This window comes from Cebidichthys violaceus, unplaced genomic scaffold, assembly GCF_023349555.1.
Source record: "Cebidichthys violaceus isolate CVI_PGR_0920_01 unplaced genomic scaffold, fCebVio1.0.p SCAF_12, whole genome shotgun sequence".
NCBI classification, from domain to species: domain Eukaryota; kingdom Metazoa; phylum Chordata; class Actinopteri; order Perciformes; family Stichaeidae; genus Cebidichthys; species Cebidichthys violaceus.
The window spans coordinates 7510219-7571562 of record NW_027176285.1 but is presented as its reverse complement, the minus strand read 5'-3'; the positions used below and the strand labels follow the sequence as shown (position 1 = coordinate 7571562).

Sequence of the window (61344 nt, the reverse complement as noted above, 5' to 3'; positions counted from 1 at the left end):
CAGTGAATGGAAGTTACTATATTTGGAATATGAAGGAGTGTTGTATAGACGTCGTACACGTCTCCGGTAGCGGCAGCGACCTGTCAATCACAGAAGAGAGAATGCAAGTTTTAAGACTCTTGCGCATTGGCTTCACTCGGCAGATCCGGAGGTTGCCGCCTGGTATCAGTACATCACAGTCACTCATTTTCCACATTAGACTAAATTATAAATTCTGTTGCACAAAAGTATAGTCTTTAGATGTTTACTTCTCACTTTAATATAGATTTGTAATTGGTAAGGTACAGAATGTGCATTTGTGACAAGTTGCCCCATCACCACACTATGCGGGGTAAATTGTCACATCAACAAATGAGAACATGCATACAAATAGAGGCTTTCCAAACTTATTCAATAAGTCATTGAAAGTATAATTTATGAAGCCCTGGTATGTTCAAATGCTTCATCAGTGACAGTGCATGAAAAAACAGGAACAACCCATGTAAGTAAATAAACTAACAAATAAAAAATAGCCGACTTTGGGCAAGAAGGATTGATATGCAGACCAACACACATGCACTCTTAGTGGAAAAAAAGTGTAAATGAATAACGCATTATAAAAAAAACAAATAATTCATCCTGAGCTATGACGTTTTCAAATCTAATTCAAAACCAAATGCAACAAGAGTTGCAAACTGACTAGCTCAACATAGTTTAAATGCTGTCGCTGAATAGGCTACATACAGTAGCTTAATCTGAGTTTTCAGCAGAGTCACAGTGCTGACACAATTAAACTGTGAACCCTGCAGTACAAGACTCATTTGCCTGATGTGCTGCATCGGATACACTTCACCCATTTCACCCATATTGTCATGTGACGACATGCCCCGAAAAGCACTGAGACAACTTTCCCCGGACCCCACTTTGAACAACAAAGGAATCTCCTATGCATGTACAGTACCAGTAACTATAATATCTGCTTTTTTGCATCCATGCATATTATCTGGAACATTTACAGAAATATAAAATATTACACATTGGGTAGCATTAGCCCATTTCTTAGTCATTATTCTAAACAAATCAGACAACAACAAAAAACACTTTCTTTACATAAAAGTCACATCCAGGACCTCCATGTTCAGACTCTATATTCTATACTAGAATATACAGTTTAATTATTGATATGCCTGCAATAATTGTAATTCATCAATATTCATCCCAATGTATAATTTTTTTAACCCTATCAATAAAATTGTGTTATTAATCAGCTTTTTTTAAAAGAAAGAATGCTGCATACATCCTTTATATTGTGCCAACTATTGTAGGCTTCAAGTCAAGTATATAAGGCAACTATAACTATATACTATATATAATTATTTACAAAATCAGCCGATATATCTTATCACACGATACAACCGTCGTCTACGCGTATAGTGGAAGCTGCTGCTTCTAGCACTAGATTGCTCCGCACGACAGACTTGCAGATCTTCTACAAAACAACTACAAGCCCCATAGTTCAGCGCGAGTCAGAGCGTGATCTACGCGTGTGTCGTAGACAGACCATGGCGTTGTACAGCTCTGTGTGACAGGTTAGCTTCTGAAAAACACCTCCGGGACCAGACGCGTCTGTGCACCGGGGAGCCGCTGCCGACAACAACGGCGGTGCGAGAAACGAGGATGGGGTCCCGAATCAAGTAAGCGTGTTTATCCGCCGGGTCTAACGGAGAGTGTTAGCGCTCCGCTGCTGTGTTAGCTTTGTTACAGCGAGTCATTGGGGTAAGATACAGTACAGTACGAGGCCCTGACTTGTTGCGACACGGGCTAAAAACACTGGCGCTCCTCCACTTAACGGAGCAGACAAACAAAGCATGCTAAGTGTCTCTGAAGGATTTCAAGGCTGCTAGTCACTCACAAGACGTTAGCTAAATGCTAATACGAAGCTTTCTGGTCAAAGTTGTAGCAGCGAGAGAGAGGAACGTGTTTCTGTGTGACGGCTACAATGTTCACAGTGTAAACATGGTGCCTGTGTCAGATTGTCCCTTAAACTGGATGCTAGGTGTCAGGACTAAAGTGAGGAACAGAAATGCTGTCCTCTATCTTAATGTCACTTCTCCTACATCACGTAAATACCGTAGGGCTACGACCGTTAGCTTTTGGACGTTTTAGTCCGTCTTTTGTGAGGGTGTGTTCATCAGGGTGACCAGGATTCTGAAGTGACAACTCGGAGACGATTCCAGTTATAACCAGTGTTATTATCTATGTACATGGTACATAGACACGGTAACTGTTTGTACTGTAATACACTAATGTTCAGTTTACAGTACCATGACCATCAAACTACTATTGTTCAATACAGTACATTTATACATACATTTATATAGGTACAAGGAAGACAGACAGACACGCAACCCTACCAGACCGACACACTAACAGAGAGACACCACTGTCAGACATCTGCTGCCTGGTCTTTCTTGCTATTTAAAAAATATAGTTTAATTTTTTTTAACAAGCCACCAAAATGTGGGACTGTCCCCCGGAACACGGGGACGTCTGGTCACCTTAGTATTTCATGGGAAATGAGCTTATGAGTTATTACTGTGGGTAAATGAGTGTCACGTCTTTACCGTCGCAATATCCCAGAATACAATCCAGTAAAGGCCTTTCGATTTTTATGAGGCCGTCGACACGGCTTCCTCATTCAGCAACAAAAGAGGACGGTTCAAGCAATCTGACACAATACAGACAATGACCCGTTCTCAGAATGGGCTTGTCAGCAGGCTGATCAGGAACAGCTGATGTCCCGACCCCGTGTGGGAACAGATGTGTCTTCATCACAGCTGTTCTATTGGTGGTCAAGCAACAAGCCAACATCAGCATATAGATTATTGGATTCATCTGAGACGTCCTCAGACCGAGCGCCACCTCGTATGCAGCCGGCTATTGTTGAGTAAGCGCTGAGGACCCAGAGGTCATGTCGTCTGTTTGATAATGACACATAGTGGGGGGTGAAGGCTAATTGTTTAGGCAAAAGATATTAAATTATTTATTTCATTAAATATTTTCTGGAGTGTGTTAGTGTGAAATTATGTTATTCTTACAGTATTGTTATTATAAAATATATATTTCTAAAATCCTGGCTACAGCAACTTGTGTTACTAAATCTAGTGGGACGTGTTTCCTAAATTCAACCGCTGTCCCTTACCGATGGTCACTGTTGGATGAAGTCACTAGTGTCTGATTAAAAGACAGCGTGGCCCTGTAGCGGTGTTCCTCTGAAAGCCTCGTCTGTTTCACTTCAGTCAGTCTGGTGTAGACGGCTGAGCAGAGCAGTGGTGCTGAAAGGACAGCGGCAGGCCAGTCCCATACAGTACTGGAACTAAGTGTTTATAAAAAATAAATTCAAAATTAATGCGGCTTGCTGACTTTAGAAAAAAAAAAAAAGCGTTGACATCTCATCTCATCTCAAACCGCTTATCCGGGATCAGGTCGCGGGGGCAACAGCTCCAGCAGGGGACCCCAAACTTCCTGAGGCCTCCCTCGGGGTCTCCTCCCAGCTGGTTGTGCCTGGAACACCTCCCTAGCGAGGCACCCAGGTGGCATCCTTACCAGATGCCCGAACCACCTCAACTGGCTCCTTTCCACGCAAAGGAGCAGCGGCTCTACTCCGAGTCCCTCACGAATGACCAAACTTCTCACCCTATCTCTGTAATTCCAAGACACGTTCAAACAGCGTTGACACTTTATGGAAAAGATGACTAATACACTTGAACTGCAAAAAGACAAGGGTGACAACATCTGGATGAAATTAAATTGTTTCCAACTCCCAGCACCTTTTGTGTCTATGGCTGAAAAAGGCCTGGCGTCAGTGAATGTGTAGCTGATGTTTGAGACGGTGCAGATTGGATGGTCGCTGGCACGGAGATCAATCCTGTCCATCTTGGTTATGAATTTGATTTATCGACTCTGTAAAGTAACATAACTGATATTGATTGACTGAAATGCCTTTATTTCACTTACTGTAATACACCTCTCCAAGTTACCATTAGGAATTAGGACATATTGGTCTTCTTACTTCTGGTCCTTTCAGCAGCAGTATGCTGCCATCAGACCGGCAATGCGTCTCACGTGGTAGACTCATCACTAGTCCCACGTCTCTCGTAGACAGCAACAGCGTAGACACAGGAAGTTGAAAACATTGTCTCTAAACTTCTACTTTAAACAAAACGCTCAATTAAATACTCTTTTCCGACGAGTCGCTGTGTAGTTGGCTGCATCAACAAATGTGTTCCCCTGCTTTGTCCTAAGAAAAGTAATAACAGAGGTGCTCTAGACCAGACCGGCATCGCATCCTCGCCAAGGCTGCTCTCCCTTTTGGGGGACAGAAACTCGCTGTGTGCAGGATAATGCGTTGGTTCTTTACAGATTGACTAACTTTAGACTGAGTGCAATCAAAGCAAGTATAGACGTCTGGAAAATTCAATGTTTTGGCCACTGTGTTGGATGGAGGTAGACTAAAGGGGCGTGACTTCGATCAACCTTCAGGTTCATGCATGGATAGAAAATAATTATTAGACAACAAACGGTTGTTTAACAAGAGATAAATGCATACAAACTTGTCAGTTACAATCCAAACACACGTCAAATTGAATCGACATCTATTGGATCTTTCCATCCCCATTAAAAGGGGCGCGGCCCTGATGTTTTGCATCATACAGTTGTGGTCAAAAGTTTACATACACTTGTAAAGAACATAATGTCATGGCTCTCTTGAGTTTCCAGTTATTTCTACAACTCTGATTTTTCTCTGATAGAGTGATTGGAACAGATACTTCTTTGTCACAAAAAACATTCATGAAGTTTGGTTCTTTCATGACTTTATTATGGGTTAACAGAAAAAGTGATCAAATCTGCTGGGTCAAAAAATATACATACAGCAGTGCTAATATTTGGTTACATGTCCCTTGGCCATTTTCACTTCAATTAGGCGCTTTTGGTAGCCATCCACAAGCTTCTGGCAAGCTTCTCGTTGAATCTTTGACCACTCCTCTTGACAGAATTGGTGCAGTTCAGTTAAATTTGATGGCTTTCTGACATGGACTTGTTTCTTCAGCATTGTCCACATGTTCTCAATGGGATTTAAGTCAGGACTTTGGGAAGGCCATTCTAAAACCCTAATTCTAGCCTGATTTAGCCATTCCATTACCACTTTTGATGCGTGTTTGGGGTCATTGTCCTGTTGGAACACCCAACTGCGCCCAAGACCCAACCTTCGGGCTGATGATTTTAGGTTATCTTGAAGAATTTGAAGGTAATCCTCCTTCTTCATTATCCCATTTACTCTCTGTAAAGCACCAGTTCCATTGGCAGCAAAACAGCCCCACAGCATAATACTACCACCAATACTGTTCTTGGGGTTAAAGGCCTCACCTTTTCTCCTCCAAACATATTGCTGGGCATTGTGGCCAAACAGCTCGATTTTTGTTTCGGCTGACCACAGAACTTTCCTCCAGAAGGTCTTATCTTTGTCCATGTGATCAGCAGCAAACTTCAGTCGAGCCTTAAGGTGCCGCTTTTGGAGCGAGGGCTTCCTTCTTGCACGGCAGCCTCTCAGTCCATGGAGATGCAAAACACGCTTGACTGTGGACACTGACACCTGTGTTCCAGCAGCTTCTAATTCTTAGCAGATCTGCTTTTTGGTGGTTCTCGGTTGACTCTTCACCCTCATGACCAATTTTCTCTCAGCAGCAGGTGATAGCTTGCGTTTTCTTCCTGATCGTGGCAGTGACAAAACAGTGCCATGCACTTTACACTTACAAACAATAGTTTGCACTGTTGCTCTTGGGACCTGCAGCTGCTTTGAAATGGCTCCAAGTGACTTTCCTGACTTGTTCAAGTCAATGATTCGCTTTTTCAGATCCATGCTGAGCTCCTTTGACTTTCCCATTGTAGCGTTTGTGGGCGTTTGTATCCAATGAGCCCTATTTAAATGGCCTCAGAGAAGTCACCAGCTGTAGTCACTCATAATCACTCACAAGAAGTTAAGAGGCCATGCTATGAAGCTCATTTCATTGACACAACTTTCTAAGTCACCAAAATTGCTAATTCATGTTGCTGTATGTATATTTTTGACCCAGCAATTTTGTCACTTTTTCTGTTAACCCATAATAAAGTCATGAAAGAACCAAACTTCATGAATGTTTTTTGTGACAAAGAAGTATCTGTTCCAATCACTCTATCGGAGAAAAATCAGAGTTGTAGAAATAACTGGAAACTCAAGAGAGCCATGACATTATGTTCTTTACAAGTGTATGTAAACTTGTGACCACAACTGTGTGTGTATATATATATATATATATATATATATATATATATATATATATATATATATATATATATATATATATATATATATATATATATATATATATATGCACACACACACACACACACACACACACACAAAAACACAAGTAACGGTTCAAATATCTTCTTATACTTTAAAATATTCTACGAGGTAGTAAATAGTACGACTGGTATCATTAACTCCTCTTACTTTCTGTTGTTGGAGTGGATGTTCTCTCATGAGGGATGAGGCCAGTTAAGCACATTCATTTGGATTTTGTTTACCACCGTTATGATATCATTAACGTCCATACAATAGCTCTATATGTATATATAGATATTTATAGAGAGATTTAGTATCGGAACTTCATTCAAAACCGAGACGTAGGGGTCTAGAAACTTGAAACGTGGACAAACGGGGCGCCACAATATAGCTTTAGTTAACTGGTCACTGATTGGTCCAAAGGGAGCTCCATCATAAGGATTTTGGCTGGCATGTATTAGGACACCTGCAACACAAGCAGTCATCAGTTAACTACCGTTCTCAACAAACACAACGTAACGTCAAACTTAAAACAAATTTCATCAAATGAATGACAAATTAAACACGTTTCTGTCAAAGTAAATATCTCAAGGTATTAGCATTGTTTGTTTTGAGTACGGCTTATTTTATTCCTATTTGTGAACGCTAAACTTTTTAATGCTTACTTTGTCCATAGCATGCAAAGAGCACAATGTTAAGTGTTCCTTCTCTGTTGCAGGGAGAGCCCCGAGTCCACTTTTGAGGTGTATCTGGAGGTAGCCCACCCAGGCTCACACGGCTCTGGTAAGTACCTGAAGGCTGGAGGTACAGCTGACACTGGACCACACATCTTTTCTTTGCCACTGACATTAAGTAACGAGGAGAGACGTCGAGGCTCCGCACGTGTGGTGTTGGGCCGCGTTGGGCAGCGAGCCAAAAGCGGTCGCAAGTGTGGTTCCACTTTTCAAAACCTTGCGCGCTTAAAGAAATGCTCGCTGCGGTATTTGTAATGCAAAGCTGGCCTGGCCCAACACGTATCACATGTGTTTCCTCCGAGACATTTTAGCCCAAAAATATTCCTGCATGAGGCCCATTGTCCTGCTACTCAAATTTGAATTGATTCAACTTTCATTTTTTTGCTTTTTTATGTGAGTATAAATTGACCTTTTAGGACCTCAGACAAGCATTCAATCAAAACAGTTAAAAGGGACAAAATTACATTACAGTCATTTAGCAGACGCTTTTATCCAAAGCGACTTACAATAAGTGCATTCAACATTGGTAATCAAAATCACTCTTTGCTTGTAATTCCAAGACACGTTCAAACTGTTCACTGATTGTTATGGGCTCATAAGTCAAAACAGGTTGGGAACAGCTGGTTTAGAGCTAAGTGATAAATGATGGCTTTTATAAAATGTTGATCTATCTCGTCTTTTTTTTTTTTTTTTTTTAATCTGCAATATGTGACCGATTTCCTGGATACTGAGGAGAGATGTCGGCCGTGTTTCTAAGAATCTCTTCCTGTTGGAGTCTCGTGCTTCTCATCATTTCCTGTTCAGTATTTAAGAAGCCATATCCTTCTCTGTGACAAACGAAGCTTCTGTCTGACTTCCTCTGCTGTTTTTAAACGCAGAACCTTTTCAGTCTCGATTGCAATTTGTTTTAGTTTGGACAGCTTCACACATTCACTCAGCTCTTTAAACAACCAGGTTACAGTTTTATATACTCTCTCCAAAACAAGGATTACAATCAAGCCTTGTCGCGCAGAGTCGTCCCTTGCATTTCTAAAAAACTTTCTGCAGCCCTTCTCATGTTTGAGTCCACCTGCTGGAGAGAACATGCAACAGCGTCTTCGTTTCATTTTTAGTAGATAAACTTAAAAGGAAAATAGACAATGATGTTTATCGGTATTGACTACAGAACATGATATTCTATGTGTATTCAGCCTTCTATAATTAGAAGCAGCACATACCCAGAATACATGCTGAGAAACTACAGGGTCCAAAATATGAGGACATTACACCAAGTATATGTGATAGTTGAACATGGGATCGCTAAACCACGGGCAGTCCGTGTTTTTCGTCCATAAAATAAGCACAACCTCGTGTTGTGTCGATTCACTTTTCTCCGTCTTTATTGTTTTCGACACAGGTTAAATTTTCTGCTTTTGTTTCTGCATCCGTCAGTCATTTGACCACTCAGAGCCACCGTAAACTCAAACGTCATCATCCAAAATGAGAGATTAGACAATAGTGATTGTGCTCTAGGCAGCTACTAGATACATTAGCTTCTTGCTGATGTCATTCATTAACATTAGCATTTCAAAAGAAATGTATTCCTCTGGGAGACCTTTTATCCAGATGTTGGAAACCGTTTGCTCCCGTTCAGCCACAAGGAGAATTGGTGAGGTCCAGCACTGATGTTTACGCGATGAGGTCTGGCTCAGAGTCGGCGTTCCACTTCTACCCTGAAGTTGTTGGGGTTGGGATCCGGGCTCTGTGAAGCCCAGTCAAGCTCTACAGCAGACGGGGAATCCTCTTTTCTTCATGGGCCAGGCTTTGTGGGATTCATGTTAAAACAGAAAAAAGGACAATCTCAGACGTGAGGTGGTCAGCTGATCATTCCTCCAAATAAGAAGAGTCACCACACTGTTTTTGTTTTGTTTTTAACTGCCTGGCTGGATATACAGTTTGACTCGTGTTCACTTGTCCACGGTCCTTTCATGTGTGTCCATTTCTAACAGGGCCGGAGGTGCGGAGACAGTACCCTGAAGACTACACAGACCAGGTTTGGAAGACCTCATATACTGTGCTTCCTTTTGCTTTCTGTCTCACCCTCCTCACAGTTATTCATTGTTTTTTTTTTCACCCGTACTTCTTTCTTGTTCTCATATGTTGTGCACAGGCTGAACTCTAATCAATGCACGTACCACTGTTGTGTAGCGCTTTTTATTCATGTCAGATGGGAATCTTGGGTGACCTGGAAACACAAGCGATGGTGTCTTTGTCCATGTGTGCTTTGCTCTTTCTCCCCCTCAATCACAGATCACTTCTTCCACACTGCATCCTTCCCATCAGCCCCTCGATCGTCTCTCACTTTAACAGAATGGAAAATATTATTATTACATATTGATGATAATCCATGTAACTCGACTCTCCATCTGTCATATGGGTCCTACAGGAGACTCTTCAGACGGTGCCCAAGTTCTGCTTCCCCTTCAACATGGACAGGTACACACACACACACACACACACACACACACACACACACACACACACACACACACACACACACACAGATATTTTAACATGCAGTACTTTTAAAGACACGGCGAAAAGAAAAATACATCTTCCAACTTATGATCCCATGTCTGTCTTTGTTTATCCTTTACATAAATATGTGTCAAAATCAGAAGAAGTATTTTCGATGACGCATCTTGAACTCAGGGGCGGTGACATAAATGTATCCAATCAAATGTGATTTGGGGCTGCTAGCAAACCCCGCCCATCACCCCCACGGTGGGTATGAACTAGCAGAGCAATATGTTAGCAGGTGTAATAAGTTCATCAACTTGTATCCTCCTCCTGGTCTACCAACCAGCAGTCCTTTGCAGTCCCTGAACTCCTCTTATCATGTTGCTCTACTCACTAAGCCACGCCCCTTTGAGCGATCCAATCACATCTAAAGGGTTTTATTTAATCCATCCACGTATTCTGTATCATGCAGAAATGTGTCACATGACTGGAGACCAAGACGCTCTACCTTCAGTGTCACTGTCCCTTTAAGGACAATGCACTGACTTCCAAAGCGCGCCATCAGTTTTTACATTGATGCTGCAACCCGCAGTGAATTATTAGGATAACGACAGACTGGAGGCTTTCAGCTCTAATCGGGCTGTAGGAGGGGTCCTCTGGGATGATGGAGCTTTGTCTCTTTTCTTTCTAGTACAATTTGGTTTTGTGATTGTTTATTTGTTGTTCGTTTTTTGAGTTACCGAGTATTTTTATGCCTCAGCTGTGGCCGGACACGTTATGTTCTAGGGTTGTCCATCCATATGTCCTCTCCATTCTCGTGGACGTGACGTCTCAGGAACATCTGGAGGGAATTTCATTACATCTGGCACAAACATCCACTTGGACTCAAGGATGACCTGTTTAGAATTTTGGGGTCAAAGGTCACTATGACCAGCGCGGAAGTGTTTTAAAACTTACATTCTCTCTACCGACTAGCAGGGGCATATGGCAAGACTGTTAGCACAGTGCATGTGATTTTGTCAACTGGTCAATTTAATAGTGTTAACATTTTATGTATCATCAAGATTGCCAAAATTGGCAAAACCAAGCTGCATCCTCCGGTTCTGCCGAGTGAAGCCGATGCTTCATGTGTTAAAGCTGCATTCTCTCTAGTGTCCATCAGGGGACGATTCCTCTGGTTGTATAGAAGTCTATGAGAAAATGACTCTACTTCTCTCTTGATGTATTACCTCAGTAAACATTGTAAACATGAGTTTATGGTCTCAATCTCTAGTTTCAAGTCTTCCTCAATGCAGCATGATGTTCATTTAATAACTGATCGTCCAATTTAGCAGAAAGCCAAGATGGCGACGGCCAAATTGCCGAACTCGAGGCTTCAAAGCGGCAGCCCACAAATCAATGGGCGATGTCAAAATGGCTACGTGCACTTCTTATATACGGTTAAAACGCTGTTAAACAATGCCACACAAATGTGTGATAGGATAGAGTGATGAGGTGACGACATACTGGACAAACATGATGTAAACTCCAACATGACTGGCTGGTTGTTGGCAGTAAGGCCGGTGTATTTGATGTGACTGTTAATCTGTAGGTGAGGATTGATTTAACAGATGGACTCTCTGTTCTTCTGTTGTTGTTTAGTAACACATTCTTTTGAATTCTAATTCTCTGTGTCTCTCTCTCTCTCACTGTGCAGTCTGACAGTGAACCAAGTCGGCCAGAACTTCACATTTGTGTTGACCGACATCGAGAGCAAACAGAGATTCGGCTTCTGTCGCCTCTCCTCTGGTGCCCACACCTGCTACTGCATTCTCAGGTGTGTGTGTGTGTGTGTGTGTGTGTGTGTGTGTGTGTGTGTGTGTGTGTGTATTTTAGTTATTTAAAAAGGGTACAAATGAATTGAAACGATCATTTAAAAAGTAGGATGTTGATTTACTGCACCATCCTTCCCACGCACACACGGTAAGACTGACCCTGTTTTCGTGCTCTCAGCTACCTGCCCTGGTTCGAAGTCTTCTACAAGCTGCTTAACATCCTTGCTGATTACACCATCAAAGGCCAGGTGAGTCCTGACAGCCGACTCCTCTTATGGGGACGTTGAGTTATGGACTTCCTTCTCTAAAAGTGCCAGCGTTCATCAGTATTTAGCTTTTGAGCTCATTTAAAAAAAAAGAAAGAAGAAAGTCTGTCTTTTAGCTCCAGTTTTCACCTGGAAAAATGTCAACTGAAATATACACTTTGATATCTATAGAAAGAAGACTATCGGGCGGTATTCATCTTTAACTCAGTTTAGTGTGCATTTTGTCTCTTTTTAAATTAAGTAAAGTCAAAATACGAGTCTATGGTAAGAGAGAAAGTCTGTAACCATAACTGTATAATTAAACAAAAGCTCACAACAGGCCGTGGTGTGTTGTCATCATATCACAGCGAGCTGGAGGCACGACAACCCTCTGAGCTGTGATATAATGACAACACTCTGAAGTGAGCTGTCACTTTTTCATGCGTTTCCTCAATGGCCTTTTGCGTGGATTTAGAATCTTCTGAATGTTTCAGGAAAGCCAATGGCAAGAGTTCCTGGTGTCCCTACACACGCTCCCCATCCCTGAGCCCGGGGTCCCTGTTCATCTCGGTGTGGTGAGTCCCACTTCACCACATCACACCCAACACTGGAAACATCTATCCGTGTTCCTCCCAAAGAACAGTAGTCTCACTGGTGGTTGAATCACTCTGTTGACGTATGAAACGTCAGTTACAATGCTAAATGCATCACCATACATGCTTATTTCATAGGAGGAGAGGGGAGAGGATGATCTTTTTCTCAGTCTTGTGCATTGCTTTCATTTCTCTGTACCACACTGATGGATTCAAACTAGCACTGACTCATGTCTTCTGTTCTCTCCAGCATTCCTTCTTCACTGTGCCTGACACAAGGGAACTCCCCAGCATACCTGAGAATGTGAGTGCTGTCATTTCCTCCATCCCAGTCAAAGGAGAAACTCACTGTTGATACTATTGATTTGTATCTGTGAGCAGTTGCACGTCCTGGTTAGCTCAGCTCAATCAGTCAGACAGTTTATAATGACTGTGTGTTCACGGCTGTTAAATGAAATGGCTCTGAGATCAATACTGCTGTGACACATTATTTCGAGTGAAGCTCAGTCTGTATACACTGCAGTGCAGCCAAACACATCTGGCGTATATCATTCGTCTGGTTCATTTTCCGTTGCCAATATAATATCCAGAATGGAAGTTTGTGCAATATGGACTCGCGACATCAATATCGATAAACTTTGAATAAACAAGCACCCGGTGCTCTCTTTTAAAAAATGGCCGTCTGTGTTGGCGCAGACAATATGTAGTGGGTGTTAAGCTAGCGTTAGCCCACAGCTGCTGATCGGAGCCTCAATACGTTAACATCAAGGTTCAGAGTTGAGCGACTGACTAGCTGTGAGCTAACACCCTGTGATCAGACCCGGGATGCAGAGGCTAAGGCCTAGCAGCAAGTAAAAAAAGTTAAATTGTGGACTTCAACATAAAAAGGCAGCCTGCAAATACAGAAAATGAATCAAAACAGAATACAAGATACTGACTTTGTTAAAATAAGTCATGTGTTTGATTTAGAAACGTTATGTAATTATGCGGTATGAGAACTATCATATTAGTCTTCTAACTTGCAGCTTGCACTCGCTCAGATTTCATGTATTGCTGTTTAGGTTGTCAGTTGAAATTGTTCCTGGATGCTAAAGTTGTATGACGTGAACCAAAGTTGATACCACTGGTCTTTACCCTCACAACTAACTCTCCCATTTGTTTTGTTTTTTTCTCTTGTTGTGTTTGACCCTTGCAGAGAAACCTAACAGAGTACTTTGTAGCAGTAGATGTCAATAACATGCTTCACCTGTACGCTAGTATGCTTTATGAACGCCGAGTCCTCATCTGCTGTAGCAAGCTAAGCACTGTAAGTAGAGTCCACTCTCTGTTCCTTCTCTCTCCTACAGCTCTGCCCTTTGTGCTCTCTGTTATCTCTCACATCAGTACATCTGTTATACAAAATCTGTTTGTTATTTTAATACTTTAAAATGAATGGTTGCTATTGGAGGTTTCGCAGTGTGTGAGCTGTTTATTGTTGTCACATTGCATGTACGAATATGAATCACTGCAAGTGAATCACTCAGTTGGAAATTGTATTCATGCAAAACAAAGTAACGAATGTGGGTTTTAATAAGCCAATACAAGACAGTACATCTATTGATATCTGGGACAAAATATCCGAAACAAATGATGTTTTCATAGAAATGTGGAAATAGTTGTTATGTTACTTTATGTTGTCCACTTGATCATAGTCAAATACATTTAGGTCTCCTCCTGCATGTTAGTTCATGACGATCCTCTCCGTTGTTTACTGTGATGGCTGTCATGGAGAGCGAGAAAAATTAACTTGTAAACAGGAAATATCAACGCATTCACACAAGTTAAGTTTTTCATGCTCTCATATTAGAAGGTGCAATTTGCTGTATGTTCAAAAACAAGTTTAACACAACGTGATTAGTGTGAAGTACATCCACAAATCTCTGCTTTAAAGGGGAACTATGCCCATTTTTAATAGTTATTCCAATGGTCTGAAAATATTGGTAAACACAAACGACTCTCTCCCAAATCCAACAAACAGAGTGCTAAGTATCATCTGCTCCATAGACAATGAACTGGGATTGGAAGATGTTAAATGACAGTGAAAGCACCAGCTGTTTCACAACGGACGACACTACAATAGAATTTGGGTAGAAAATAAAATCAATCTCATTTACTTGTACTTGATGATATCACACGTTTTACATTTTTATTTAAGTGGTGTCCCTTTTAAAGCAGCTTTTTTAGCGAAACCCTACACAGTGGTCATGTTCCAGTGCCGGTGTAGACAAGCGCACACAAGGAAGTAGTCTGGGTCCTTACCTCCCAGATCCGGGGATCGAACAGACGACCTTCCCGTTCACAAGCGCACTCCTCTTTCTTTCTTGAAGAAGAATTAGTTTTTCTCTCGTGCCTCCACGGTGAACGAAGAATCCAAAAATGGAGAAAAGTACATTTTTCATGAATTAAGTAAACGGAGGCTGTGTTTAACAGCAAAGCTATATCACAACATCTGTTTTGTAAATGGATGTTTTGATATTGTTTTCTGTAAGAATTCAAGATAACACTAGACTAGTTATGATCATTATGGGGGCGAAGTGTTCTTTAAAATAGTTTTATGTTTTGCTAATTGAGCACCAACTAAGAATAATACATTTCTTTCTCTCCATGACACATGCTGGGCTCATTATGTTTGATATAACTGGAATGAATTCTAATAAGATCTTAAACAATAACTCACATCCTTATGTATTTTATGAGAACATTTAATAGGTTTTGTTTTATTCCTGAATTGAATCTTTAAATAGCTGCACATAGAGAGCAGCGATGTGACATCTCATATCATGTGTCTTTGTCCCCAGTTAACGGCTTGTGTCCATGGGTCTACGGCCATGTTGTATCCAATGCACTGGCAACACGTTTACATTCCTGTCCTGCCTCAACATCTATTGGAATACTGCTGGTGAGTCTGCAGGCCGTCAGGCAGCTGAGTTTGTTAGCATGAGGTTGTCACCAACATTTAAGCCAACATGATGGCAGAACAACAGCAGAGTGTATAAGACTATATACTGTATATACAATATAAGACTTTGCAAAGACATTCCACATTTCTGTTAACGGAGCCCGAGATTCCATTTAATTCATTGCTTTTGTTGTTATTTTATTTGTTTTATTGATTTAGAATATTTCTTTCACATTCCAATTCCAAAGTCTGAATATTCTTAAGAACTTAAAGTTAATTGATCTTTTAAAAGGGTGTACATGCATTATTATGCTTATTATCATATCAGTGGCATAAAATATTAAAATGACAATATTATTGTTTATTGTATATATAATATATTGTTCAGCAATACTAGTTATAGTGACAGGCCTGCATGCAGAACGTAATGGCCTTAGAGATCTGAGGGAGCGTTAGAAGAACACTGTGTGACCAGGATTTAAAGCTTGACGTGCTCAGTAGATGTCAGTGACTGCTGTGTGTCATCATCTCAGGAATACATGTTGAATAAAACTGGCTCTTTTTTTCAGTGCCCCAATGCCCTACCTCATCGGAGTACATTCCAGTCTGATGGAGGTACATGTTTATAACTTCATAACTTTAAATTGTGGAGTATCCACCTGTCTGACCAGCCTTTGTGCTTTCAGTTGACTCTTGTTTCTGTTGCTTGTAGAAAGTTCGAGGGATGGCTCTGGATGATGTGGTGGTCCTGAACGTGGACACCAACACCCTGGAAACACCCTTCGATGACCTCCAAAGCCTGCCCAACGATGTGGTGAGGAGCTGCTGCTGCACACGACACCTTTAAATGTGGACGTCAGTGTTCACGGTTAGAATTGTGTCGTAACGACGGTGGCTTCGCGTCCCGCAGGTCTCGTCTCTAAAGAGTCGTTTGAGGAAGGTTTCAACAACGACCGGGGACGGTGTGGCCCGAGCCTTCCTCAGGAGTCAGGCGGCTCTGTTCGGCAGCTACAGAAATGCTCTGCAGATTGAGTCGGTGAGTACATGCTGCAGACCGCAGACGTGGAGGATGAGCGGGGAAGTTGGTCACATGTGTATGCCCGTGTTGACGACAACAACGTTCTCACAAACTAGAGGGGTGTGCTACGAAGCGACATTGGTGGGTCAGTGACTTTTAGAGAGACACTGAACCCTAAGTTACTCCCCGGATGCTTTACAGCAGCCTGTGTGTGTGCGATCTCTGAACCCTTCTCCCATTGGTCTGACTTCAGATAAGGAGCTACGTTTCTGGGGTTTCGGTGTAGCCAACCATCGACTGTATATAAGAAGTGGACGTAGTGCTCTTCTCATTGTTTACAGGCTGATTAGTAACTTGAGATGAGAGACCGGACTGTTTCATAAGCTGCCAGTTAACAAGCTCATTTTGAACCAATAAAAAGTAATTGCCAGGCGATACTGACTGTTTATTCTAACGTGGCGGCACTGTCACGCTTAAAATTGGCGGTAAAATAAATATATTCACTTAGAAATTTACACCATGAACTGTTCCTGCCAGCATTCCTCCTCCTTGCTTTGTTCAAAGCAACCGTGTTAATTTGTGCTGTAATAATTGTTATACATTATTCTAGCAATATAACGATTTGTTCCCAAGTCTTCTTCAATACAGCACAATGTTCATTTAGTGAATTATGGTCCATTTAGAGTCAAATAGACCAAAGAGGAGTATATTTTAGGGAGGGGCTTACTGTGATTGACAGGTCGCTGCCGCTACCCATCACATACTACTACTACATCACTCCTCTGCATTCCAAACACGATAACTTGATGGCGACGACCAAATCGCCGAACTCAAAGCTTCATAACGGCAGTCCAGAAACCAATGGGTGACGATGACTACGTCCACTCCTTATATCCGGTCTATGCTTGTTCCTCTTGACTGAAGTAGGCGGCAGACGATCGCACCGTTTTGGAATTAGAAGAGTGAAATGAGGCCAAATGCCCACTTTTATGGGAATCCGCACAGAGCAGAAGAAACCCTGGGTTACGGAGACAGTTGGTAACCACGGTTGCGGTACCCGATATCACTGACCGGGGCTAACACTAAGAAAGCTGGTCTCTGTCCAACTTGCTTTATACCACACCCTTCTGGGCTACTGGACACATAAAATGTTGATTGTGACAGCTGGCGTGTTCCTCTGCCTTTGTTAGGGAGAGCCAATAACATTTAATGAGGAAACCTTCATGACTCATCGTTCCAGTGCCATGAGGCAGTTCCTCCAGAACGCCATCCAGCTGCAGCTCTTCAAACAGGTACACACACACACACACGCACACACACACACACACACACCTCTCTAATTCACCCCCCTCATCTCACACTCTTAATACATGTTGGGGTTCTACTTGCAGTTCATTGACGGCAGATTGGACTTGTTGAACTCAGGAGAGGGTTTCAGTGACATCTTTGAGGAGGAGATCAACATGGGCGAATATGCAGGTGAATCAGACGTGATGTGTTACTGTGTCACTTTTCAACCAGGTCTATTGACATGGGAGCAGAGCGCACCTATACTTATCTATTTGAAGGAGGATCAGTGAGGAGACGTGATGAAGAACAGACCATGAAAAGCAAAGCCTCAGGCTCAAACTTACATACAACAACTACACCTGGCTCAGTCCTCAGATAACTACAAGTGCCTCAATTCTAAACCTCCAAAAATCTCAACACATTTGTCACATTTAGCACTGCTCAACGACGACAACTGTTCTCAAACCTGTAGTCATTATTTACTAATATTGTTCTTTACTTTGCATCTAATGTGAGAGGAAACAAAATCGGCTCCAAAATCAAATATATTAAATTTGCTCATAATTCGGTCTATAAATAAATATCTGTCTGAAAATAACGCATTATAATTAATCTTGACATGTAATAAATGTGGGATTACTATTACGTATTTCGTGGGCTATTTGGCATTTTGGGGTAAAAAACAAAAATCCTGTTGCATTCGAGTACTTTTTGGGATGTTTATTACCATGGCAATGGTTTAAAGCATTCGGGTCAGCCTTCCTTATTTCCAAGACCTTCTAAGCAATTACCCAGCATGCCCACTACTTGTTGTTGACCTTTTTATTGTTGTGATCCCACCACAGGCAGTGACAAGACCTACCATCAGTGGCTGTTCACTGTGAAGGTGAGCTGGTCTGCATGCTTCTACCCACACCGACAAAACATTACTCTAAAGAATACATTGCATGTTTGTGTTTGCCTTGCTAACAGAGTGGTGTCAATGCACACTGTATGTCTGTCCGTCTATCCATCCAACACCTTAGTCCACGAAAAGATTTGTCAACAGCTACTGGCCAGATTAGAGTCTTATGGCCTTATTTTGCATATGTGTCATCCGATCAAAATCGTTATGCACAGAAACCTTCCACACTTAGTCCACTGCCTTTTATTATTCTTTGCTTTGTGCTGGGAGACAAATGAATGAAGTGAATCACCTCCTCAGATGCCATTTTGGATGATGCCGTTTGCATTTGCGGTTGCTTTGAGAGAAGAAAATATTCAGAAAAATGTACCTGTTTTTCAAAGACGTCTCTGTATACACGTGAATGCCACAATATGAGGTGGTATTTATTTTTTAATGCAACAATTTAGGTGTTCTAGGCAACTTTGCAAGTAGGTGCAAAGTACCAAGAGTTTTTGACCATATTCATGCCTCAGTTGGTTCTGACAGATGTTCTGAGGGTGGTACAGTAATGTGTCCTCACTAACAGATGTTCTGAGGGTGGTACAGTAATCTGTCTGTAACTAACAGATGTTCTGAGGGTGGTACAGTAATGTGTCTGTCACTAACAGATGTTCTGAGGGTGGTACAGTAATGTGTCCGTCACTAACAGATGTTCTGAGGGTGGTACAGTAATGTGTCCGTCACTAACAGATGTTCTGAGGGTGGTACAGTAATGTGTCTGTCACTGACAGATGTTCTGAGGGTGGTACAGTAATGTGTCCTCACTGACAGATGTTCTGAGGGTGGTACAGTAATGTGCCCTAACTAACAGATGTTCTGAGGGTGGTACAGTAATGTGTCCTCACTAACAGATGTTCTGAGGGTGGTACAGTAATGTGCCCTAACTAACAGATGTTCTGAGGGTGGTACAGTAATGTGTCCTCACTGACAGATGTTCTGAGGGTGGTACAGTAATGTGTCCTTACTGACAGATGTTCTGAGGGTGGTACAGTAATGTGCCATAACTAATGGATGCTGTGTCAATGTTTTCTGACAGAAAGGAGGAGGGGCTATCTTCAACACAGTGAAGACCAAGGCAAACCCAGCCATGAAGACCGTCTACAAGTTTGTAAGCACGTTTCTGGTTTCTCTTACAAATTAGAAAATATACTGTTGGTCAGAAACGACAATGGAAATGATCTGGCATTGTTTGTTTGACAGGCAAAGGACCATGCAAAAATGCGCATCAAGGAAGTCAAGAGCAGGCTTAAGCAGAAGGTATGTAGCTCTACACTGCTCACTTATTATGAGATTATTCTTTACTGTTCTTGTAAACATGGTTACACTGGTGTGAGAATTTGAGAGTTTGAGTCTTGAGCTCAAGTAACAAAGGTGGTGACAGTTATTAGTCTGTCCCCCACAACAAATACCTTAAACGCTACTCTGACTTACTCTGAACCCTGCAACCCCAACGTGCAACCTCCCTCCCCCTGCAGTACCATCACTCCTTTCTCATGTGCCCCCCCCCTCTGCAGGAACAGGCAGAAAATGGCTTCTCCACAGCAGGGTCAGCAGTCATCGATGATGACAACCCAGCAGGGTTCACCTCCTCCACCAGTGCAGTCAGGAGGGAGGGGCCACTGCGAACCTTGGACGACAGGCCAATCACTGTGCATTTTGGACAGGTGGGCAGAAATGTGGCGGGCTAGTTACTTGGTGTGGAGAGAATTTCACAGAGCTGGAATGTATGAACGCACTGGTCTATATCAGATTATTCTTTACCATTTATGCCAATGATTTTTTTTTAACTACAGTTCCCATAATGCTTTGGGCATGTAAAAAGGTAGTATAATGGTAATTTGGAGTCTGGAATGGATGAACAGAGGATGTCCCGTGTGTACAGATTGTAAAGCCCTCTGAGGCCAATTTGTGATTTTGGGCTATAAATTGAATTGAATTAATGTCGCAGAAAAAGAGAAAAGGTTTCCATCAACTGGTTTGGAGCAAATAAACTGGTCAGAAGTTGGCGCTATAGGCTACACACTGAGGCTCAGCAGTAGAGCAGGGTCCTCCTCTGATCCCCGGCTCTGCTAGTCCATGTCGGGCAAGGCACTTAACCCCGAAATTGCAAGCTGTGCCTACGGTGTATGAATGGGTTTGAATGTTAGTCCTATGGGCACCATGCAGGTGACACCTTGTATGGTAGCCCCTGCCATCAGTGCATGAATGGGCGTGAATGGGTGAATGATGACATGTAATGTTAAAGCACTTTGAGTGGTCGGAAGACTAGAAAAGGGCTCTACATTTACCATTTACATGGCTGTAATCTGCAGGTAAACATAGTAGAAGAAGTAGAGTATGTGAACCAGAAACAATACAAGTCTGCGTGCTCATCTAACCATCTACAAGGGAAAAATGGAGGTTTTAAGGAATTTATTTCAGTCGGGCAAGTTTTAATTGTTTTTGCATGTTATGGGATTATCTGGGAAGCCACTGACATCATGTGAGCTAAATGTTTTCAACGTCCGAATTTATGTGGTGACAGTGTTGATACGTTGGTTATAAAACGCCTGCATGCACCTATGGCTTTCACCTCATACCGTATCTCTGCCACACGTCTCTCACAGACTGAAAGAAACCTGCATTAGACTCAGTGGGTGGAGCGGGTCGGCCTTTATCTGGAAGGCTTGTATGTTTTAATTCAAATTGAGTTTAACTTAAGTTTAGACTACTTTGATTTGTCAAGTTTTGTTTACAGGATCTGTTTCACCTGTTCCCATGAAATGTCTCCAAACGTTGCAGTGAATCTATTCCTGTGGGTCTCTGTGATGAGGAGGCAGGCATGCTAAACCAGCTGTGTTTCCTTTCATCATGTCGTATTTTCACTTCCACAGGCTCGGCCACCAGTGCTGTTGAAGAGACCGAGCAGCAATTTGAGTCTGGAAAGCAGCGTCGACCAGTAAGCCTACCTCTATTGTATCCAGTATATCCCACTGTCCATCATGCAATTAAGCAATCACATTTGAATATTTAGATAGAGGGGTAAAGAACTGAAGATAGGATTCCTTGAGTTAGTAGAGGTGAGCACCATTACAAGCCCATACTGACCTTCTGAACGTAATAGTCCTAAATAATTCACCAGGTAACAAGATCTGAGTGTAGTTTGCAGTTATGCTTCACTAGAGTTCCTGTTCTTGCTTAATTAGTTACCTAATTACTGTTGATGTTTAACACTTCCTTCAGCTGCTTCCCAGTAGAAGCCTCTCAGTGTTTTTATCAAATAGAACACAGTAAATACAGCTCTATTAAAGTGAGGCAATACTAAATATGAACATATGATAGACAATATGTCTATGTATGAGACAATACACAACATAGAAACGTTTTGGAACCCATACCAATCAAATGTCTTCAGTTTAATGAGAAAATAGAATGTATGTCAATAACTCCTGATGTCCGGCGAACCGTCTGACTTCCATCCTGAGTGCATGTCTATGGTAAGAATTTAGTTGCTTCATGCAAATGATTAAACTTGATTGATTTAGATTATTTTCAATTTGATAACTGATGAGCAAACCTTAAATGAAATCACAGGTTCTCACTTATGAGAAGAGGGTTAGGCAAGTCTGAAATGCGGCTTGTACGTGAAATAGCCGACATTAGAGTGACAATCTTCATCACTGTTGAAAGATATCTGTTAATAAGCAGGGTTAACTGTGTACTGTTACAGGGGAACAGACAGAATTCGACTCACTTCAGTTCCCAAATAAAGTCACACAGACATTCAAAGTTAGTGGATTTCTTTCAGCAAGTACACTGAAATAGTCCGCTGCGGTCAAATTTCCTTTCCAACTAGCTGCACAGCTTCCTTTAGCTTTAGGCTCATTCAAATGAAGTGTAATGATAACAGTAACATACTGCTCCTAATGCACTGTATGTTCATGAAAATTAGAACTCAAACTCCTCCTAAACTGTCCTTTTTCTTGATTTTCATCCTCTTTCCTGATTTGAATGCTCCTCACTAACATATATGTAACGAGCTGTGAACTTCCTGTTGTCTTCCTTCTCCTCACCGTAGCTCTATCCGTCCTACTCGTCACTACACCGTCTTTCTCTCCGAGGATTCGTCCGGAGACGAGCTCCAGTACAACGATGACTCCATCTCTGGGTTTCCTGACAGCTTTCTCTTCTCCGTCCCTTTCGAGTGGTCGCCTCTGTACGCATCTCTCTGATTGGCTTTGCACTGTTGACTAATTAATAAGCTTTTCTCAACTCATCCCTTTGCTTTCTAATGAAATGTGTGTCGTCGTGTTTTTAAAGCTTCACTTGCAGGACATTACGGTTATCGTAAAGGGAAATCCTGGGATTAGGTTTTGATCAGAGGGCTAGGAGTAGAATTCTGATTTACATAAGACACTGGTGAATTAGCTATGGCTCGAGTTGATCATGCATTTGTGTTTGTGATAGAGGTAGTCACTAGGCAACAACAACCAAACCTGACTCCAATCAATCAAATTTTAAAAAAGGCAAGTGTCCGTTAAGTTTGGACCTGACAGTAGAGTTGTGTGATATGATGAAGATTTGTCGAGCGGTACGGATCTTTCAATACTATTTTCACCCAGGTAGCTATCCCTTTAAAGTCTCTGGTTGTATTCGGTTGTAAATCAATGAGCCGGTCTGCTTTATGGCAAACTTCTAGGATGACGTTTCCTAATCTATCAGATACTTACTTCACTGGATTTGCCAAAAACAGCCATTCCCATCATGAGTGCGAATGGTTTCTCAATAGATTTTCCTTAACAATTTGCTTTATCATGTTTGACAGCAGATTGTATCCATATCGTCCAGCCTTACCCAAGAACAAAGCTTACTGCATCGTAGTTAATCTACATGCAAATGACTGAAGCACGACATCAACCATCAGTATGAACTAGCACAGATGGTGGTTCATACTGATGGTTCACCGTTTACTTAGACATTGAAAGGCAATTTTTACTATAGATACCAATCAACACAATACCCTAAATACTTTAATTTCAATAGACACCGTCTCTGTGGCCATTCTTAAAGTTGACTGCTGTGAAAACGATGAGCGGGCCGAGACAGTGGAATTAAAGTTGTGTAGGAAGTTTGCTAACATTGACCTCCAACGCCATCTGGCTTCATTGGTTTTTCATTCTGAGCTAGAACCTTTCCTAACTGAGAAAGAATAGAAGTGTCTCCACGGGGTTTTACAACAACTTTTTATTCTACACTTCTCTGTCAACTAATCCCATGACCAGACCAAATCCAACAATGTTTAGTGTGGTAGTTTTTCGGCTCCAAATAAACCACAGTGCCCAGGCTCACCATAATGACAAAATTATGGTTTTCATGGAAGTTGTTGACAGTAAGAGAGACAATAAGTAGTAGGGGTTGCAGGGATAAGCACAGCATTCATCATAGACTCTGAAGAGTGAAACTTTATTTTGGGGAAAAGTTCAATGGTTCTTTTATGGGTTGGGTACAGTTTAGCCATGGAAAGAAGAGAGATGAATAACCATGAGTCAAACGCTGTCCCTGCAGGCCACAGCCGTACCGCTCCCTGAAGGAGGCCGAGTTGATAGAAGGGATCGATCCTGGTTTTGGGGCAGAGAGTCACACTGCCCCTCCCAGCCCGGTAAACGAGAAGTTCTCCAATGTCAACCTGCTGGGCGATATCTTCGGCTGCCAGGATGAGCCTGACGGCCAACCAATCACCTTGGCTAAAAGTCTAGAGGATCTGAGGACTCCCAAAGACACTGAGGGTCTACAAGCCAAGTTCACCTACCAGGTCAGAGGTCCAAATGCTCTGCAGCCAAAAGTCTTAATAATGTTTCCGAAAAGACATTAGGCCCAGATTCCGATTTTGGTCCAGATGTTCACATCGACTAAAACCACTTTGTTTGGGTCCAGAGCAAAAAAAGCTTGTCAACAAATGCCCAGATGGCCATGCAATATGTTGAGGATGATTCCTAGGCATTGTTGTTGACCACCTCAACCTTCATCTAGTCATGTGAAATTTGGTACGTAAGGACCTGTAGGAGAAGACACATGAATTAGGAACTGGTTGTCAGTAATATAAGTTGTAGGAACATGATATTTACTGAGCTGATTTTAAAAACCACTGGCATGATCCTTTAAAAGTCTGAATTACTTCTTGTGTTTGCAGCGGATGGACCTGAGTGTCGGTGAACACTCGCGAACGCTTCCAGGCCTCAAGCTCCCCAACCCGTACAACAAGCTGTGGAGTGTAGGGCAGGACGACGCGGCCTTACCCGTTTGTGTGCCTCCCGCCTGCAACAGACCTCCGCCCGTCCAAACTCCCGCGCCAATAGAAGCCCACTCTCCGAGCCGTGAGAGCTCCATCCCGGGCGCCGACACTTTGGACCCTTCCGCCCACGGTTACATCACCATTCCACGCCCCCACGGAAGGAAGACGCCCGAGCTCGGTACTGTGCTAGCACCCCCCGCCGCCCAGCTGCGCTCCAAACCGGCAGGAGCAGGCGAAGGAGGGACTACGTCAGGGGGACAAGAGTTTAGACAAGCCCTGAGCATGACCACAGATGGAGACCTGCTGAAGCCCACCAAGGCCGCTGAGGACAGTATAGATCTGCTAAGCCTTCTCGACCCCCTTAACAGCTCAGCACCCTCCAGTTCGATAAGCGACGGGGTAGACATTGGCGCGTCGTCATCTTCCTGCAAACCAACGCTACCACCCAGGTCCTACCCACAGGGCTTGCCTCCTTTCCCACTGCATCCTCACATATCACTCAACCCTTTTGCCCAGTCTCTGCAGCACACCTCCCCTCACATGCGTTACTCACCGACTGTAAGTGGGAATCCCTTCAGTGTGGTCTACGGGCCTCCACCCGGCTCTTACTCACACGCTCCAGCCCAGCCACAGTCCTTTTCTACACTACCAGGGCTCTACAGACAACATTCGCCTGGCAGCTCGACTCTGCCGCCCAGCTATGGACTGCTTCAGTCAGCCTTCCCTTCCTCCGTCACCTCCCTGTCTCACTTCTCCGCCAGCAATCACGCCCTTTCCAGTCACGCGGACTCCACATCTGTCCCCAGCACAGCCGCGAACGCACTGGCAAAGACGCTTCGTGCTGAGGTAGACAGCCAGAAGACTCAGGATCTTTTTGGGGATTTGCTGACTATGGCCAAGCCAGCTACACCCCCAAAAAAGAAGGTGGAGGACCTTCGGAGAAGGTGGGAAACATTTGACTAAAACCTGTGACTATGTTCTGTGCCCCTTTCTGTCACTACCCAAACTCCCCTCACGACTGTGTCAGGACCTTCTATTGCATTTAATGGCACATTAGCTCTAATTCATGCTACTCTGTTTATGCAACTCATAATCCTAGAAGAATAAAAGCTTAACCTTAAAATGTGTTAGTAAACATTAGCTTATTAGGCTTCCAGTATTCCTCCTGCACATTAAAGTTAATACAAGGAACTTTTAAGTGGTTATGAAACGGTCTCAATGTCATACTGATGCCTTCGGGTCCGATGTCATCGGGTCCGATTCCCCGCGACATCAGTCGAAACGTTGTGCAGCATTCAGGTTCACTTGAAACTCCTTCAGCTCCGGCTCCAGCGGAGCTTCGCCTCGCTTCTCTGCCAGCCCCAGCTGATCCAGATGGATACGGCCAATGAAGAAGAAGAAGAAGTGGTGGTTGGGAGGATATATGGCGCGGTAGGACGACCTGTACATCAACTCCAGCTGGAAGGTTCCACTGCGTCCGTCTGCGGCCGCAAGACCTGGACCTCCCCGAGCCAACACCGACACCACGCTGTTAGAGGCGCAGGTTGGACCCGCTGGAGGGAAGGGAGGCACGAGGTAACCAGATACAGGACTGAGCGTGGCAGAATGTCGGACCCTGCTGCGGTAAAGGGGAGTCTGGTAGCGCTCATGGAAACACTACCGCTTTTGTCCACAGGCCACGCCAAAGTCAACACAAAATGAAAGATCCTTGTAGTAATAGGTGCTTTGTTGACTAACGTCTTTATTGAAACGATAATGAATCCTCTCAGCCCACAGTTTGTATGGCTGCGCTGTTAGTTGCTGACCCCAGTGGTTGATACAGTTGTGATTTTCACTTGCCATTACCACCAGTGACCACAAATCAACCAGGACAAACCACTTTGTTTAGTGTGTTGCGCATGTGGAGTACAGCTGAGCAAACGCTTCAGAGGTGATGTATCATTCACTGCGACAGAAGGTCCTGATCCAGTATGTAGGAATGTTCATGTAACACCCTACACACACACACACACACACACACACACACACCGGCCCTCCCCACTATGATCAGCTGTGATGCTGACCAATGGCCTGTCAGATGGACTGTCTCGTTGGCCCACAACACTTGAACTCACCCGTACCCGTCTAAGGATCGCCTGAATTGTTTTCCTTTGATTTTTTTTGTTTCCCCGCCATTCTACACTGGAAGTCTCACTCGAGCGTTGGCCTTCTTTGAGATGTTCAGATGCCAACAGCCAATCGCCACTCATTCACAAATTGCTCACAAGATTCTTTGCACCGCAGCCTCTCGCGTCACCTCTCTTTGATGTTGCCACGTTAGCGTAGCACTGCTCAGCATAGGTCGCTGTGGATTTGTGACTTTAAAAATAGCGCGCTGTTGTTTCCTGATAGAGGATGTGTGTCTTAATGATGTTCACTTCTACAATAAGCCAGTAGCTATAGATGAAGAACATCCTAATGGTACCGTATCTACAAAATGTGGTGCATCTCCACCATGCAGTCAGTTCACCTGTTGATGTTTTTCGTAGCTTCATGCAGTTTTGTTTTGGCCTTCATGATGAATCCCTGTGAACATGTGTTGCCTCCTACTGTCAGTTTTTTTTGTTTGTTTTTTTAAATCGTTTTAAGAGAATCTGCCAGGCTGTAATAACACTGCATTATGTAATAACTAAACAAAATGTAATACATTTTCACTTCACTATGTAATACCCACATTTTGTAAAAATCTGTTACATTTGGAATAAACAGCTTTAATGCAATATTTCATACATTTCCTCGCATTTTGCAAGAAATTATTACATGTCGCAATGTTTTTTTTCAAAATGCGCACTTTGCAATTTTTTGATGAAATGTAATAACACATGCATTATTTAATAACCAACGAAAAAAGATGGCCAATGAAAGATAATCTACTGACTGAATTGTATCTTTTAAATTGCCTTTTGATTTATGCTTAATGATTTCTTTTTGTACTAAGATCCTCAATGCACGTATTATTACATTTGTTCAGGCAGTGATGCAGGTGTTATTACATACTATATGTAAATGTATAATAATAAATAATGAAAATATATTGCATTTTGTTTAGTTATTACATAATGTGTTGTTAAAGTCCCTAACATTTTCAACATGTATGTCTTATTAAACATAAATGTGGACTTTTAAACCCCTGATTGTACATCCTGTTGTTTTAAAGGCTTCTTTCTGCTGCTGATATTTGCACTTGAATGATTCCTTCTGTTGCTTTTGTCCTTAGTCACGTTTTACTTTGTGTTTGGTGGCCGTGATGGAGCTACTGAGTGACGCACCGCTCACACATTGGGATGTCCGAAGATACTGGCTCTCACCGTTTTGCGACCGGTTTCCGTCTCAGCCGGTCCGACTCCAGAAGTTGTGTGAGTGTTGCGCCTCGTCAACCTTTTACTGCTTTCCAGGCGATCCCGGGGTGTTTATGTGTGGGGATACCCAAAAAAAAGGTCCTTATCGCTTCAAAGTGCAAGTGTGTGTGTGTGTGTGTGTGTGTGTGTGTGTGTGTGTGTGTGTGTGTGTGTGTGTGTGTGTGTGTGTGTGTGTGTGTGTGTGTGTGTGTGTGTGTGCGTGCGTGCGTGCGTGCGCACACAGATGACACTATTTGTTCTAAGACTGATTAAAGACTTGTCTCCTATTGCACTTACTTAAAAATAAGTAAATATTTTGTCTTGCATGTCCTCTTGACAATCTGACTCTATTGTCCTCATGTACACTTTGCTACTTTTTGCCAATGATGACTAAGTCCACCCCTTCATATTCCCGGGACATTTGATATGTCCCCGCCCAATGATTCCATATTATTTGAACTTGGAAACATTTAATATTCACAGTCCACAACACTGCTCTTTCTTTGTCTGGGTTTCTTAATGTTATTTGTTCTAAACCCCCCACATCTTGTTTTTTGTTTGAATCAAAAGTGACCGTATTTGGACGAGAGGGTGGAGCTGGGGAAGAGCAGGGCCAGGTAGCGTTAGCAGCTAGCACTAGCAATCTGCTGGTAGGAGCTTCAAGCTTTAAACCAAATCAAATTGACATCCATAGAAAAGTCAGGGCTCACTGAACCGGAGCGTCTGCTCCAGGTTGAGACCACCTGGCTGAGTGGCACATGTTCTTCTAGTTCGCTGTCATCCCCTTTAGAAACACGTGGTTACAGAGCAACTTTCTCAACTCTTTCAATGCTTCGTGTGATAGACTGGCAACCTGCCCTCGTGCCTAATGCATGCTGGGAAAGACTCCAAACAGACACTTACGGAACCCATTTATTGCATGTTTATGATACATCGTGAACATTCTGGATTTTGTACATCAAAAAAAAAGAAAATTAAGAAATCAGTGTCACAATGTGCAACCAACATCTACATCTTTACTAAACAATGACATGTTTGTTTAAAAAAAACTACTACTTTACATCACATTACAGTGTGCTGCAGAACGTTCCATGTTTTAGTACTTCTTTATTCCTTTCATCACTTATTTTGGTGCAATATTTCAACCTTGTATCCTAAAAACTCGGTTTAGGTTCTGAGAACCCGACTTCATCAAACCCGGGTTTAATAGATCCTGCATTGATTGTGGACCAACGCTGCCTCTGAAGAGGTCAAGAACAACACGAACAGACACTCCTTTGTGCATGCGAGGCGCTAACAGTGAAACCCGAAATCCAACAGAAGTTAACGCGGAGAATAAACAGATAAATATACAAACTGTACAGGCTTGACACAAAGAGGAAGAGCTTTGAGTAAAAAAAGTCTTCTCATTGTGAAGTAAACTGGAACCATGAGATCATTCACAGAACAAACAAAAGCTCTTAAAATATCAAATAAAGTTAGTTTTCATATGGATTCCCATTTTCCCATTCTGCTCCTCAGTTTTCCAGTTAAAGGAATACTTTACCTCCAAAATAACGTTTTGCACATCAATAACTCACCCTGTGCTGAATTCTTGAAAAAAATAAAATAAATCCCTCACGTCTCCTAAGGTCAACGCAGAATCAAAAAACAGAAAAGTAAAGGGGGGCAGCGTTTAAAACAGCAAAACCATATCAAAAGATCCATTCACATACTCACACAACTCGTGCAGTATAATCCAGATCTCGTCTATCCAGTGGTACGCTGCTTCCCAAACGCGTCTCTGCTAAAATGTTACAATTTAAAGCTTGACGCTGTTGATGCTAGAAACGTGTTTTTGAATTGTAAGGTTTTAGTGAAGATAAGCAGGCGTGGTATCTTCTCATGAGCTCGTTCCACGGGCCGTACATCTTTCTGGTGCTCTTGGGTGAGTTTTTGCGACAGAACTCACCAGATTGTTGCAGTGCCGTAACACAGTACCTTATAATGAGGATTTAATTAGTTGTTTGACGTTTTGGATTCACCACCGGCTGTAATTTTTTTTCAGTAAGCAGGACCAGAAAGAGCCCGGAGCCTCGTCTTGCTTTTCACACCAAATGCACGAGTGTAAAATTGTGCAGAGCCAGACCGCCGGCGTCAAGCGGCAGCTTTTTGCAGAAACAAAATTCAACTAAATTGAACGTTGAGCAAAAGATGTGCCGCCGCTGGTATTCTGGCATTGAGAAGAGACAGTTTCACCGCTGAGAAAACCTGTGAACGCCATTTTTGTGCGTCTTGAGTTTCGAGGCTAATGAAACTCGCCCAGTCCTCCATTCTGGTGCAGTCTGTAGTAAAGCTTGATGTAATCAATCCTACCTTCATACCTTGTGAAAAAACTATGCAATCTTGTTTGTTGGACGTGAAGACCCTAAGTTTAGCGGAGGTGGGTCACATGAATATCAGGGCTTCGTGGAGACAGCTGGTGGCATCGATCCACTGCAGAAGAAGACGACGCTACAAAATAATGATGAATCAAAAGAGCTCTGGGTCGAAGCTCAGACAAGAACCACGCAGTGGTCACCACTAAGACCCACATTACAAGTAAAACTGGACAAACAAGTTGTCTTTCTTTGTTCTTTTAGAACGGTCTGGGCTTTTTTCCAATCACTTTGTTTGGTTTGTCTTCCAGCCAGCATCTAGTGGCCAATAGAGGACCTGCAGCCTCACAGACCTGCGTATTGGCTTGACTGGTCTGGATGCTGCTGACAGCGGGGCCCCTAACGTCTAATCACAACGCGTTTGTGAGAATGCAACCCGGTCTCCGGCAGCACCACAGGTGAGCCTTTGACTCTGGAAACGCCAGAAGACATTTCTGACGGTGTGTGTGCTTGTAGAGCTCTTAAACTGTCCTCTATGCACTAGTTAGGACTACTAAGGCCCTGCTGTGGACAAACTACAGTGTGTAGAGCGAAGAAATAAAATATGTTCTATTTCTATGGTGGTATACAATACAAGGACTTGGGGCTGTTGGGGCACGCAGAGCAGCAGCTGATAGTTCAGTACCTGGTCACCACCAGGAGGGGGCTGTGTTCCACAACACAGAGTTCAGCCCAGCGTGTGTTTCACAGCGAGTCCTGAGCAACCTGCCCGTGGCTCTCGGACCCCCCCCCACACCCTTCATTTCTCAGCCTTTTGCGTCAGATGAGTCTTTCCTCCGGTGGGACTTTGAGCATGCTGTCCATCTCCAGCCGAGCGCCGGCCACCTCCTGGGCACTGGGGCTGTACGCGCCCTCCGACTGGCGCTTCTTCCTCGCCGTGAGCGCCACGAAGGTCAAGCCGATGATCAGGGTCAACACGCAGAGGCAGAGCAGCGGGATGGCCACCACAAGCCAGGGGATGACTTGTTTGTGGGCTTGTTTCTGAGAAAGGCACAGAGGGGCAGAGGTTGGAAGTGGAAAGATGCACAGCCACTAAATAAAATTCATAGATGCAAATAAACTACGCTTTTATAATGTTGTAATCAGGGGAAAAGAAACACTCAATTTTTGGACGTGTCAGAGTGGTGTCTTTTCAAAATAAATGTACATGCATACAGTGTCTTTTCAAAATAAACTACTAACTACGCAACAAAAGCTTCAAGTAATGACGCGGATGGGTTTACATTGGAGTTAGCTGAAAGCCCGGTGCGGCTCATACAGACGCCAAAGGGAGCATCGCTATCAGACGCCGAGGGGCGCTGACCAAGCGGCGGTATTTGCCGAGCTGTGTGTGAGAACGGGTTGTTTAAAACCAAAGAAGAAGAGTGTAACAAACATACGTTAGTGTCACAGGTTGGGCCGCTGTAGCCGGGAGGGCATTCACACACAAACATGTTGAATCGATCCAAACAGGAGCCGCCGTTTCGACAGGGGTTTGACTCACACTCGTCAATCTCCGATTCACACCTGCAAGACGGAGAACACATGAGGGCACATCTGGAAGAGGACATAAAGACGCCCACTCTGGACATTTCTAAAGATATTTATGGGAGAAGTCAAGAGTTTGCTACTCAAGTCTTTAGTACAGACAAACACATTGTACAATGGAGGTGAATGGAATTTATTTTGTGCCGCTCAAAGAAATGTTCAACAGCAGCGTGTCTTGCTATAATTATATCATTTGGGTAAATAAAGGGAGGAATAGGGGGAAGAAATCACTAATATATATCACCATTAGACTTCATGGTGATATATAATATATAAATATAAAGAAATCTTTATATTGGATGAAGCCAGGTTCAAATTTCTTGCTTCATTTTGTTGACATATTTGAGTCAAAGGATTTTACTGGATGTATCTTTAAATCAACCAATAAATCGGAAAATACTGTCAACAGCCATAAAAAGATCCATTTCTGCCATGTTTTTAGGAATAAAATGTTGTATAAATCAAGCTATGAATGAAATGTGAACAAACCACTCCGGAGAAACCTTCAGAACATAGGGAGGAATGAAAGTTTGGTGAATGTAAGAGCTGCTGAAGTGGAGATGAGAGTCTGAGAAAGAAACTCATTGAGAGAAAACGTCCCTTAAGGAGATGGATTATGATATTCCATACATTTTAAAAGACACCACAGGTAAATAAGGTACAAATGTAACTAATTGACATCATCATGAAATGTCAGCTGATTACTGTATTTTCTGTTTTCTGAAATGTTATGTTTAAATATGCAAATGAGGCATTTTCTTATGGCAACTTTTGATGAATTTAGGAGTAATCTACAGACGCAAATAGACAAAGTAGTAAAATAAAAACGTGAAATGTGTATTTTGGATGTTTTCTTTCCACTAGACATAGGTGACATGTATGTTCCTGACAGTCACAGCCTTGAGTGGAAAAGTACAAAGGAAGAAGACGGTTTTCAATGATCTTAAAATATTACTCTTATACCATTGTAGACTGAATGAATGACCAGAGAGAGCTTATACTTGTGCGCTGATGCTGGCCCACATGAGTGGTTACTAATTACACAAAGTCAAAATGTCTTCTGTGAAAAGCTCTTTAACCCACATTTAAAACATACAAACAGAATTCCAGTAACTTCACTGTATTGCACCGCCGTCACCATAATTTGACACTGTATGTTTCTGATTGTCGACGTTTCTGAACCAGAAAATGTGATTCATGAATATGTTTTGTACTGAGACATCAGTTAGTTACCACTGCAGGTAAAAAAAATTATTCGTTTGAACTGAATAAAATAAGAGTAAGATCTATGAAAAGTGAGCTCACCTGCTGCCTGTAAAACCAGGCACACATGTACAGTTTGCTCCCCACAGCCCATCATCGCAGACTCCATCATTTTCACACCGGACGTCTTCACCACACTGTATTGGAGGATAGTTCCACCTGTAGGAAAAGGTGAGTAACTTTGCTTCAATGACAGTAAATTAAATTTCACTTTTAAAGCACGTCCGGGTCTGGCCCCAAAATATATAGGCCCAATCCCATTTTTAAAAGTGCTATATGAATAAAGTTATTATTATTAATATTATACCACTTCCTGTTCGAACCAATAAACAGTTGGGAGTACTCACTGGCAGCGAGGGCCGCTGTAGCCCTTGGGGCACGTACAGGTGTACATGTTGTGTCCGTCGTGACAGGTGCCTCCATGTTCACAGGCGTGATGCTCACACTCGTCCAGGTCCTCGTCACAGAGCGCGCCGGCATATCCGGGGTGGCAACGGCACTCGAAACCAGCCAAGTAGTCCTTACAGCTCCCGTGGACGCAGGGCTGAGATGCACAGTCATCGGTGTCCGTCTCGCACAGCTCTCCCTCCCAACCCGAGTCACAGACGCAGCCGAGTTTGTTAAAGAGGTCTTCACAAGTGGCTCCATTCACACAAGGATCTGAGTCACAAACAGCGGCACTGGTGCAACCCAAATGGATCTTTGGTTTTCCAGCTAGGTGGAACTGAGACGGCTGCGGGGCTTTATAGTCACCCACAAAAGGAAGGTAGACTCCGCCGACCCTCACCGCCCCCAAGCAGCCGGTGAAGCTCTCCGCGATGGCCAACGTAGCCCCTTTGTTGTTGAGAAAGCGAACGCTTCCTGCGCGCTCTGGCACGCTGCTGGCGTCCATGATTCCGTCCACAGTGATGACCCAGGGAGAGGCTTTGCGCTCCTTGTCGACCATCGAGATGTTCACGCGGTGCCAGCCCCCGTCAGCCACCCGGCGAACTCCCGTGAAGGCCAGCGCCTCGACGCTGTTGCCAATGTGGATCTCGACCCGGACCGACGAGTCCAGCAGACCCACCATCAGCAGGTCAGAGCCCCAGGAGGCCCTCAGGATCACAGCGTTCTCTGAACGGGTCCGCAGCTCCACGTATATGCTAGAGACGGGTTCAGCCAGGGAGCCTCCAGCGCTGTAGTGCACAGGGTTGTTCTCAAACGTGGCGTTGTTCACACCTAAAGGTCAATGTGGAGAACGTGTTTTAATGTAATTAATTTGCATTTGTTCAGTGAAGAACAAATAGTCATTTAACTTAAACAACTTTTTCTCTCCCAGTGGCGATACAGTACCTCGACTCAGGGCATCTGCCGACCAAGAGTACCGATCTGGTACCAAATGAACTGGTCAACAACAGAAACGTTCTCACATTTACCAAGAATGTTCGCCAAAATGGAATCCCTTCACATGCGAAATACACCTTCAAGGAGTTTGGATTTCCATCAAGGTGTTTGTGTATCTGAACCCGAGGAGTTTGGTTTTACCCGACAAAGACGCTTTCTCCAAAGTTTTATATTGCAACCAAAAAATCATCTCAGGGCATCTCAGAGAAGGAACAAACGACACATTTTTGCTCTGACAATTTAGGACTTCTTCTTTAGAGAAGTTGTTAGGAAATGCTTTGATAAGGAGCAGATCAGATTTTGCACAAGAGGAAAGATGTTTTGGGAACCCTCGATGACATTTAGCTGAACAAATACAAGTTATTTTTGTGACTGACTTTGTGTGGGATGCAGTGAACTACAGAAACTGAAACTGGTAAGAAGAACCAGATGGTTGGCATTGTGTACTTTTAAGAGGAATTGATCTACTAAGAGATACCACCACTTAATCTAAAACATATGAAAGGATTAGTAAAAATGAAATATCTCAAATAATTTTACTATTCATTATTTGCAGATCCGTGTTTAAAATGTAACTAAATGTAGAATGACAAATCCCAGTTGTATTAATATACTGTATATTCCTTGGAAGTAATCATTTGAAAATCACAGGACAACATTCAACCCTAAAGCATACAGTATGTCCAATGCACTCCTTATACATTATTACTGCTAATACTTAATATTTGCATGCTGCTTATAAATTAAAAATAAGAAAAAATCTGTAATAATTAGATCAGAAAAAGCACTTCAAAGTCAGAGTCAAGACAATTAATTGGATGGAATGTACTGTATACATAAGGGCACTAGTGTGATTGGGATGTTCTTACATTCATATCCATCAGGAAGGTCCACACAGTGGCCGCCATTGAAACAAGGATCGCTAACACACCACACGCGTGTTTCGCAGGTCTTTCCGGTGTATTCCGCCGGACACGAACACAAGAAATCGTTGAACGTGACGGTGCATTCTCCTCCGTTTAGACAAGGCTTCATCTGGAGAGGGAGACATTGTGATTTAATATACAAGACACAAGGAGATCAGACAGCAAATCATCTTCAGAGCAGGGTTGAAACTGATTGGATGTTATGACAGACATATAGGTACATAGGTAACCTATGCTTTGACACTATGGTGTAAGACGTCTTATTTGGGAGGAGGTGCAGGTTTGATATGGAGCATAATGTTAAGTCAATTCCAGCACTTAGCACGTTAGCATGTTAGCATTAGTTGATTGACATCTGCTGCTTCACTTTCACATCAGCTGGTGTGGCTACCAGTTGACTACAGTAGCATCATGCACTTATATTCAAACAGGTGTAGAGCACAGCCATTATGTATATCCAGCATTTCTGATTTGAATCAATTGAGTCCATATCAGATTTTATTTGAGTGTAACTGCCAGTGATGGGGGCTTTACAGCCATTTTGCCACCAGCTGGTTCAGGCTTCAGTTATTCTTTGAGGCTCAGTGAGAGTAATCATCGCTGTCAGAAAATCTTGATATCTTTGACTCAACTTTACAACTGCTAGGCTGCTTCTAATTTCAGCCCAATATAAGGTACTGTAGGACACTTAGGGTGAGGACAGGAGCTCAATTCTGTATCTTCTCCGATAACAAAGCTAGACCCTCTCCAGAAATGATTAATATTATCTTAGGAGCCCTCCCTTTCAATTAGAAAAAAGTGCAGAGCAAGTTATTAGTGATATCTGCGTGATATATTAGCATATTTTTTTTTACAGCAGGTCTCATAATCCAACCCAGTCTCTTAAAAACGTATGTTCCCATACAAGAAAACAACATTCTCATTTACCTTTTGAGCGAAAAGTATTTTCTCCCGTATTACGGTCGCAGTTTTCAAAACAAGGTTAACATAACTTCAAACAAAAGAAAAACGCTTCAAAATGATTTGGTTATACAGGCAACACAACTAATTTCTTGCTAATTGAAACAAACAGCATTGTTTGGCTTACAGTAAGTACTTTTGTTACAATATTTAAGATACATGTATAAATTAAGCTCAGTCAACGTTGACTTTTGGCTTCACACAAACAGCGGTCTCCTGGGTGAAAGTCCTGTGTTTGTTTGACCCACCCATACTCCCTACTTCCGTAAGAAAGCATCCTTCCCTAGAAACATATGGGAACGTAATTTAGTTCTGTATCATAATAGGAAGCAGAACTGAAGTAAAGTAAAGCATGTTGCAATGACTATCTTGTTCTTTAAACTGATATGTTGGTCCTAATAACTACCAGCAAAGCTGGCCCCAAGTAGTTATTGTTACAGTACTACTGTAAGGAACAGAACACTTTCAGGGACTATGTCCTACCTTGCAAGTATTGTCGCTGATGCAGGCCTTCTTTACATTTTCAGCATCACTTGGTAGATACACTCCCTCCTCGTCCGAGCTGTTCCAAGCATCCACATCTAGATGCGCCGAGTCTAAGCGAAGGTCCTGCAGGCAGCCTTTGTAATGCCCCCCCCACACGTCGGAGTCCCAGTCTCCCGGGAGTCCCCCTACATAAGCCTGATCCCCACTGTTGACATTCACCTCAGGGATCTCTCCTATCCCGTAGCGAAGGCCTGCATGCTCAAAGATCACCTGTCTGTGGTGGACCTCCACTTGTAGAAGTTGTTTCTCACCGGTGGTCACAAATATGGGAGCTGTTAGTGGGGCACTGTTAGGCAGCGAGCTGACAAAAACCCTCCCCATCCCCAGGTAGATGGAGAAGTAGACATCTCCGCCCTCTTCCTCTATGGGTCTCCTCAGCTGGAACAGCAGCCCGTCTGGCTTCAAGGACCTCAGGAAGAAGGACACACTGAAGTTGCTCTCGTGGCTCCTGCCTACATCGTAGACACTGAAGCTCACTGTGTCCTCATGGCTGTATGTCCACGAAGGGAACTCTGACAGGAGAGAATTGAAAGTTTGTCTTAATTACAAAAAATAGGACTACAACATATTGCCCCTGGAATGTATAAGTTCACATAGCAGCGCAAGCTGTTCCCTCAAACCTATGGAACACAACACTTTTTCTCCAGGTGGCCATCAAATGCAAAATAATGTAATAATAATCATTTTTCACTGTAGTAAACCATGGTGCAGTTAACTGCATCTTGCGCTCGTTTTTGGGTCAGGTGATGAGCAAACAGGAGCTTTCATTGCTCACAAAGTGTCATTGTCAAGTCATAAAAATAACTAAAAACCAAAGTAACCGATCATCAAAGTAGGGATTCTCTGCAAGTTGCAGCCACAAGGGTTTTCTGTCAAATAAAATAGAATGATAGTTAAGTAAAACATACATTTTCCCTGGCTTTCCATCTACAAACAACAGCCATTTATGTTTGATGGAGAGCCAGACCAAAATCTGAAGCTCCATTGCTTGGGATTGAACCTTAATCACTGTGGTGACAGTTTTTCACCTTCTCACCCGGAATCATCTTTGAAAGTCAGTTAAAGTTGTTATTTTTCCATCTTAACAATGTCATTAGATTAACGTTAATCAATGTTAGTTCTGAGAAGACATCAAATTAGGCAACACCCAGGAAGTGAAAGCGCCTGTGTGGGTGGACAGGCTGTTCTCATGCACTGTAATTAATATGTAAACCATGTGATCGTGAGCCAGGACAGGTGACGGAGTATAAAGAGTGACGAAGGCTGCTTAGGAGGGAAGTTTGGGGAAATGGATGGGTCTACAAACACTAGACTTTCCTCCCGTGTGAAACCAGGAGTCAGAATGTATGTACTTGTACCACTTCCGAAGTTCTTTCAACCCAAACGACGGCCTCTCCCTAAACCAAGTACTTTTGTTGCCTAAAAACTTCAGGGGCTTGCATAGGCGCGCTGATCGCTCCAGTTGGACATTTGTAGGAAAACACACGAAGAAATATCACACAAACTATTGTGTAAGGAAACATTGGGGTGGACTATGAGTGTGCATTGGCTCTAAGATCTGACAAACAGTATATAGATCATCACTTTATAAAATATGATGCAAATTTAACTACCAAGCAGTGTAATAACTAAATAGACTTTGCTCTACCTTGACTAACTACAACATTACAATGCTCCTGCTTCAATCCATTAGTAACAAAACAATAATACTATATATAAGTATAAGCTCACCTTCAGAGCAGTTCTCACTATGGAAGGGACGGTAGCAGTCACACTGATAGCTGGTCCACAGGTCCACACAGCGCCCATGCCCATGGCAGGGGTCAGGCTTACACCAATCTGTCTTACTGCATCCCAGCTCATGGCCTTGGTCCTTTGGAAGGGTTTGCGGTAGGATAGGTTTAGAGTCGATCATCAGGTCTTCCATACATCCAATGAAGCTTGCACCGCTTGCAGAGAACTCTAAAAGCTCCTCTGGTGCTCCGCCTACATACATGTGAGTGAAGGCTTTAGAGGGCTGGAAGGGTGGTTCATCAGCACCGCCATCTGTAACTCTGCATCCGTCCCTGTCGCAGCCCTGGCCTTTCAGAATCAGAACCAGGCCTTCCTTATCTACAAACACGTGAGCGTCCCGCCACTCTCCATCGCTGACAAAACCAGGAAATGTTACATCCAGTTCAGACTCCTCAGAAAAGGCTTTTGCGCGAAGACCGCCATTCACGATCTCCAAGATGAGGTGATTGTCCGCATCCCCTCTGTAGAAGAGCAACATGTCAGGCAGAGTTGTTCGGAAGCGCAGCTGCACCCCAAAACCACGGTGAACACGGTGCTCTACCTCCCTCCGGGTCCTTTCTTCTAGCACAACCTGGATGTGAATGAATCCAGGAGTGGAGAAGGAGAACGTCGTCCTCGTAGAGCACTGCTCATCATAGAAGCCGTAAGGGCAGAGGCACGTGTGACCCTGTTCTCCACCCTCCAGCCACGGTTGGCAGGTGGCTCCGTTCTGGCATTCGTGGTCCACACAGCCGTAGAGTTCCACGTCGCAGTGATCGTCTCCCCAGGGGAGTTCACCGGGCTCCGCCTCGGGACAGTGGCAAGTGTAGGAGGCCCTGCCGTCCTCACACCAGCCGCCGTTCTGGCAGGGCTGGCTCTCACACTCGTCAATGTTCACCTCACACAGCTCACCTAGAGGGAGACGACACTGAGGGTTAGACATGGTGGTGGCAGACTACTACCAGAGCTGCACCGCAAAGAAAGGGGAAGGATAATGCCGATCAACCCTGTTTGTGGCTCTCACATCCAAGCCCCTCGACTCCAAAGATGTAATAATTTCTTAAAACAGCTGGTCACTGTAGTTTTTATGAAACGTCACTCAAACTGGAGACAGTATTGCTTTTGTTGGGGACTATTTTCAGCAGCGGATGAAACACATGTTTTGCTGTAGTGAGTATACCTTTCATTCTTTTTCTGTGACCGTTGATTGGGGACAGAAGTTACGTGACAGAAAATGAGGGGCGGTGAATGGGGATTAGATGCAACAAAAAGTACCTGACTGAACTTGAACTGAGGACATTGCGATTACATGGTAAGCATCATGTATCTAGAGTAGACCTTCCTGGTTAGATAAAGGACAAACTGGAATAAGCAGCAAATTGAAGAAATTTGCTCGAGGCGTTTCGGAGATATCTCGTTCCCCCGGATAACCCAAGGCTATCATTGGTGAGGAGGCATAATAAAATGGTTTGTAGCTCAGGTGTTGGTTCGGGCCATCCAGTAATTGTGACTGTGGTTTGATTTGTTGAGTTTGCCATCATTGGTTCACTATTGCTGTTAGTTGGTTAAAGATATATATACTATTTTGATCGCTTCATTTCTGTTTTCTGGGCCTGTTCTAGTGTAACATCCAGTTTAGATCATTTAAAAATAGCAGAAAATGTTAAATGTTCTTTTATGTTGAGACAACAAACAAACAGATACAAAGCCTATATTTAGTATTCTATAATTCAACAGGAGATTGTGTCCATTTATTACAAAGTCCGAGACTCACCAAGAAATCCTACAGAGCATGTACAGGTGTAGCCGTTGACCTTATCCTCACAAGTGCCTCCATTCTGGCAGGGTTCAGACTCACACTCGTCAATGTTGACGGAGCAGTTCTCTCCTGCAATACAAAAGAAATGATGACGAATCAAACAATAAAATTGTTGATATGGCTGATTGGTTTCTTTAGTTTTACAGACCTGCAAACCCCGGTTGACACTGGCAGATATATCCTGCCGCATCCACAAAGCTGAGCTCCCAGTCGAGCTCCCAGTGAGACGGATCCGAACGCTCAAAACATTCCCCGCTGTTCTCACAGGGCTGCTCGGCACACTCGTCTATATCGATCTCGCAGTTTGGGCCTTCGTAACCTAGAGAAAACAAAGCAGAGAAAGTTTTATTCACACTGAACTCACCGAGTTTGGACGCATTACCTGGAACCCAAATTAACCTTCAAACCTCACTTACATTGGAGAAGCATATTAACGATATCACAAAAGTAGCGTTCTTTCATCTCTGTTTATTGATTTCTGACATTTTTTAAATCTTAATTCAAAACTAAGAATCTTAACGCTTTTATGACTGAATTAATAACTCTTATTATACATAGCTAACATTATGCTATTTTAGTTTTTAGACATGCTAGCATATTGGCAAGGTCATATGGTCTAAAATATTTCATTAACTACTATTGCAATGGAATTTTCTCCAACATTCATGGTTCCTCTGACTTTGTCCAAAGAGAGGCTCTTGAGAGCTCGAGTTCATGAAAGCAAACACCTGCTGAGTTTAATCCAGTTTTATTTGGGTTTGGTTTTCCTCTTTTCTCCCTGTTAAAGGGTTTTTTGGGGGAGTTTTTCCTGTTCTGATGTGAGGGTCCTGGGACAGAGGATGTCGAATGTGTACAGATTGTAATGTCCTCTGAGGCAAATGTGTGATTTTGGGCTATACAAAAATAAAATAAATTTAATTGAATTGGTTTTGAAACATTGGGAGATACTCGTGTCTTTAAGTAATACAGATGGTGGATCACTTTGTGGACTTTGCACAAGCACCTCAAGACTTTGCAGTTGTTAACACATGGTTAAGGTTGTAAATTGAAATAAAACTAAATTGAAATATAAAATAATAATCCAGTCCAGTGTGTAGGATTTAGTGGCATTTAAGTCACTGAAATAAATTATGAATGGGACAATGACAGCGCAATCCTGTGTGAAAGTCCTGTGTTTTTTTGACCCATCCACCCCAACTGTAGACTGATTAAAAAACATATTTGTTAAGCGTCAAAAACAAACGTAATCCTGAAGAAAATACATTTCCCTCTAAATATAATGGACCGTGCAGTAGTTTGTCTTAGTGGGAAGCCAGTGTATTGTGGTTCAGTGTATTGTTCGCAATCGTTGCGTGTCCTTGTGTCGGTACAGGAGCGTCTGATGTACAGCATGTAGTTCGGTACCTGGCCAGCAGAGGCAAGTGTATTCGTTGACTCCCTCTAAACATGAGGCACCATGCTGACAGGGATCAGAGGCACACTCGGGGATGTCCACTTCGCAGTAGTCACCCTGGAATCCTGTATCGCTGCAGTCACATTCATAGCTGCAAGAGACGCAAATTAGTTTTTAAACAGCAGGAAATAAAATTCAGACAATGAGCAACACCTGAACAGGAACCCCACATGACATACATTTAAGTGAGAGATGAAAAACCGTAAAAAAAAAAGATGCACTTTGAGATAACTCATTCACGATCAAAAGAAAACAGCTTTTTGTCTTGAGATTACAGCAGTATTGAGTTGTGACCTTAAATGGCAGGTGTAAAACAAATGAGCCTTTCAAAGCAATCAGATGTGAGCAGCCTGAAGGTTCACAATGTCATTAAGGACTTATGTGTGGACATTCACACCAGAACAGAGACATTTCCGGTATGTTTTGGTGGGATAGGTGGATTATGAGATCAAGGGCCTCTTGGCAGAGTCACTTCAAAGGCCCCTCCTCCCATCCAGCAGCCCCAAAAAGAAATGTTAATAGTCATGACACACGGAGGCTCTGAGCTGTACAGGTCCATTCATTAACTCATTCATCCCTGGAGACCAGACCTTTAAAAACATAGTTTGTAGTGAGCGTAAAGTGTATATAAAAGGTGGTATGTAGACTATAGCTTTAAAGCCTTGAGTTATCGCTATCTTGTTTATTTGTAATCAGAAGTGACACAAGGGGGGCGGAGCTAAGTACAACTTTAGTCGACAAAAATGTTATAGTTACATTTTCATGAACTGAAAACATATTGTGAAAGGGTTAAAGTTTAAAGACGAAAACACAGATAACTCCCAGACCAGACAATGGCGTGGTGGCATCCTGTCAATCAAAAGGAAGCATCCCCTGCTTTATGGTCTGTTTGACTCTAAATGGACCATACTTTACTAAATGAACATCATGCTGTATTGAAGAAGACTTGAAACTAGAGATTGAGACCATAAACTCATGTTTACAATGTTTACTGAGGTAATAAATCAAGAGAGTCATTTTCTCATAGACTTCTATACAACCAGAGGAGTCGCCCCCTGATGGACACTAGAGAGAATGCAGGTTTTAAGACATGACATTCCACATTTCAGACCTGGAGGTTGCCGCCTGGTAGTGACACTAAAAATAACTACTAACGCCCAAATTCCACATGATTCAAAGTAATGTAACTTTTCTCATCTGCTAACCTAACCCGCCCTGGTGTCCTCGACCATTTTGATACAAACAGTATATTCATATACCGAGTGTCTAAAGGACTTAAAAGGAGCATGTGTGTAGGATTTAGTTGCATCTAGTGGTGAGGTTTCAGATTGCATCCAACTGAATATCCCTACGCTCACACCTCCCTCTCCAAGCGTGTCGGAGAACTACGGTGGCCCTCAAGTTAAAGCAGAGGGTGTTTGGTTTGTCTGTTCGGGGCTTCAGTAGAAACATGGTCAGCAAGATAGCAAAAACACAACAATTCTTAAGTTTCAGGTCATAATACACTAATGAAAACTTAATTTTCCCTTTATATAAATAAATCCCCCTACACACTAATCCTTTAAGACAATGTTAGCAGGAAAAACCTTCAGAACTTTCATTGGTAATTGCTGTTATATATATTGTATTTTCAAAGATTTGGGTATTTATTTGTCAGAAAAACGAATGTTTATCTCTGTGATAATGGTAATAAATAAGAGGCACAAACTGAGGTTTGGTACAACAACACTAACAGGGGGGAACATCTGATGAAGCTGCACATTGACATCCCCCCCCAACCCTGCACAAGTCTATCACTGCACAGCGCATTCAGCTCTCACCTGTTCACCATGTCGTGACAGACGGCTCCGTTCCGGCAGGGCTCACTGGCGCACTCGTCCACGTCGACCTCGCAGTCGACGCCGTCGAACCCGGGCGGACACTCACAGGAGTATGCGGCGATCAGGTCGCGGCAGGTGGCCCCATTGTGGCAGGGGCCGGACTCGCACTCATCGATCTCGGTTTCACAGTTGACTCCTGGTGGAGGGGGGGGGGTCAACGTGTAATTAGAAAGAGACATGATGATGATGATGATGATGATGATGATGATGATGATGATGATGATGACGATGGAATGAAGCTGTGGTTTAGAGTCAAATGATCGGTCACATTTCTTTTGTCCATATCATCAATGTCTGTATCTGTCTGTCTATTCTGGCCTCCAGATACCAGCGGTGATACAAAGCCCGTCTTTACATTCTCCAAACAAAGTGATAGCGTGACAGCGGAATGCAGCGGTGCCGATCCAAGCCGACCGCTCGCAGATAACACGGAGCTCCTCTGACACAGAGCAGGCTCGTGGAGAAAAGAGGGGAGCGCAAGAAAAAGCAAGACGGGAGTGTTTCTTCTCACTCTGCACGGAGAGGTTATCCGAGCCGCAGATAAGACGTCTGACTAACAGCATCTCACGGCACACTTAAAATACTCCCCATGCCTGGTTTATCGGGAACAAAACGAAACACTTTGGAAACAACAAATGGTGGCGAGGAACACGGAGTAGAAAGACAAATAAAACGCTGTCAGCGAGCAGAAAGTCCCTGTCTCGGCTCAAAGACGTGTTCATTGAGGAGATGATTAATGATGACACATCTACACTCACAGCCCCAAACACACAAGCAGGAGGCTGAGGCAATATGGAGTTATTTTACTGTGTTTCACCAAATCCCTTTACTTTTTAATACCTGCAACACGGTTTGTTGGAGACTAGGAGCAGTATTATTGATCATTGACCGAACCTTCAAAATGTATTAGAAAGCAAGCATTAGACTCAGACTATGGAGCATGGGCTGGAATAACCTGTTATGGGGCCGAAGGGCAAAAACTGAGCTGTGGGCCCCTACTGACATCGCATCCCTCCCACTCTTAAGGCCTTTACACTCCGGGGGCGTCGTTTTTTTATTTTTTTCCGAGTTGCTGATTTGCACTCAATATGTTTATTTAGAACTGTTGTTTTTGCTATGAATACTTTCACACAGCGCCATAAAAAGCGTCGCTTTCGCATCCAAAATGAAGGCAGAATGTGCATATTCAAAATGTACACTATATTATACAACAACACGGATGCTCAATGGTCCAAACCAAGACAGTCAACTTTATTGCTCCTTTCAGACCAGATCCACTCCTTCTGTTCTTACCTTTCACAATAAAAGCCCTAGACATGTAATATTGAGAAGTATTTTGTGTTGTTTATTCATCACGCCCCTGTTGTGTAGAGGCCTTCTGGCCGTAGTTACGCTTGTCCTCTCAATGCAACTATTGTGATTGGATGTGCCAGATCAGAACTCAGCTGCGTCCGCATATGTGTGTCCACACTTCGCCCTTTTGATGCGACCTGCCTGATCAGATGGTGATATACTTTCGTGGAGCGGCTTGGGAGAACAGAAGTTCCCCTTTAACTAACTAAACAAGCAGCTCACCTCCTGTTGGAGAGTTAAGTCAAGGGTTTTGCTGTAGTCAGATTAAACGAGGTCAATGGCAAACAAGTGACTGAAGAGAAGAGACTGTTGACATCGCCCCTGACAGGTGTTCTTCGCGGTGATCTCGTGAGGACGTGTTCCCCTATACTGATGTGTTGTACCGAAGGTATACCAACCGAAAGGGGACTGCCTTCACTGCAACATTCTACTTCCTGTTTACATACGCCAAAGCCCCCAAATTGTGGCAAAGTTAATTACAAATGCAAACAGCAACGGTTGACTGATAACTGTATGTTTGGAATGTGAAAGGGCATCTCCCAAATATGTGTGTGTGTGTGTGTGTTTGTGTGTGTGTGTGTGTGTGTGTGTGTGTGTGTGTGTGTGTGTGTGTGTGTGTGTGTGTGTGTGTGTGTACATTTGGATGTACCTGCAAAGCCCTCCAGGCACTCGCACTCATAGTGGTCCTTCTCATTGATGCAGGTGGCGTTGTTCTCACAGGGCCGCGAGGCACACTCGTTGATGTCGATCTCGCAAGTGTAACCCTGAAAACCGGGCACGCAGAAGCAGTGGAACTCGGCCACTCCGTCCATGCAGATGGCCCCGTTCTGACAGGGCTCTGACGAGCACTCGTTCACGTCCTCCTCGCAGGCCTTCCCTTCGAACCCCGGCACACAGAGGCATTCGAAGCCCTCCGGTCGTAACACGCAGGTCCCGTTGTTACTGCAGGGTTCGTCAACGCAGTCGGTCACGTGCGTCCCGCAGCCCAATCCCCCGTACCCAGCGGGACACCTGCAGAAGTATCCGTTCGGCTGGTCCACGCACAGGGAGCGGGGTTCGGAGCACGGGTTGCTCTGACACTCGTCCACCTCCTCCGTGCAGTTGTCCCCCGTTAGACCGTCCGGGCAGATGCAGTGGTACTCCGTGGTGCCAGCGGTGCTGGTGCAGTCCTCACACGGTGCAAAGGAGCAGGCGTTATAGAGCTTGTCGCAGTTTTTGCCCATGTGTAGGACTCCCTCTCGGGAACAGATGCAGGCGTAATCGTCCATGTTGTCCACGCAGGTAGCTCCATTCTGGCAGGGTGCAGACAGACATTTGTCCGAAGTGGCTGTGCAGAGGATTCCTAAAAAAAACAAATGGAATGTTATGCTGAGGACTACTTAATGCACGTTAAGAACAATATGTGTGTATTACAGAGCAGTGTTTCCTAAAGGAGTCCCGAGGTAAATCAGAAGTTGTCATTGTTCCTGGCAGAGTCAGGACTCCACTTGCCCACACATGTGCAAGAGTGTCACAACCAATGCATGCATCCATCATTACTGTTCATAATCCACTCTCATATACTGATCACTCTTCTACAGCTGCATCAGAGCTGAATGTGTTTAGTCACTGCCAACATTTCCCACAGCTGCTACTTCCAACACCTTCTCACTCCCAACTTGTCAAATACCAACGCTGGATCTTCAAACTAAGCAGCGTGTCGTCGTACAGCGGTGAGTACGATGTCCTACAAAAAGTTCCTCCTCAAGTTTCCTGCGTTTTCCTATGAATGTCCAGCAACACGTGGCAATTCCCGCTCGTTATATGCATACGGCCTATTCAAAATAAACTTTTAAAGTCAAAGTCAAAGACCTTTATTTGACCCAGAGGGGCAATTGGTTCTATTAAAAAACAACATACAAACCAGACATATCAAAGCACATATAATGTAAGAGTGAAAGATGAACACATGAAGCTAAAGAGCAATATAAGTGAAAAAGAAAGAACCACATCAATGAAACCACAAAGATCGAAGGTTTAAACACGATCCTGTTGGTGCTGGGAACTGGATCCCAGTTACATTATTGGTAACACTCTATGACGGCCATGTCTATATTACATTATAAACATACTCACAATGTGATGTAATCTGTTTATAGCACTGTATTATTATAGTAATAATTCAATTACATTTATTTTTGTATAGCCTAAAATCACAAATTTGCTTCAGAGGGCTTTAATAAGCCCTCGTACATATTCATAATGCTTTATAACAATATCCATAAAACATTATAAAGAATTTTATAAATGCTGATTAGTAAAGTGGAAATAAATGTCACGTTCAGTGTGTTGTTCTTGTATAGATTTATTGATATTTTTATAATTAACTAAACTTATAGTAACTTGTAATCACTTCATAATGCATTTTGACAGTGATTAAAAAATATTATAATTATAATAATATTATACACTATCATTCATGCAAGAAGAAATGGCCAGCAACAATAAAGTATATTGGTATATCTTATAAGTCCTTGCTTTATATGCTTTATAATGTGATTGTTGTTGTAAAGCATTATGAATATTTAAGAGTGCCTATAACTACAATAACACAGTGCTATAAGCAAATAATAAAGCATTATAATTATGTTTGAAATGCATTTTAGACATGTGCATTACAGAAGGTGTTACCAAACGATTATACTTCAATAAAATCAATAAAAAGCACGATGTCGGCTCAGTCACATGAAGACCAGTGTGCTGCTGGGACAGTAGGGTGGGATGGCAGGAACCCGCTCATTAAATACGTGTCTCCATTTAGCAGCAACAAACAAGTGCACGACCTGAAACGACCAAGTGTGACTGAAACAGGTTACCCTTTAAACCTGTTACACTTATTCATTGGGACGTTACCTCTAATCTGCTCTCACTTCTTTTCTTGGCACCGGAGTTCAGATGCAGACGTGTTAAATCCTGAACATATATGTACAGACAAGCCACCCCACACGTGTCCCAGTGTCTGCTTCGCTGCTGCTGCCTCACTATGGAGGGTGTTTGGTTTGTTTCTCGGCAGGATTACGGAAAAACTACTGCCCCATTTTTTTTTGGGGGGGGGGGGGGGGGGGGGGGGTTACCACACACACACAGATTTTGGGCAGATTATGCGCTCTTTATTTTATAAAAATTAGCTTTGGTCAAAGGTTAATTATAACGTTATCATGATGTGTTAATGTTATCTTTTAAAATGGAACTTTTGGTGAGAAACTTAAACAAATACATTTTTTAAGGTTTTCACAGCAATTGAAAATAGATAGTGAGATAAATTCTGACCTGTTAGTTTTAGCAAACATGGTACCCAAAGATCTCTGATTTATGTGTTGTTTGTTTCACAAGGACGCATACAGGAACAAGTTTGAATAAAAGTTCCCTTTGTCAGCTAGAATTGTGCATTATCCTCTATGAATAGCCACTCATACACTCGTCAGCTCACAAAGTGGATGTGAACAGCAGCTAAAGTGAGCAGTTACAATACATACGCTGTCTCCCTTCAGCGGCCAACACCACGAGGTCTCTGGGGAATTAGTCCACATTCCTTTTATTAGGACAATCTCAACCCCCCCCATCCACGACTCCCACCCTCCCAGCCCCCAACACTTTGATCAGTGTCCTGTTTCCAAAATCTCACTGAAGTGGAAGATATTAACAGTGAAGGGAGTTATGGCGGTGAGGAAGGGGGGCAGAGAGAGAGAGAGAGAGAGAGAGAGAGAGAGATGGAATATTTAATGAGATAAACCAGTGGTGAGAAAGTCATATTATTTGTTACAAATTTTACAGGAACAACATAGAGATAAAATCTGATTATTTACATTTAATGTATTTTTTTCTCTCACTGTGTTCAGACAGAGGAGTTCAGAACGTGATGGAAGAGATTATAAACACATAATTACAGCGTCATGCCTTTAAACTCCCCTCATAACGACTATTACTTGGTAATTAAGACCAAGAAGAGTCAGTTCCATTCACGTTATTAATTGTTTGTGAGAGTCAAATGAGTACATGTCTGATGCTGCCCTGGCTGATGACCTCGTTATATTGAGGAATAGTCACCCGATGAGAGATTTCTCGTTATGACGAGAACAATAAATAAATAAAAGTTAAAAGCAGTGTCTGCTCCGCCGATGGATGAGCATGCAGCTCAGCCATCGGTTTAGTTTGTAATATCCATAATCCACAGCTCCATTCTGTACGGATTATGACAAAAGCAGATTGGACAGACTATGGCACGAAAGCACCTGTTAAAAGAGCTCAAATAGTGACTACTCAACTGTTACTACAAGCAGCAAATATAAAAATGATTATAGTTTGAAATATAACATACAGATGTAAGTGTGTCACATATAAGTAAATAACCAACATTTGTCCATAACCCGATGATGGATCATGTTCAATATATTTAGAAAGCTCTTCGGCAGCAGGTCTCAGGCTTTACGACGTGTCCCAGCATCGCCCTTCCGAAGCAGCAGGTTGGTGTCATTTCTAATTGCTGTGGAGGTGCACCTTCCCCTCAGTCTGAACTGTGGACGCTAACTGTGTTTGAGCGTTACAGATTACAGGGGGCCGCAGGAGCGTGTTAGCCGCTGGGCGGACTAGAGGAGTCCCAGGTGGCTGTGGAGCGTTTTGAGATTAGGCTCTGATGTGAGAAGGAGACCAGGATAAACATGTTAATTGATTGAGGAGGTGATCCTTTGCTTGCTTGATAAGAAACTTAACAAAAGTGCTGTTGGGTCAAACACTGGTTGAGGAAACACTGTCCATTCGTGTGTTGTGAAGGGATGAATGTTTTCAGGCCTTTATTTCAACCATAAACTAATTAATCTATTTATTTAATTGTTTCGTCCCTTTCTTCAATTAAATGCATTCAAATGCAACTAATCTCAAGAAGTCCTGCCTCTGTGAGGCCTCTGCTTGGTTTCAATGCTACATTCAGCACCAGGCTGTTCTCATGCACTGTTCGTAGCAACACCTACAAAAAGTAACGCGCTATAGTTCATATATATAACCCACGCAATCAATCAATATGTAATCAATGAAATTGTGAGCCAAGGACTGGTGATGTGGTATAAAGAGACGTAGATGGGTGGATGGGTTTTCACCCAGGAAACCACTGCTCATGTCCTGTGAGAAACCAGAAATCACGGTTGACTTTTAGAATAATAACTGAACACTTTACTCCCCAGTTTATATCTGGATAGGTTCACAATGTGAATGTGCAAATCTAGAGATCCAAATGCTTGATTTCATTGATGTCCATAAGCAGACCCTGATCATTGTGTTTCACTGTCAGCTCATGGTGTCTTATGTGGTGGTGCGCCTCGAGGATCAATTCCTGATCCACTCCTTTTTTTTCCCAGCGAAGATGCTTTTACCCCTGATCATACAATTCACTGTTTAAACAATATGTTTTAACCATTGTTATTAAACCCAAGACTATATATTTAAAATTCTCACTTTCAGCAATACCTGTGGGGGGGAAGTATGTAACAAACCGTAATGGTTAGGGAAACATTATGGTTATAGATATGGATATAAACTATGGTCAAAATTCGGTTAGGCCACTAAAGGCAAGGGTATGGTCAGGGTTGTGTAATCTCTAGAAACAGATTGGCAGGGAACTGGACAAGTTTGTCACAGTCTTGGTTTTGGTTTAGTTTGTTTCCTGTTTTATTTTGAATTTTCCTGCCTCATGCTTGTGTCCCATGTTAACATCACTTTCTGCATTTGTATGTTTTCCCACCTTTGTAATTGTCTGCCATGATTGAATCCTCCTGTGTCTAATCACCTACACCTCCCCAGTGTATTTAAACCCTGTGCTCCCCTGTCTCTGTGTTGGTTTGTCTGCTCTGCTATGCTTCCTGCTGTGTTCCCTGGTGTGTTCCCAGGTGTATTCCCTGGTGTGTTCCCAGGTGTATTCCCTGGTATGTTCCCTGCTGTGTTCCCTGGTATGTTCTCTGGTATGTTCCCTGCTGTGTTCCCAGGTATGTTCCCTGGTATGTTCCCTGTTGTGTTCCCAGGTATGTTCCCTGGTATGTTACCTGCTGTGTTCCCTGGTATGTTTCCTGGTATGTTCCCTGGTATGTTTCCTGGTATGTTCCCTGCTATGTTCCCTGGTATGTTCCCTGGTATGTTCCCTGGTATGTTCCCTGCTGTGTTCCCTGCTGTGTTCCCTGGTATGTTCCCTGCTGTGTTCCCTGCTGTGTTCCCTGGTATGTTCCCTGGTATGTTCCCTGCTGTGTTCCCTGGTATGTTCTCTGGTATGTTCCCTGCTGTGTTCCCTGGTGTGTTCCCTGGTATGTTCTCTGGTATGTTCCCTGGTGTGTTCCCTGGTATGTTCTCTGGTATGTTCCCTGCTGTGTTCCCTGGTATGTAATCTGCTGTGTCCTCTGCTGTGTTCTCTGATGTGTTCCCTGCTGTGTCCTCTGCTGTGTTCTCTGATGTGTTCCCTGCTGTGTCCTCTGCTGTGTTCTCTGATGTGTTCCCTGCTGTGTTCCCTGCTGTGTCCTCTGCTGTGTTCTCTGATGTGTTCCCTGCTGTGTTCCCTGGTATGTTCCTGCTAATATCTGTTCTGGTTTACCATAATACTGTGTTGCTCATTTAAGCCTAATGATGCAATAAAACTAGATTCAATTCAACTCCCTAAGTTAGAATACAGTCATACCAGCATTACAGCAATGTTTTAGATCAAAATCTGTTTAAACTGAATCGCCGCAATCAGATGGTAAAAGACCCCTGACCCCTGACTCTCACAGAGTTCATGTTTCACTGCAAATAAAAGAGATGTGTGATCTTGTTTGTCACGTTATATTCTAATTCTGAGTTGTGTCTCACTGCTTTGGTTTTCATTGTGCACACCTTTTCCCTCTTTTCTGATCCTCGTCTCCACCACCTTCTCCTAATCCACCCCCACCCCCCACTTCTAATCTTCATCCTACCTTCTCTCCCTCTCTTTCACCATAGCAGGTTTGATGGCCTCCCTGACCTCCAGAGCCTTTCCATGTTGTAATCCCTCTGGTCTCTTTGGGTCAATCCCCTTGCTCCTCTAATCTCCGGGTGGCAGGATACCTGCACAGATTACAGCCTCAAGCTCCAACCTCTCTGTCACCATATTGTCTGTCACGTGCTCTTCTTCTGTCACTCTGACCTTATGTCTCAGCAGCGTTCCATACTCGAACCCTCATGAATTTGCAGCAGTGGAATAACACAATAATATTTCTCAGTCTTGAACAATTTATTTCACAATCTAGTTCATATTTATTGATAAAACAAAAAATACTTTTGCTCAGAACAGAGTTCATATAATGCAACTGATGTAGAAATATTTAAGGAACATCGTGAGCATGGCCAGCAAGTTTTAATCTCCAACTTGTTAAATGATTGCTCTGATACTCAAGTCTTCTTGAGCTAAGCTAATCACTTCCTGACTCCAACTCTGTACTTAACACAAGGATCTTCATATCTTACTCACATAGTGTTGAGCTATTGCTTTAATATTACACATTGCAATAGACATTAATTATATACAACTTTCTTTGAACTAATGGGATGGGACAGTCCCAATAACTGTTGTGTGAACGGTTGTTACTCTATAGGAAACTGGATTAAAAAATTTTAATCGTTGCCCAGCACTAATTAAGACCAATACTTTTTGCTTTGCAAGTTTTCTGAAATGTTATGTTTAAATATGCAAAAGAGGCATTATGTAATGGTAACCTTTAGTGAATTTGGGAGAAATCTACAGAAGCAAATAGACAAAGTAGTAAAATAAACATGTTTTCTTTCCACTAGTCTGAAAAAAGACGTCTAATGCAAGCAAAATAGCTCAAAATCTCCAGTGCCAGAGCATAAAAAATGACATTTTATGCCTGTAGTGTCTCGCCTTAAATTAAACCCAGACACACAAACACAGTGGAGTCACATACAAGGTTACCACCTGTACATCATTCATGGTAATCCACAGAACACACACACACAAGGTTGACCCTGACTGTTCAGACACCTGTACCTACAGTATCAGACGTGATGTCTCATTCACCTGACAGCTCCAGGTAATGCCTGGAGCGCTCGTTCTTTAGTGTTTAGGACTCATGCCATATCCTCTCCCTCTCGTTTCCTGTCTGCCTCTCTGCCATCAACTGTCCATTTAAGGTGAGAATAATCCAAAACAGTTCTTAAAAAGCTGTCGTGTTCTGTTGAGGTCCACAGCTCAGCATACTACGTAGCACAAACAGAGCATTCTGTCCGTCACGCTCAATGGTGTCTTCCCTTAAATTGTGATAATCTGTTTTACCTTTGAGACAGATTAGCAGTTAATCTAGTTTACTTTTCTGTAAATGAAAGCATGAAGGGACAGGAAGCAGAGCTCGCACTTTGCTGTACTAACTCGAGTAGTACACTAGAGTGCAGATGTCCATCTAGTGTGTCTCCCTCTCCCCTCCCCAAACAATGAAGAGTTGGCGAATAAACAGGGATTTATTCATTTAGTGGATCAGAACATATCGGGTATGGAATTAACCTGCAGCCCAAACTTTTCTACGGATGTCAGATTTTGAGCCACAACAAAGGCCAAGTTGTGGCCTGCAACAGGCTAGGTCAGACTTGTTTTTAGTCTGACCGATAGTTGGAAATGTCTTTTGCTACTGAAACACTTGTTAATCACTCGCTGCCCCTAACGGACGGTTAGAGGAGTGAGGAGTCAGCAGTCAGTGACGGGATGAAAGTGATTATAAGCAGCTACGAGGGGTCCTCGAGCATTCAGTCATAAACGAGCACCACAAAATATTAAGCCGATGGGTCCAATAGTATGTGAGACCAGACAGACAGACAGACGCACTCACACACACACACACACACACACACACACACACACACACACACACACACACACACACACACACACACACACACATATACACGACATAACGCCCGACATAACCCCCAGGCTTATACTCGACAGAGATAACAACTGTGTTCCAGGACTGGACCTCATTATGGACGTTGTTAAATATCATCATCACATAGTTCAACATCAGATCATGTGTCCAATGTATAAGGTGTCTTCAGAGGTCCATTCCCCATCTCCTGTGTACATGGATGTGATAAAAGAATGAATGTTTCAATATTTTAAAAAAACTTCCCTGCAAGATCAGCCTGAATGATGAACCTGTGTGGGGTTAGGTCACTCTGTCGTTGTGAAGGAGACAGACTCTAACTCTGAATATTCAACCTTTATTTTGACAGGAGGCCATACTGAGATTGATGTTTCTGTCTACTTTTGTACTGGAAGACAATTCATGTTAAAAAAGTGTTGAAGTTTGAATAAGGGTTCATTTCACTTGTTTGATATTGGGGTCAAAAATGACTCTAGTTAGTTTAACCATATAAATATAACACACATAATGCTCAATGAAATTACATAGAACTAAATCAGAGGATGGTGAATAAGCTTTTCATTTCTAATCTTGATTGCACTTAAGATAAAAGCTGCAATTTGAAAAGACAAGTATGTATTTTCATTTTACACAATATGCAAATGATCTGTAAATTTCCTAAAGCGTTTTGCTGTGATGCTGGTTTCTTTCAGTAGTCTATTCTTGGGGTCAATTAGTGAGTTATGTTCTCTACATTACGTTCAATGGAGGGAGTCCACACTTTGACACGGTGCCAAGAGTTCCCGTCATCATTGCTTCACAGACAAGTTCTTTACCACTTTGAAATAAAATCTCTGTTTCTGAACAGAAAGTCCCGGCTCGTAATATGTGAGTCGACTTTTTGCTGCCTTTTGGAATTCAAAAATCAAACTTGATGGAACATCGCTTTAAAAAAACAAACAAACTTTCTGCACACTGTGTGACCTCATTCTGCACCTCCATTCATGTGCAGACAAATATGAATGAGATTCTCCCTCGACTGTGCATGACCGAGGAGCCTTCGATTCTGAACCAGTCATGTGTCAAATCTGATAGAAAGAGCTAGTTAAAACGTTGAAGCTTTTACAATCAAACTATACACCAGCTGCTACCAGTCAAGCACCTGGTGAAGATGACTGCCGATGAAACGTCACTACAATAGTTATCCTCCTCATGCTCCAGGTTCCTCAGTATTGTGAAAATGCACTGGGAACTAGCCAAACCTCTCATCATTGTTGTAAGTGACAAAGGACCACCCCCCCCCCCCCAACATCTATTTGAGTCTGCTAATATAGTGGGAGCTCCAAACACCCCACTTGTGCACCGTCCATAGAGCAGCACCTCTCAGAGTGACATTCCTGAGGCCTGAGAGAGTGAGGATCCTCTGGACTTCCCCGAACCAAATAATGATGAAGTGTAAGATGTATTGTGTCAACAAGCGTGTAGCAAGCCGCAGTAGTTCTGGTGGATATTTACGTCCCTGTTGTAACTCTTTCCGTGCAACCTGTTGCTTTGGCAGGAAAGAGGATTATACACCAACTTCACACAGAATCTCTGTTGGGATTTACGGCGTGATTTCCTTCAGTCCTTCAGCGTTCAATTACAGAAATTGCTCATCCAGAAGGATCACTTCAAACTGCCCTTGAACTCAGGAAAAAACACACACACTGTTGTCACTACTCACCCCATTTGAACATCATCATCGTCAGCAGCAGTGTCTTTAGATTCAGGTGAACTTTCCCCAACTCCATGGTCAAACCTGGATCTGCACAAGACCACGAGGTAATATGTAGGAAACAGAAAGTGCTGGGAGTCCTACAGTAGTTACATTCTGCTGCTCCTCACTGTGTTGCTCAGAGGCTGGCATGCTACACTCTGCCCATGCTTGGCTACTAGTGAGTGTGCAGCAGACGAGCCCTCCTCCCTGTTCTGAGTGTAATCAGCCGTGAGAGCAGAGAGACGACGGGAAAACATGAGCTGGATTAACACCTGCTGATACGGAGGCTCATCCTCTGAGCTGTAGAAACGGGAGGTAGCACTTTCTATAGCGTCATGTCTACAAGGCATTATAAACAGACTAACAATGTGTTATAATCAGCATACAACACTATATAAGTATAGTTATGAGCACTCATGGATGTTCATAATTCTTTATAACAATAATCATAACATATTATAAAGCATTTTATAACGACTTATATGGTGAAGTATGATAATACTTCCTAATTGACATTTTTTTTTACAGTGTATCATAGTTTCCATAGTTGTAATACATTATAATCTTTTTATAATGTATTACAATCACTGTCATAATGAATCATAATGTATGATGCATTGTATGTCACTCAAAGTGGTCATTGTTTGCTCAAAGTGAAGATAAAACAATTCACTAAAATCAATACAAGAACACAGAAAATGTTGTAAAATTAATTAATTTGTTTGTTTATCGTGTCGTACTCTGATGTAATGTTTTCCCCTAAAAAAACACTCTAAAGATTCTGTCAAGTCCAATTCTCATTTCTGAGACAATTCTACTTTACCAGTATATTTTTTTTAAAGAGTAATTTTTGTTGATCAAACATATTTGATTAGAAATACCAAATGACACTAATTGCAACTTATTTTTTAACTAAGTAAATCTTAACCCTTTACTGGTCTCATTTATAAAAACAAAACAATGGAGTGATATAAAAGACACTTTTTAAATTACACATCTCTTTTTGTGGACTGGAGCCATGTTTAAACCCCCCCAAATCAAACAGTTTGATAAGAACTGACAGAACAAACTAAATGAACTCGTGGTCAAAAAGAAATCTCACAATCTGTGTTTTGGAGCAACATGACATCAGTTCCTTTGTTTCTTCTTCTTGTGGTTTTCTACAAACCATTGCCGACTTGTAAACTACACATCTAATACACATCCTGTATTTGTGTAATACACATCCTGTATTTAACTGATTAGTCCTGTATTTAACTGATTAGTCGCTGCATGTTGACAGTAAACATCTACAAATTTAAAAAAATCATACTAATATCATAGCTAGGCTGAGTTTACCTCTAGTTTCAGTCAACAAGACAAGACAATGGAGAAAACTGAAACCTTTCAAGGACCACTTAAAACAACAACACCCATGTTTATTGTGTTCTGGATGATTTATTTTAAATTGAATCTGTTTTAAATGCAAGTCTGGAATACAGTCAAGTTAAATGATGCAGACATTCATCTATTAATTACTCTATTATTGATATTTTATTTCCCTAGATCAACAATATGTAATTCAGAATAAAATGAATGGTGTGTATATCTGTTATCATCTCTAACTGCTGCTGCAGAAAACTGCATACTATTGTGGGTGTCCAGTTATGTCTGCATGCTCAAGGACCTTTCATGGTTGCTGTGACTCACTCTCTCGAAACACCTATTTCCTGTTTTATATTGCCTTCTGACGCCTCGCTCACTACTCAGGTCGGTAGGGCCGCTAGTAATAACCCAGCTGAGTGCATCGCCGACCTCCAGCTGCTACTCTGTGACCAGAGAAACAGTGGGGGGGGGGGACCATAGACTGTCTATGGGGAAAATAGTTTGCCCACCTTTATTGTTCTGGACGGCGTGTTTGGCTATCAGCTAACAGCTAACAGAACTACACACAGCTGAGTGCATCGGTGCTGCCTCAGCCACTGCTCCGTGGCCAGAAGCACAGTTAGTCTGTGTCTGTTTACTGGCCATCAACCTCACGTTTACACGTTGAGAAACAGACTTGAATGCTCCAAGTCGCAGTTACGCCCTTGAGACGCAATGATATGCAGGCCTGACCAGAACATTGCTATTTTCCTTGAAAGCGATTCAAGATTATTTAAACCCAGTTTCCCTGCAAAAGCTCAATATATGTTACCTTCAGACTGTTCGCTTACTGAAATATTATTGTTGAAGTATCTTATGAGTAATCTCAGGTGTGAATGTCCACTATGAGCCAGGGTAAATAGGCTCCAGCCCTTCATGACCACTGACAGAATACATTTGTCAGAAAAGAGATGGATCAATTCTATATTTCATACAAAATGTAATGGATGGAAAGAGAAATAAGTTTTGGAGCCAAAACATCTCAACTGTCATAATTCCTTGACTTAATGTTTTCTACAGTCACCAGCATTTACAGATGTCCAATGACAAATTGTCATTACATTCACACATACTCTTTTAACAGAAGGCATGTCAGCCTAAATCCACCAGGCGTCCTTGTGTGAACCAATCAGCCTCCGGCGCTGTGTTAACCTGTGCAGTCCAGTGAATCCAGGACAGGTTTTGGTGTCTTCAGCAGCTTTAATGGCTCCTTTGTAGCATGGAGCTTAGCAGTCAGACATCCATCACTTAGCTTGTTAGAGACTTGTTACCCCCCTTCACTCCCTCCACCCCATCCCTGCCGAAACAACAGCTGTGCCTGACACCCGACGGCCCAACGGACAGATTTGCACCCATGAACTTTGTGTCACCTATAGTAACTGGCACATGATCAGGATATTGTGTCATTGTGCATTTGGGTAAATGTATGAATCATATTAAACTCTAGACAGGCATTCAACTAGAAAATAGCACAGGGTTAAAAACCACAAGGGTCTTTGTTAGTGTTATGCTTCACATACCAGTGAGAAGATGAAATACAATCAAGAAAGTTGGAAAGTTATCAACATTCATCGTTTCAATGATCAAGAGGTAAACAGTGTTCATGTTGAAGTCACCTAACAGGAATGTGTGATTGATTTGATTGGCCAAATTGTGGTCTACGATTTTGAAGCCTTGACTGTCGCGATCTTTGTTTTAGATTGTCGCCATCTTTGTTTTTTTTGCAACCAGAAGTGACTTGAGAGGTTGGAGCTAAGTACGACCGAACGCTGAGCAGGACATTTTTAGGGGACCGAAATTATTACAATTAACTTTCATGAACTGAAAACACGCTGTCAAAAGGGTTAAAGTTCTAAGACAAAAACACGGACAACTCACGGTAGCAACCTTTTAATCACAGGGTATATAGTCTATTTTACACAGAATGGGATCATAATTTAAATTGAATAAATCAAGTGAGAAGTAGTTTCAGGGTTAGGGTAACACAAGTGGATGGCTCAGTGTTTAAAGGGCTCATCTTTTGGGAGCATAAAAGTGCAACCTGCACTTTAGATTTTTAAATGTGAAAAAGGAAACATTGGTCTGATGGCAGGGTTGGAGGAGAGGTGAGTGGTTCATTGATACTGTGCATTTGTCTTTGCCAAATCTACTACCCTGCAACTGACCAACAAATGGGGTTGTGTACCAGCGTCCTCCATGGGCCGTGAGTTTCTACAGCACTGCAGGCCAGTGAAACAAACTGGACTTTCACCTAGGAGACAGCTGTTTGTGTTCTGTGTAAAACCAAGTCACGGCTGATTTATTTTACCTTAGTTTTGTTACATAACTTATGTACATTACTACCAATAGTAAAAAAGTACACTTGGTGTTAGTAGCATACATAACAAAACAAAACTTACGTAACAAGCACTTTTATGTAACAACCCAAACCACCATTTTTTCATAAACCAAGTAATTTTGTCGCATACAAAAACCTAAAAACTAAGCAAATCTACATTGGAAGTTTATTTTGTTACTGTTCAGGTTCAGGTGAATTTATTTGTACCCATAGGTAGATTTGTTTTGCAGTAGAAAGAAAGACAAGGTATCCATTGTGACACTCATTTTACAAACAACACAGACAATAGACTAACTCAAGGCCCCACTAAATCACAAAACACACTGAAGTAAATCTGTACAATGTTGCTACGACTTGTTCATCTGAGGGACGGCTGCTGGAACAAAGCTGTTTTTATACCACTTTCTTCTACACCTTGGGATAATAAACGTCGGTCCAGAAGGAAGAAGATGAAATTCAATGATCAAAGGTTTGGAGTCATGATTTGGTTATCTGCTGTATAACTTGTCTGGTGCACAGGGACCCTGGGTTTAGCTGTGACATGTATACATGTAACGAGCACAAATTGTATGTTTCCTGTGACTGTCCAAAACTGGCTTTAGAGGGGAACGTAGAGCGTCAAAGTTTTGAAGTGCAGGGCAACTGATCAAGGGTGGGCACGGAAGAGATGGGCGTGAGAACATGTTGCCCATGAAGACGAGTTGGTATCTGAAGCTGCTCACTAGTACATGACAGACAGCGCACAGCCCAACACATTCCTCCCTGCAACTGCTTTATCACTGAACAACTTCCAGTTAAGTGGTAAAACGTACCGTAACACTCAGACCGAGTCCTTCCCTTGGATGTTCTTTCAGTATGTGAAGTAACACGAATGCAAGCTGTGCAAAAACACAGCATGATGCACGCTAAACACAGCAGAGGGACTAGACCGCTGTTCTGTCCTTGAAAGGTTCCTCCCTAATCAGCGACAGATACGGATGGAGTGGTGAACCGCACTTGGAGCGAGCAACATTATTGGCAAGTTAACACCATCTATTAGTCAGCCATTAAGTTGACTGAAAGACAACGCTCCTGACATGTTTGAGGTCAGGAGCTAGCTTTAGACCGGATCAGTCTGCTTCTGGGGTCAGCGTTATGAACAAGCTTCCTGTTTACCATGATGAGCTCATCAGGACATGACTCTCTGTGCCATACATCCAGAACCACACAGACTTATGACTGTGTAATCAAGGATGTGTTTGTGCACAGCAGACGCTTGTGTTTTTTCCTACTTCAGTGGATACACTGTCAGCAGCACCTTAAATCTAATCATAGTTCATTCATGAATGACCCAGAGGGTTCGGATGCTGACTGCCACCTTTTAAGCTTCTGAAGCATCACGTTGAAACTGTTGGTTATATATAGAACGAGCTGAACTGTTAGTCTCTTCAAATGTCCTCAGAAGCTGTTATTGGTGGCTATAGTTTCTCAGAAATGTCCTATTTCCAGAAGAGCCGGCGTTCCAGTCTTAAAACCAGAAGCAAATCTGTATTCATTCCTTCAGGTGTAGGGGGT

The 61344-nt window shown here is 42.7% G+C and overlaps 2 protein-coding genes across 3 annotated transcripts; one reads left to right on the top strand and one right to left on the bottom strand.

Annotated features, from left to right (window-relative positions):
• The first annotated feature begins 1545 nt into the window (after nt 1-1545).
• dennd1a (DENN/MADD domain containing 1A) lies at nt 1546-27471 on the top strand. Of its 2 annotated transcripts, XM_068706086.1 has the most exons (23): nt 1546-1673; nt 7083-7147; nt 9087-9130; nt 9524-9573; nt 11294-11413; nt 11590-11659; nt 12151-12231; nt 12500-12553; nt 13445-13555; nt 15087-15187; nt 15757-15802; nt 15900-16001; nt 16098-16223; nt 17396-17497; nt 17597-17684; nt 18341-18381; nt 19478-19549; nt 19642-19698; nt 19956-20105; nt 21315-21379; nt 22499-22636; nt 23986-24232; nt 24611-27471. In XM_068706086.1, exons 1-23 carry the CDS (start codon nt 1657-1659, stop codon nt 25673-25675), a joined length of 3012 nt encoding a protein of 1003 aa, XP_068562187.1. In that variant the 5' UTR covers nt 1546-1656; the 3' UTR covers nt 25676-27471. The 2 variants fall into 2 exon arrangements, with proteins under 2 accessions (XP_068562187.1, XP_068562188.1); XM_068706087.1 differs by lacking the exon at nt 22499-22636.
• Nucleotides 27472-29005: 1534 nt separating this feature from the next.
• crb2a (crumbs cell polarity complex component 2a) lies at nt 29006-56082 on the bottom strand. The gene is made up of 13 exons (XM_068706085.1): nt 56016-56082; nt 46039-46731; nt 43977-44172; nt 42108-42247; nt 40852-41022; nt 40659-40772; nt 38843-39796; nt 37049-37623; nt 35549-35714; nt 33644-34514; nt 33339-33455; nt 31886-32012; nt 29006-31487 (listed from the first exon to the last, which is right to left on the bottom strand). The coding sequence occupies exons 1-13, from the start codon at nt 56080-56082 to the stop codon at nt 31266-31268; spliced, it is 4413 nt and encodes a 1470-aa protein (XP_068562186.1). The 3' UTR covers nt 29006-31265.
• Nucleotides 56083-61344: the final 5262 nt, after the last annotated feature.

Coding starts and splice junctions, on each gene's coding strand:
- crb2a (XM_068706085.1), bottom strand. CDS start 56,082: ATGGAGTTGGGGAAAGTTCACCTGAATCTAAAGACACTGCTGCTGACG. Junction 42,248..43,976: donor TGTCACGACATGGTGAACAG/GTGAGAGCTGAA, acceptor CGTCTCTTGCAG/CTATGAATGTGACTGCAGCG. Junction 40,773..40,851: donor GTGTCAACCGGGGTTTGCAG/GTCTGTAAAACT, acceptor TTTGTATTGCAG/GAGAGAACTGCTCCGTCAAC.
- dennd1a (XM_068706086.1), top strand. Junction 17,685..18,340: donor CAACATGGGCGAATATGCAG/GTGAATCAGACG, acceptor ATCCCACCACAG/GCAGTGACAAGACCTACCAT. Junction 24,233..24,610: donor AAGCCAAGTTCACCTACCAG/GTCAGAGGTCCA, acceptor TTGTGTTTGCAG/CGGATGGACCTGAGTGTCGG.